Source organism: Lithobates pipiens, unplaced genomic scaffold, assembly GCF_037356315.1.
Source record: "Lithobates pipiens isolate NorthernLeopardFrog02 unplaced genomic scaffold, aLitPip1_a1.2 Scaffold_22, whole genome shotgun sequence".
NCBI lineage: Eukaryota > Metazoa > Chordata > Amphibia > Anura > Ranidae > Lithobates > Lithobates pipiens.
The window spans coordinates 328,626,004-328,698,092 of NW_027507784.1; the positions used below are offsets into that span (position 1 = coordinate 328,626,004).

The 72,089-nt window shown below is 45.7% G+C and overlaps 1 protein-coding gene across 1 annotated transcript; it reads left to right on the top strand.

Annotated features, from left to right (window-relative positions):
• The first annotated feature begins 783 nt into the window (after positions 1-783).
• On the top strand, positions 784-35,786 carry GPBAR1 (G protein-coupled bile acid receptor 1). Its single transcript, XM_077449637.1, has 2 exons — positions 784-899; positions 34,525-35,786. Exon 2 carries the CDS (start codon positions 34,654-34,656, stop codon positions 35,662-35,664), a length of 1,011 nt encoding a protein of 336 aa, XP_077305763.1. The 5' UTR covers positions 784-899; positions 34,525-34,653; the 3' UTR covers positions 35,665-35,786.
• The last annotated feature ends 36,303 nt before the right edge of the window (positions 35,787-72,089 follow it).

Below are 72,089 nucleotides of genomic sequence, written 5' to 3' on the forward strand. Positions count from 1 at the left end.
TAGTGCAGCCTATCACTATGAGTGCCCATCAGTGCTGCATATCATTGCCAACTATCAGTGCCCATCAGTGCCACCTGTCAGTGCCACTTATAAGTGCCTATCAGTGCAGCCTATCACTATAAGTGGCCATCAGTGCAGCCTATCACTATGAGTGCCCATCGGTGCTGCATATCAGTGCCACCTATCAGTGCCACTTATGGGCATATCAGTGCCCATCAACACTCCATATTAGTGCCTCATCCTCAGTGCTCGTCAATGAAGGAGAAAACATACTTATTTACAAAATGTTGTAAAAGAAACGAAGAAAAACTTTTTTTTCTTAAATGTTTGGTCTTTTTCTATTTTGTTTTTTTTCTTTTAAAAAAAAAATAAATAAAAGACCCCAATGTGACAAAAAAAAAATCTCATCTGGGTACAGTGTTACATGACCGCGCAATTGTCATTCAAAGCGTGACAGCGCTGAAAGCTGAAAATTGCCCTGGGCAGGAAGGGGGTGACAGTGCCCCCCGGTATTGAAGGGGCTAAATTGATAAAAAGTATCAAATGATATCAGGGCGCAATCCTTCGCGGTAGTTCTGAAAGGTTTTCGGATCCTAGAAGCGCCTTTTCTATATGAATCCTGTTCCAAAGTATCTCCTTCGTTGTGATGAATTGACATGACGGTTGTGGGCTCAGACGTTGCTCGTGTCACGGGAAGCCATCAGCCAGGCTGTGTCACAGGAGGAGGGACGCAGGAGGACGATCAGGGTGGAGGGACTTACAGGAACACTTCCCCTGACTCTGAAGACAGAGAAGTCCTCTGTGACCAGCAGAGAGAGAGAGAGAGAGCGGTGCCAGAGAGACAGCCGGGCGCAGCGCACGACTTCACCGGGATGCTTCAACCGTCCCTTCTCACCAAGGTACCACCTACCCAGACCCTCCACCTATTCTACAGAACCCTTCATCATTCCCTTAGACTTTTCTTTATCTTTCCTGCATGAGATAGCCGATCGATCCTTATCTAATCATTCCCTTTATAGGTTTCTGGTTTTTGACGCCGAGGCTACAGACTGCACTGTATTGTAATGTATTCTTTCGTTTCCGAGCATGCGCGGTCTTGGTCGCATGATTTTTTATAATACAAATACCATACTAATTACATGAAAATCTGTTATCGTACGAGAAGAATTTTCACGTTTGTCCCTTCGGATATTTTCACATATCATGATCGGCTCTTTAAAGCTGTGTACTAACGATCGGCCGGTCACTCCGAAAGCGCGCTATTTTTTCCTCCGATTTTCTCATCATTCATAGTAGGCACAACATGCAGAAAATCGCATAGGACCCCCCACTTTTTTTTTTTCTGGAACGCTACCACGCGGTTGCGTTGTCTTTAGCTGGCCATACACCATTGGCTCTTCATGTGAACGGACTGTTCTCGCACCCCCAACGTCATAGTCTGCACATCAGATGTCATTTAGATGAAGGATGTCTAATGCCGCGTACGCGCAATCTGAATTTCGGCCAGCAAAAGACCGATGAGAGCTTTTCATCGGAAAATGCGACCGTGTGTACGCTCTGTCGCAATTTAGCTGTCCAAATTCCCGCCAGCAAAAAATTTGAGAGCATGCTCTCAATTTTTCCAACGGAAAAACTTTCTATCAAAAATTCCGATCGTGTGTATGCAATTCCGACGCGCAAAAAATCACGCATGCTTAGATTCAATTACGAGACGGAAGCTATTGGCTACTGGCTACTGAACTTCCTTTTTCTAGTCCCGTCGTACGTGTTGTACGTCACCGCGTTCTTGGCGGTCGGAATGTGGTGTTGGTGTTTAACGTGTGTAGGCAAGACAGCTTGAGCGCAATCATGTCGGAATTCCGTTGGGAAAACCGTCAGAGCTTTTTCCAACCAAAATTCTGATCGTGTGTATATATGGCATTATGCTACGGAGGGGACTCATTTAGATATTTGCGGTTTCATTAAACGCATGTTATGCTCTTTAGCACTTGCTGCATTAACCCCTTCCCGCCGAGTGTACGCAGATATGCGTACTCGGCTTCCGGGGGGTATACCGGGATGATGCCCGCACCTGCAGGCATCATCCCGGTACCGTCTTTTACAGCGGGCGATTGGCTATCCAGCCATAACAACCGATGCGGCTAAAAGCCGCTCGGCTGTTATGCCGGAGGAGCGGGAGGGGACGTCCCCCCCTCCCGCCGCCTCCCGCCGCTGTTACCGGTGCTCCCGCTCGATCGGGAGCACCGATTGCGTGTCCGATGGCTCCGGCTGCTGGGGAGGAACTGGAACGAAGCCGTAATCGGCTTCGTTCCAGTCTCCTCATAGTAAACACGGAAGCGACGTCATGACGTCACTTCCCGTTTACTCGGCTGCCAATGGCGCCGGTTTAAAAAAAATATCCGGTATTCAGAATCGCCGTTTTCGGCGATCTGAATACATTGAAGTGTAAAGGAGGGGTGGGGGGTCTTTTAGACCCCCGATCCCTCCATAAAGAGTACCTGTCACCACCGATTACTGTCACAAGGGATGTTTACATTCCTTGTGACAGCAATAAAAGTGATCAAAATTATTATTATTTTTTTTTAAACAATTTAGTAATTTTAAAATAAATAAAATAAATAAAAAAATAAAAAAAATTTTTTTAAAGCGCCCGCCGTCCCCGCGAGCTCGCAAAGCAAATAAAACGCATACGGAAGTCGCGCCCGCGTATGTAAACGGTGTTCAAATCACACATGTGAGGTATCGCCGTGATCGTCAGAGCGAGAGCAATAATTCTAGCACTAGACCTCCTCTGTAACGCTAACCTGGTAACCATAAAAAATGTTTAAAGCGTCGCCTATTAAGATTTTTAGGTACCGTACTTTGTCGTCAATCCACAAGTGCGCGCAATTATAAAGTGTGACATGTTTGGTATCTATTTACTCGGCGTAACATTATCTTTCACATTATGCAAAAAAAATGGGATAATTTTACTGTTTTTTTTTTTTTTAATTAATGAAAGTGTACATTTTCCCAAAAAGTTGCATTTAAAACACCGCTGCGCAAATACCGTGTGACATAAAATATTGCAACAATCGCCGTTTTATTCTCTAGAGTCTCTGTTAAAAAAAAATATATAATGTTTGGGGGTTCCAAGTAATTTTCTAGTAGAAAATATGGATTTTAACTTGTAAACACCAAATTCCAAAAACAGGCTTAGTCATGAAAGGGTTAAAGTGGTTGTAAACCTCAGACATGAAATATGAAAATATGAACAACGCATACAGTGAGAGAAAAAAAAAAGTATTTGACCCCCCCCCCCCCCTGCTGATTTTGGACGTTTGCCCACTGGCAAAGAAATGATCAGTCTATAGTTTTAATGGTCGGTTTATTTTAACAGCGAGAGACAGAATAACAACAAAAATATCCAGGAAAAAAACGCATTTCAAAAAAGTTATCAACTGATTTACATTTTAATGAGTGAAATAAGTATTTTGACCCCTTCGCAAAACATGGCTTGGTACTTGGTGGCTAAACCCTTGTTGGCAATCACAGAGGTCAGACCTTTCTTGTAGTTGGCCACCAGGTCTTCACACATCTCAGGAGGCATTTTCTTCTACTCTTCTCCAAGTCATTAAGGTTTCCAGGCTGACGTTTGGTAACGCGAACCTTCAGCTCCCTCCGCATATTTTCTATGTTGAGATTAAGGTCTGGAGACTGGCTAGGCCACTGCGTGATCTTAAGGTGCTTAAAGCGGGAGTCCGCCGGGACTCCGCGTTTTTTTTTTTTTTTAAAAGCCAGCAGCTACAAATACTGCAGCTGCTGACTTTTAAAATAGTGACACTTACCTGTCCAGCGCGCCCGCGATGTCGGCACCCGAAGCCGATCTCTCGCCGCCGCCATCTTGGGTATGGGAATCAGGAAATGGAGCCTTTCGGCTTAATTTCCCGTTTTCCTACTGCGCATGCGCGAGTCGCGCTGCGCAATAAGGACGGTCCCCGCTGCCTCTGGGATCTGTGTGTTTCCCAGCAGGCAGCGGGGCACTTGCGGAAAGGGGCGTAATCTACGCCCCTTTCCACAGAGAGCTAGCCCGGAAGTGGGTGCAGATACCTGTACTGTACAGGTATCTGCACCCCCCTCCCCCCTGAAAGGTGCCAATTGTGGCGCCGGAGGGGGGAGGGTTCCGATGAGCGGAAGGTCCACTTAAGGGTGGACCTCCGCTTTAAGATGGTGTACACGTGTACCACATCCTAACAGATTTAGAAAATTGAGTAATAGGAAAAATGGACTTTGACTGCACCAGGGCTTTTTTCCTCAGAGAATAGGTGCAGGAACTCCCCCCTCTTCTGAGTTCCCCCTTGTCTACGCACCCTACGCTCTTCTCAGCACCGTCCCTTGGTCTCACCCCCTACCCACCTCCCAGTACTGCCCCAAGTATAATTTTGTGGTGCTATGGTAAATAATTTGTATGGAATGTTGCTCTAATAACAAGAAAAGCAGTAAAATAGACCCCCTGGAGCCAGCAACAATAGATCCCACAGTAACAATAGAACCCACCCCAGCAACAATAGATCCTCCACACAAGAATTGACTCTCCCCAGCAACAATGGACCCCCTCCCCAGCAACAATGGACCCCATCGCAGCAACAATAGGTCCCCCCCCCCCAGCAACAATAGGATCCCACCCTAGCAACAATAGATCGCTAACACAACAATAGACTCCCCTAGCAACAATGGCAACAATAGATGTCACCACGGCAAGAATAGATCCCTCACACAACAATAGACACCCCCAGCAGCAATAGACTCCCCCTCCCCCCCCCCCACGCACATACAAACCAACAATGTACCACCCACAACAAAATACCACCCTCAGCAACTAAAGATCCACCCCAGCAACATTAAACCCCCCCAGCAGCAACAATAGATCTCCCAGCAGCCAGCATCAATAGACCCATCAGCATACAGCAACAATAGACCTCTCCCCCCATAGTAGATTCATACCAGCAACATAAGATCCCCCAGCAACAATAGACCCTCACACAAAAACAGATCACCCGTGACAATAGATTCCCCAGCAGCCAGCATCAATAGACCCTCCAGCACACCTGTTAAATACATTTAGTGCTGGAGGTGCAGGAACTGCATTCCCCTGTGTTCCCGCTGAAAAAAAGCCCTGAATGGCGTGTATAGATAAATATAACAACATTTTAATAGTTGACATAAATTACAAACGTATACAGCACACATTTAATAAAACACATAATTTGTACATGGAGAAGGACCCATTGGTCGGCCCAAGGGGAATATTACTTGTATACTTCCCGTGGGGCTATACTATTTCTATCAGAAAAAGCCCACACTGAGATACGGCATTGACTGTTGGGTATTCGAAGGTCCTTGATGAATTATAATTGCTCTACATGTTTCGTGACTGTAAATGTCACTTCTTCAGGAGATTCTGTATTTTCTAGTTGGAAAAACAAACTTCAATTAGAGTAAGATATGGACAGTAGGATGTAAAGTTATTGGGGTGCATACACACGTGCATAACCATATACATAAAATATGAACTCCCCACGAATGGTGCTAAAGAGGATTTCCACGCTCACCCACACCAGTAGGACGCAGCAGCTGAACAACCACCTCTCCAAGAGTGGAGGAAGATCACGGGACCCGACGATGTGTTCCATGATCTTCCTTCCCACATTGAAATCTTCTTTAGCACCGTTTGTGGTGAGTTCATATTTTATGTATATGGTTATTCATGTGTGTATGCACCCCAATAACTTTACATCCTACTGTCCATATCTTACTCTAATTGAAGTTTGTTTTTCTAACCAGAAATACAGAAGCTCCTGAAGAAGCGACATTTACAGTCGCGAAACATGTAGAGCACTTTTAATTCTTCAAGGACCTTTGAAAACCCAACAGTCAATGCCGTATCTCAGTTTGGGCTTTTTCTGATACAAATAGTATAGACCCACAGGAAGTATACAAGTGGTATTCCCCTTGGGCCAACCAATGGGTGCTTCTCTATTTACAAATGATGTGTTTTTTTTTAAAGAGGAAGTAAACCCCATGGGTTTTACTTCCTCTTTGTTTCCCTGAAAATATAACGCATAATGGGCGACTATCGTATAGTTGCCGATTATGTGTCACTTACCTGACACCGAAGCCTGCCATGTCACCGCTGTCCCCTCTTCCATGAACGGTCCATCTTCCTTCCGGGTATCGCGTCTCCAGCGCTGTGCTTGTCCGGAGCTGCGATGGCGTCGCTCCCGCGCGTGCACGTGGGAGCCGCCAGTCATGGCACGATCTCCTTTGGAAATGGCACGCTCGCCTCGTCTTTAGAAGTGTGCCCGTGCCATTGTGTGCCTGTAACTTGCGGTTGTGTACGGCGCATGTGCCGTAGACATCAGCGCTTGTCTAATTTCGAAATATCTCCTAAACCATGGAGGTTTGGGAGTTATTTCGAGCACCTACGGGTAAGCCTTAATCTAGGTTTACCCGTTGGATAAAAGTGGTTGTAACGGGTTTACAACCACTTTAAATGTGCACTGTATACGTTTGTAATGTATGTGAACTATTGAAAAATGTGTTATGTTTTTCTATATGTGCTTCTTCTTGAGCTACTTCTTTGTGGCCTTGGCTGTGTGTTTTGGGTCATTGTCATGCTGGAATATCCATCAACGACCCATTTTTCAATGCCCTGGGTGAAGGAAGGAGGTTACCACCCAAGATTTGACGGTATATGGCCCTGTCCATCGTCCCTTTGATGCAGTGAAGTTGTTCTCTCCCCTTAGCAGAAAAACACCCCCAAAGCATAATGTTTCCACCTCCATGTTGGACGGTGGGGGATGGTGTTCTTGGGGACACCGGCAGCATTCCTCCTCCTCCGAACACGGCGATTTGAGTTGATGCCAAAGAGCTCGATTTTGGTCTCATCCGACCACAACACTTTCACCCAGTTCTCCTCTGAATCATTCAGATGTTCATTATCAGACTTCAGATAGGCCTGTACATGGGCTTGCTTGAGAAGGGGAACCTTGCAAGCACTGCAGAATTTCAGCCCTTCACGGTGTAGTGTGTTACCGATTGTATTCTTGGTGACTATGGTCCCAGCTGTCTTGAGATCATTGACAAGATTCTCCCGTGTAGTTCTGGGCTGATTCCTCACCGTTCTCATTATCATTGAAACCCCACGAGGTGAGATCCTCCATGGAGCCCCAGACCGAGGGAGATTGACAGTTATCTTGTGTTTCCTCCATTTGCGAATAATCCCACCTACTGTTGTCACCCTCTCACCACGCTGCTTCGCGTTGGTCTTGTAGCCCATTCCAGCCTTGTGTAGGTCTACAATCTTGTCCCTGACATCCTTGGACAGCTCTTTGGTCTTGGCCATGGTGGAGAGATTGGAATCTGATTGATTGATTGCTTCCTGTGGACAGGTGTCTTTTATACAGGTAACAAGCTGAGATTAGGAGCACTCCCTTTAAGAGAGTGCTCCTAATCTCAGCTCACTACCTGTATATTAGACACCCGGGAGCCAGATATCTTGCTGATTGATAGGGGGATACAATACTTATTTCACTCATTAAAATGCAAATCAATTTATAACTTTTTTTTCTGGATATATTTGTTGTTTTTCTGCTCTCACTGTTAAAATAAACTGAACCATTAAAATTACAGACTGATCGTTTCTGTGTCAGTGGGCAAATGTACAAAATCAGCAGGGGATCAAATACTTTTTTGCCCTCACTCTATCCCTCTATAGCAGGGATCCTCAAACTACGGCCCTCCAGCTGTTGCCAAACTACACATCCCATGAGGCATTGTAAAACTCTGACATTTACAGACATGACTAGGCATGATGGGAATTGTAGTTCCTGAACATCTGGAGGGCCATAGTTTGAAGACCCATGCTCTATAGTGTGTACTTGTCTCAATCCAGAGCACTAAGCACTAAGCTATTCCTGTCTGCTGCTTTCTTCCTCTGCTATCATTATATCATATATCATATATATGATGATATATGAATCACTTCTGACAAGTTTTCCTGACACCAAGAGAAAAATGGTGACAGTCTGTGATTGAGAGCTTCAGCTCTATTCCGGTGTGCTGTGTGTAGGGGGGCGCTGGGGGGGGGGGGGGGGTCTCTTCCCTGAAATCACTGAGGCCTACAAAGTGTAACTTCAGCTCTCGGCCCCCTTTATAAATTCTTGACTTTGAATGGGTGTAGAAAAGAGCAGGCTGCAGATAAACAGGTGCAACTTATGTAGGAGGATTTGCTTTATCTCTGTGTATCACCTGAGAATAGTTCATTCACTAGATATGTAGGAGTTTACAACCACTTTAAAGTGGTTGTAAACCCTTACAAACCACTTTGACCTACAGGTAAGCCTAGATTAAGGCTTACCTGTAGGTCCAAGCAATATCTCCTAAACCTATATGGTTTAGGAGATATTTGCCCGAAAACGGGCACCGCTGTCTACGGCGCATGCGCCGTAGACAGCGGCGTGCAGGCGCACTGAGCGCGGCATTCTCCGTGACGGAGCTGCCGCGCGTGTCGGCTCCCGTGCGCATGCGCGGGAGTGACGTCATTGCGGCTTCACCGAATGACAGCGGCGGAGCTGCGAGACCCCACCAACAAGATGGATGCTCCGGACTACAGGGGACAGCGGCGACTTCGCTGGCTCCTGTGTCAGGTTAGTGACACATAATGGGCTACTATGCGATGCATAGTAGTCCATTATGCTTTGCCTTTGCAGGGAATGAAAGAGGAAGTAAACTCATCAGGGTTTACTTCCTCTTTAAGGGCAGCCCATTTGTGCACCCTAAAGCCGGACATCCATGGATTGAAGTTCAATGATCAGTGTTGCCGGCTATGGCTGGCAGCACTGATTGTTTGGGAAAAGCCTAACAGGCTGGATAGATCGACTTCTGTACAACTTTCCTGCCCATACATGAATAGAAATTCAGCCAGTCCCTGCTGGCGGAATTTCGGCCATCAAAAGATTGAGAGCAGGTTCTCAATTTATCGGTCGGAAAAAGTTCTGATCATCTGTACAAATTCCGACGCGCAAAAATTCCTACGCATACTCGGAAACAATTAGACGCATGCAGGGCCCTCTTTAATATTGATTGGACCCTGGCCAAAACTTTTCTTGGGCCCCCCCCCCCCCCCCCCCCCATACAGTTTCGCTCTCCACCTGCTCTGAGACATACAATAAATAGCAGCTAGACTCAAAATCAGTTTACTGAATCAGATCAGGCAGCAATTGCGATTGTTTGCTTAGGTTACAGTGTATCGTTACCGCTCACTTGGAGTATAAATACGAAAGGCAAATCCACTTTACACTGCAAGTGCACTTGGAAGTGCAGTAGCTGTAAATCTAAGGAGTAGATCTTAAAGGAACGGAAGCTCTGCTGATTTTATCATCCAATCACGTGCAAGCTAAAATACTGTTTTTTATTTTCCTTGCATGCCCCCCTCAGATATACAGCGACTTTAGTTCCAAGTGCACTTCATCAAGTGGATTTTCTTTTAGTAAATAACCCCCACTGACTGGTTGCTAGAGGTTACAGCACACATTACGGCTCACTGATTAGTTACTAGAGGTTACAGCACATGATTTCTGTGATTGGTTGCTAGAGATTACTGTGGATATGACCTCAGGGGGGCATGATATACATATCAAGTCCGCCGACCGCCGCTATTTACATATCTATGCCACATCAAAAAAGTTTTTTGCGACGGAAAATCCGCTCGTGTGTACACGTCATTAGAAGAAAACCTGTTAGGCCTCATGCACACGAGACGCAGGTGAAAACTCTGCTCAAAAAAAGCTGAAACGCGCGTTTAGAAACGCGCGTTTTGCCGCGTTTGCATGCCGCGTTTAGGCGCGTTCAGCCGCGTTTGCGTTTATAAGCGTTTATAAAGATAACATCATGTAGACCCTCCCCGAGCTCTCAAAGCATGTTTTTTTTAACTATTTCTGCTATTTTGATCAGAGTGAGCAGCAGCAGCATAGACAGCAGTTGTACACTCTCTTTCTGTGGTATATATTTTGAAATGGATCCCATCCCATATCTGTCCTTTATTTTTTTTTTTTATAATGTCTATTTATAGCAAATTATCCAATTTTTTTAAATATCTAAATTTTTCTTCTGGCAATTTTTAACATGTTTTCATTATTTCTAATATAAAACAATATTAAAACAGTTAATTATTCATTTTTTAATCTTAATATATGCTTTTATTCATTTTTTCTAGTTTCAAATTGTTTTATTTAAAAGCAAATCTATGTTAATTAGATTTTTTATAATTGTTTTAAATTTACTTGGCCAATTTTTTTATATATTTTTATCGTGAAATATGTATTGATTAATATATTTTAATTCTTTGCTGCTGTATATGGTAGTATAATATTTTTTAATGCCTTATTAAAATATCCAGAATCCTAACCCTAACCATTCATCCTAACCCTAACACTAACCACTAACCCTAACCCCTAACACTAACAGCTAACCCTATCCCTTACACTAACCCTAACCCTAATCCAACCCTTAATCCTAAACAATAACCCTAACCCTAACGGATAACCACTTACCATAACACCCAACCCTAATGACCAAATTACATTGCCGCAGATGGTCACAGTTGACTTTGAGGCCATGTATCTCTGATGCAGAAAAGTGCATGACATTTTGCGACCCGACTTTGGGGCCCCCTATCTCGGGGTCACTTGGTGATAGGAACCCCAAATTTGGATATGTTGTAGTGCTAGATCCACAGTGTCTGCATACCAAATTTGGTTCCTGACAATAAGTGGCCCCAAGATATGGGCCCCCAAAGTCGGGTCACAAAATGTCATGCACTTTTCTGTATCAGAGAATGACATTTTGCGACCCGAGTTTGGGGGCCCATATCTTGGGGCCAATTATTGCCAGGAACCCCAAATTTGGTATGCAGACATTGTGGATCTAGCACTACAACATATTCAAATTTGAGGATCCTATCACCAAGTGATCTCAGATCATATTTCAGAGTTTTCAGGTCCAAAAAATTGGGTTCCTTTAAAAACGCAAACGCGGCTAAACGCGGGTGCCGCGTTTAGCCGCGTTTTGCGTCTGAAACGTGGACATTTTTGCATCTGAACCCATTTTTTTGCTTCTGGAAAAACAAGGTTAAACGCAACTGCATAAAAACGGCAAAAAACGAGACTGTGTGCATGGACACATAGGATAACATTGAATGAGTTCAGGGGCAGTTGAAAAAAGTGTCCAACTGCATCTGAACACGCGTTTAACTGCGTCTCGTGTGCATGAGGCCTTAGAGTCTGCAAAAGACTTGAGACTGGGGCGGAGGTTCACCTTCCAGCAGGACAACGACCCTAAACATACAGCCAGAGCTACAATGGAATGGTTTAGATCAAAGCATATTCATAGAACGGCCCAGTCAAAGTCCAGACCTAAATCCAATTGAGAATCTGTGGCAAGACTTGAAAATTACTGTTCACAGACGCTCTCCATCCAATCTGACAGAGCTTGAGATATTTTGCAAAGAAGAATGGGCAAAAATGTCCCTCTCTAGATGTGCAAAGCTGGTAGAGACACCCCCAAAAAGACTTGCAGCTGTAATTGCAGTGAAAGGCGGTTCTACAAAGTATTGACTCCGGGGGGCGCCATACAAATGTACCCCCCACACTTTTCACATATTTATTTGTAAAAAAATGTTGAAAACCATTTATCATTTTCCTTCCACTTCACAATTATGTGCCACTTTGTGTTGGTCTATCACATAAAATCCCAATAAACGTTTTTGGTTGTAACATAACAAAATGTGGAAACTTTCAAGGGGTATGAATACTTTTTCAAGTCATTGTATAGATTAACTTTATAGACACGGGAGTGCCATTTTTTATTTAATTGCAATACAATTGCTGTAGTGCAGGAATGTTTTTTTTTTTTTTTATCACTTTAATCACTTAAGCCCCGCACCATTTGGCTGGCAAAAGACCAGAGCGTTTTTTTTTGCGATTCGGCACTGCGTCGCTCTAACTGACAATTGCGCGGCCGTGCGACGTGGCTCCCAAACAAAATTGATGTCCTTTTTTTCCCCCAAAAATAGAGCTTTCTTTTGGTGGTATTTTTTTTTCTTCTTTTTTTTTCTTGGCAAATGCCAATTTTACATTGTAGGACCACACTGCAACTATGAACTAGCGTGCTTGGCTCACAGTTGTGGATGCAGCCCCATTGATCTAAATGGTGGAAGGAAAGCCTAGGGGAAAAATGCTGCGGCTGTGGCATGTGTACAGCCCTGTCAGACTGTATTGTTAGAATCAAGGTGGGCAGTAAAGACAAGACTCAGCCACCTGCTTTTTTTTCCCACCAGCCACGACAGCCACTTATATGTGTCACTGGTTGCCTGATGTTTCTGTGCTCACTGCATGCTCCCAGCACTGAGACCGAGCTGTCAAGGACAGCTCTTGGTCTCTAGTAGAGATCATTAACTGGCAGGATTGGCTCCCGATCATGTGACCACTGTGAAAGCCAATCAACATGGTCACATGTTCCTCGTGTACAGACCCTATTATAAGGACGTCAAGGCTGGGCATGAAGAGTTGAAGCTCAACTAAAAAATGATCAATCCTAGTAGGGATGTGCCTGATCGTTTAGAGCAGTGGGCTCCAAACTGCGGCCCTTTCCTTGCTTTTATATTGCCCTTGAAGCATTATTTATACCACTGATACCAGGGACACTGTTCATCCCACCGACTCCAATGATGGGACACTATCCTTTCCCACTGCCACCAATGATGGGGCACTATTCCTCCCACTGCCACCAATAATGGGGAACTATTCCTCCCACTGACACCAATGATGGGGAACTATTCCTCCCACTGACACCAATGATGGGGAACTATTCCTCCCACTGACACCAATGATGGGGAACTATTCCTCCCACTGACACCACTGATGAGGCACTATTCCTCCCACTGACACCAATGATGAGGCACTATTCCTCCCACTGCCACCAATGATGGGGAACTATTCCTCCCACTGACACCACTGATGAGGCACTATTCCTCCCACTGACACCAATGATGAGGCACTATTCCTCCCACTCCTTAGGGGGGCCAGATTATGAGCAGTGGGAGTAGAAAATGTCTCGCAGTCAATGGGAGTAAACAATCTCTCATCATTGGTGTCATTGGGAGGAATAATGCCCCATCATTGGTGTCAGTGGGAGGCATAATGCCCCATGATTGGTGTCAGTGGGAGGAATAGTGCCCCATCGTTGGCGTTATGCCCCATTGTTGATGTCATTGATATTATTAGTGTCTCATCATTGCTGCCAATGGTAGGAATTGTGCCCCATCACATGTGTCATTGGAAGGAATAATGCCCCATTAGTGTCAGTAGGAGGAACTGTGCCCCCATCGTTGATGTAATTAATATTTATAGCATCCCATCATTGGTGTCAATGAAAGGAATAGTGTCCCATCATTGGTGTCAGTAGGAGGAATTATTCCGCCATGGTTGATGTCATTGATATTATTAGTGTCCCATCATTGGTGTCATTAGAAGGAATTATGCCCCTTCGTTGGTGTCAGTGGGAGGAGTAGTGTCCCATCATTGTCAGTGGAAGGAATAATGTCCCATCATTGGTGTCAGTGGGAGGAATTGTGCCCCTGTTGTTGATGTCATGGATATTAATAGTGTCCCATCATTGGTGTCAATGGGAGGAAAAGTGTCCCATCATTGGTGTCAATGGGAGAAATAGTGTCCCATCATTGGTGTCAATAGAAGAAGTTGTGCCCCATTGTTGATGTCAATGGGAGGAACATCAGGGTCAGTGGGAAGAATAGTGTCCTCTCATTGGTGTCAGTGGGAGGAAAAGTGCCCCATTGTTGGTGTCAGTGAATGGAATATTGCCTCAAGAGCACTACACAGGCAAGCAAAATCCACATCCGGCCTCCGGGCGACAGTTTGGAGACCGCTGTTCTAGAGGGATCCCACAAGTACGGTATATGCATAGTTACATCCAGAACAATGAAACTATGTGAGAGTCACCATACGTACACTTCAGCTTTAGGACAATGTCACACGGCATTTTAAGGGCCAATCACCTTGGGGTGGACCACGGTCACAATCCTGGCATTCCATTCATGCACACATACAACTACAATTGTCTGAGCGGATGAGAAAGTTACCAGCAGACGCCATCACATCCTCGCAGGCGGCGGAGAATGGAGTCCAGTGGTCAGGAAACCTCCACTTCATACTTACAAAAGAAGTTAAAAAAACGTTGTGGTTTATTAATCAGAGCTGACCCCAAAGATTGAGATCAGAAGACACCATTGTGTATTTGTAGCAAATATAAGAATGTTACAATGTCAATATATAATATTACTATATATAGTACAAGCTGAAGGAGCTTATAATCTAAGGTCCCTAACTCTCATTCATATGCTTACCAAGCCGATTAACCTAGCAGCATGTCTTTGGAGTGTGGGAGGAAACCAAAGTACCCGGAGGAAACCCACACAGGCACAGGGAGAACATACAAACTCCATGCAAGTAGTGTCATAGTTGGCATTTGGACGGACACTCCTAGTACCAACAGGCAGTGGTGCTAACTACTAAGCCACTGTGCTTCCCGAAATATACACTCACCAGCCACTTTGTTAGGTACACCTCTTCAATTGCTTGGTAACACAAATTGCTAATCAGCCAATCACATAGCAGCAACTCAATGCATTTAGACATCTAGACGTGGTTGAAGAAGACTTGCTGAAGTTCAAACCGAGCATCAGAATGGGGAAGAAAGGAGATTTCAGCAATGAACATAATCCGATACTGTATCCTAATACAGGGATCCCCTGTCTCTGTGTTTTATTAAGAAAATACCTCCTTCACCGTAATTTCATGGCGGCTCCCGGCGCTCATGTAGCCGGCTGTGTCTCCTTTCTGCCCGTCTTGCAGAAGCAGTGGGCGGGGCCGAGATTTCCCCACTGACGTCAGCAGGATGCGAGGAGAGAGGAGACACGGCCGGTCACATGATCGCCGGGAGCCGCCATGAAATACAGTGAAGGAGGTTTTTTTTTTTTAAATACACAGAGACAGGGGAGCACTTTATTAACCACTTAACAACCGCCCATTGTCGATTAACGGCTTCAGGGCGGTTGTTTAACTCTGAGAGGCCATTAATGAACGGCATCCCAGAATTCTGCTCTCGCGCGCCCCCTGGGGCGCGCACACAAGATCATCCGTGACCGCGGCCATTTACCACGTGATCGCTCCGTCAAATGACGGAGTGATCACTTGTAAACAAACCGGCGTCATAACATGATGCCGGTTCCTCCCTCCCCCTCTCTGTACCGATGGGTACAGCGGAGGGGAAAGAGACCGGTGTCAGCAGCGATGTGGGCTGCATCTGCAGTGCCCACATCGCTGCTCACCGAATTTAACCCCTCAATACCCTGCCAATACTCTGCCAATACTCTGCAATACCCTGCAATACTCTGCAGTACTCTGCCATTACTCTGCAGTACCCCCCATTACTCTGCAGTACCCCCCAATACTCTGCAGTACCCCCCAATACTCTGCAGTACCCCCCAATACTCTGCAGTACCCCCCAATACTCTGCAGTACCCGCCATTACTCTGCAGTACCCTGCCATTACTCTGCAGTACCCCCCAATACTCTGCAGTACCCTGCCATTATTCTGCAGTACCCCCCAATACTCTGCAGTACCCGCCATTACTCTGCAGTACCCCCCAATACTCTGCAGTACCCTGCCATTACTCTGCAGTACCCCCCAATACTCTGCAGTACCCTGCCATTACTCTGCAGTACCCCCCATTACTCTGCAGTACCCCACCATTACTCTGCAGTACCCTGCCATTACTCTGCAGTACCCTGCCATTACTCTGCAGTACCCCCTAATACTCTGCAGTACCCTGCCATTACTCTGCAGTACCCCCCGATACTCTGCAGTACCCTGCCATTACTCTGCAGTACCCCCCATTACTCTGCAATACCCCCCAATACTCTGCAATACCCTGCCAATACCCCGCCAATACCTTGCCATACCCAGCCATACTCGGAGATACCCAGCCATACTCAGTGATACCCTGCAATACCCAGCCATAGACGCCCCCCCACCCCTCACCACCCTCCGGTGCTTCTACCAACTCGCCAGTACGATCAAAGCCAGAATCTTTTTTTTATTTTATTTCAGGATTCCCAGCCTAGAGGTGAGATGTGGGGTCATATTGACCCCCAGATTTCACTGTAAAGAGGACCTGTCACCCCATATTCCTATTACAAGGGATGTTTACATTCCTTGTAATAGGAATAAAAGTGATCAAAAACTTATTTTTGGGGAAAAAAATGTCAAACTAAAATAAATAAAGTAAAATGAACAATAAAAAAAAAAAAAAAAAAATTTAAAGTGCCCATGTCCCCATGTGCTCGCATGCAAAAGCGAACGCATACGTAAGCCCCGCCCACATATGAAAACGGTGTTCAAACCACACATGTGAGGTATCGCCGCGAACGTTAGAGCGAGAGCAATAATTCTAGCCCTAGACCTCCTCTGCAACTCAAAACATGTAACCAGTAAAAAAAAATTTAAGCGTCGCCTATGGGGATTTTTTAAGTAGCGACGTTTGGCGCCATTCCACGGGCATGTGCAATTTTGAAGAGTGACATGTTTGATATCCATTTACTCAGCATAACTTCATCTTTCACTTTATGCAAAAATTGGGCTAACTTTACTGTTTTTTTTTTTTTTTTTTTTAAGCACAAAACAGTTTTTTCCCTCAAAAAAACGCGTTCGAAAAATTGCTGCGCAAATACCGTGTGAGATAAAAATTTGCAATGACCACCATTGTATTCTCCAGGGTCTTTGCTAAAAAAAAATATATAATGTTTTGGGGTTCTCTGTAATTTTCTAGCAAATAAATGATGATTTTTACATGTAGGAGAGAAATGTCAGAATTGTCCTGGGTGCTCCAGAACGCTCCCTGCATGTTGGGCCTCTGTATGTGGCCACGCTGTGTAAAAGTCTCACACATGTGGTATCGCCGTACTCGGGAGTAATAGCAGAATGTGTTTTGGGGTGTAATTTGTGGTATGCATATGCTGTGTGTGAGAAATAACCTGATAATATGACAATTTTGTGGAAAAAAAAAAAAAAGGAAAAAAAATCTTGATTTTGCAAAGAATTGTGGGAAAAAATGACAACTTCAAAAAACTCATCATGCCTCTTACTAAATACCTTGGAATGTCTTCTTTCCAAAAGGGGGTCATTTGGGGGGTATTTGTACTTTTCTGGCATGTTAGGGTCTCAATAATTGAAATAGGCCGTCAGTACTTCAGGTGTGATCAATTTTCAGATATTGGCACCATAGCTTGTGGACTCTATAACTTTCACAAAGACCAAATAATATCCACCAATTTGTACTTATTTTTACCAAAGATATGTAGTGGTATAAATTTTTGCCAAAATTTATGAAGAAAAAATTACTAATCTGCTAAATTTTATAACAGAAACGAAGAAAAAATCATTTTTTTGCAGAATTTTTTGTCTTTTTTATTTTATAGCACAAAAAATAAAAAACTGAGAGGTGATTAAATACCACCAAAAGAAAGCTCTATTTGTGTGAAAAAAAGGACAAAAATTTCATATAGGTCCAGTGTTGCATGACTGAGTAATTGCCATTCAAAATGTGAGAGCACCGAAAGCTGAAAATTGGTCTGGTTATTAAGGGTGTTTAAGTGCCCAGTGGTCAAGTGGTTAATATACAGAATGGATAGTATCAGTGACGGCTGGTGCTCAAAATCTTTAGGGAAGTGCAAACAAACTGAAAAATTCTGAAAAAAACCCCCCATGAATTGCAGCCTGACTGTGCCATCAAACGCAGCCACTGTGCCCATCAATTGCTGCCTCTGTGCCATCAATTGCCGGCTTTGTGCCATCATTTGCCGCCACTGTGCCCATCATTTGCCGCCACTGTGCCCATCATTTGCCGCCACTGTGCCCATCATTTGCTGTCACTGTGCCCATCATTTGCCGCCACTGTGCCATCAAACGCCGCCAGTGTGCCCATCAAATGCAGCTACTGTGCCCATCAAATGCTGCCACTGTGCCATATCAAATGCTGCCTCCTTGCCCGCCCACCGTCTGCCCGGCACTTACCCTGTGTCTCGGTGGGCCAGCGGGTGACGGCGGCTATCAGTCTACCCGATGTCTTCTCCCGTCCTCTCTTCCTGTCCTCTGCTATGATTGGACACCTGATAGGCGTCCAATCACAGCGCCTGTTGTTTCAGCCAATCAGGTGACGGGTAACAAACCCGAGCACCTGATTGGCGGAGAGGCGGCTCAGTGTTAGGAAAGCGAATATTCATTCTCTTTCCTGACACGGCTGAGTGAACTGTGAGCGCCAGGTATGGCACTCGCTGTTTACCTTTTTTGACACCTATTAGAGCCTATGGCTCTAATCAGGTGCTTCAAAAAGATACCGTGCCACTGTAATTCAGGCGCCCAGCAAGGGTCTGGGCGCCCGAATAGGGGGTGGCAGCGGCAACCATAGATAGATTCATGCCATGCATGAATCTATTTATTGGTGATAGAGGGGGGGGGGGCAGGAGAGAGGTGGCAGCGCCCGTGAGCCCTTAATGGATGCACCGCCACTGGATAGTATACAGATAAATGTGTTATTCCTGCAGCAGGAGGGGAATGGAGCCGCACTGTCACTAGATGACACACACAGGGGGGAGGGGGGGGGACAGAGGAGACAGACACAGAAGAGGAGGGCTGCGGGTGACGGAGGCACGCAAACAGACCACAGTATCAGGGGCTCAGTAGCCATGATTATCGTGGTCTGTTTGCAGGGGGGAGGGTATAGCCAGGCAGGATCAGCCAGATATTACAGGGGGCCAAATTACACAGCACAAGCACTGCGCAGTATAACATGCTTTAAAGGAACAGAATCTGTGGGGTTTTTTTTTGGGGGGGTTAACAAATCCTTTATGTGACTTTGAACGTGGCACGGTTGTTGGTGCCAGACGGGCTGGTCTGAGTATTTTACAAAACTGCTGATCTACTGGGATTTTCACACACAACCATCTCTCGGGTTTACAGAGAATGATGAGAAAAAGAGAAAATATCCAGTGAGTGGCTGTTGTGCGGAGGAAAATGCCAAAATGCCTTGTTGATGTCAGAGGTCAGAGGAGAATGGGCAGACTGGTTGGAGATGATAGAAAGGCAACAGTAACTCAAATAACCTCTCGTTACATCCAAGGTATGCAGAATACCATCTCTAAATGCACAACACATCGAACATTGAAGCAGATGGGCTACGGCAGCAGAACACTACAGCGGGTGCCACTCCTATCAGCTAAGAACAGGAAACTGAGGCTACACTTCGCACAGGATCACCAAAATTGGACAATAGAAGATTGGAAAAACATTGCCTGGTCTGATGAGTCTGGATTTCAGCTGCGACATTCAGATGGTCGGGTCAGAATTTGGTGTAAACAACATGAAAGCATGGATCCATCCTGCTTTGTATCACCGGTTCAGGCTGGTGGTGGTGGTGTAATGGTGTGTGGGGGGGGAGGGATATTTTCTTGGCTCACATTTGGGGCTCCTTAGTACCAGTTGAGTTTCATTTAAACTAAATATTGTTTTTTGACCATATCCATCCCTTTAAGACTACAGTGTCCCCATCTTCTGATGGCTCCTTCCAGCAGGATAATGCCCCATGTCACAAAGCTCCAGTCATCTCACCACTGGTCTGTTGAACACGAAAACGAGGTCCCTGTACTCAGCTGTGGTCATTTTGATTAGCTCATCATGATTGGCTCACCTGGAGCATTTCAGTCCCTGGTAGTGCAACTGAACCAACAATCAACTATGGGTGGCAAGGCGCTGTCCCTGGGATCTCTGTGATTAAAGTTGTGGACAGGCATAAGTGAAGAGATGGATACAAAAAAAATGTCAAAGGCTTTATCAATGCTTAGAAGCACAGTCCATTATTAAGAAGTGGAAGGTATTTGGTACACCACAAACCCACCCTGGATCAGGATGTGGCTCCAAACCAGATAAGGGAGCCAGGAAGAAACTGGTCAGAGAGGCTACCAAGGGGCCTACAGCAACTCTGAAGCAGTTTCAGGAATTTATGACAAAGAGTGGGCATTGTGTGCATGTGACAACAACATAACAAAGGTGTTACTTCGAGACATGGAAGTTCATTTAGGGGTTCCTCTTGGCAAAAAAGGTTGAGAACGGCTGCTCTAAATGAAAAAAGGGAAAATCAATTGGATTCGACACCTGGCCATCACACCTTCATGAACTTCTTGCCTATCCTATTCCTAAGCTTAATATGGATTTGGCTTCCCTTTGCGGCTATAACATCGGCAGCTATAACATCCTCCACTCTTCCGATGAAAAACGTCCGACGGAGCCTACACACGGTCGGACTCTCCGATGGAAAATGTTCGATGGGAGCTTTTTGTTGGAAATTCTGACCATGTGTAGGCTCCGTCGGACATTTTTCATAATTTCCATCACACAAAATTTGAGAGCTGGTGTGTCGTGTGTACACAATTCCGACGCACAAAGTTCCACGCATCCTCGGCTTGACGTTCGCAATTTCCGACCAACTTTGTGTGACCGTGTGTATACAAGACAAGTTTGAACCAACATCCGTTGGAAAAAAAATCCATGGATTTTGTTGTTGGAATGTCCGATCGTGTGTACGTGGCATTAGAGTGTGTTTGGGGGAATTTGTGCTCATTCAGCCCAAAGAACATTTGTGAGGTCAGGTACTGATGTGGGATGAGAAGACCTGGCATGTTACAATTCATCCCAAAAGTGTCCAGTAGGGTTGAGGTCAGGGCTCTGAAGGCCACTCAAGTTCCTCCACACCAAACTCATAAAACCATGTCTTTATAGAAATGTTGGTTTAGAAGACTTGGCCCGTTCCAATTCATCCCATAGGTGTTCAGTGTGGTTGAGGTCAGGGCTCTAAAGGCCACTTGAGTTCTTCCACACCAAAGTTAAGTCATGTCTTTATGGAGATGTTGGACAAGAAGACCTGGCTTGTTCCAATTTATCGCAAAGGGATTCAGTAGAGTTGAGGTCAGGGCTCTAAAGGTCACTTGAGTTCCTCCACACCAAAGTCATTAAGTCATGTCTTTATGGAGATGTTGGTCAAGAAGACCTGGCTTGTTCCAATTTATCGCAAAGGGATTCAGTAGAGTTGAGGTCAGGGCTCTAAAGGCCACTTGAGTTCCTCCACACCAGAATCATCCAGCCATGTCTTTATGAAGATGTTGGTTGAGAAGACCTGACTTGTGCCAATTTATCCCAAATGTGATCTTTAGGGTTAAGGTCAGGGCTCTCAAGGCCACTCGAGTTCCTCCACACCAAACTCACCAAACAATGTCTTTATGGAGATACATAATTTGGGGCAAGGAGACATTTCCTCAAAGGTATATCCAAAGCAGGAAGGGGATTCTTTAGGGTTGAGGTCAGGACTCTGAAGGCCACTCGAGTTCCTCCACCCAATCTTCTCAAACCATGACATGTTATGGATCTGGCTTTGTACACGGGGCACAGTGATGCTGAAACAGATAAGAGTCTTCACCGAACTGTTACCACAAGGCTGGAAGAAAACAGTTGCACAATGCCGTACATCTACGTATGAGATCTCCTTTCACTAAGGTAACTGCCAGGTGATGGTTGTCTCATTTTCTTGGTCACGATCTGGTGTCCACCAGGCCAGATCAATGGTTCTGACACTATTAATTGCTTGCCGGATAATGGTTTGGTCTTTCCTGTGATGCTGTAAGCCACAGTTAATATTACGCAATTTGATGAATTTAGAGTTGCCCAGAAGAAGCAAAGAAACGTCACTTCCAGTTTCCTACGCGTTACGTCACACACGGACTTCAACTGGGAGTCCGTGTGTGACGTAATGCGTAGGAAACCGGAAGTGACATTTACATCCAAGCAAGACGCTCATCGGTCTGTTGTTAGCTGTGTGCCTTATTCGTTTTCCTCCTGTGAGTAGTTAAAGTTAGGCCCCTTTCACACATGCGGACGATATGTCCGTATTTCATCCATCCGTTTGCGGATGAAATACGGACATACATTCATCCCTATGGGATAGCGGGTGTCTGCGGATGAGCATCCGCAGACACCCGATTTCGTCCGCCTCTGCAACAGTCCGATTCTGCAGACGGAGGAAAATCCTATTTTTCTATCCGTCTGCAGAGCGGATCGGATGAACACGGACAGATGGTCCGTGCTCGTCCGATCCCCATAGAGGAGAGCGGAGAGCTGACAGGGCGGTCCCCGCACAGTGTGCAGAGACCGCCCTGTTATCCGCCGGCTCAGCGGGGACAACTGAGCGATCCCCGCTGAGCGAGCGGATCTTCACGGGGCGGATCATTACTGATCCGCCCCGTGTGAAAGAGGCCTAATGTTTTAATAAAATCATTTATTTTAAATACTACACTATGGTGGATGCTTTTTACCTGTCCCTTTGAGCCTTTTCGCTGGTAACAACCACGAGGAAATCGGATGAGTCTCTGGCACCGTCAGAAGTCCTCTCTGCAGTTATCCCCCTGACCCTCCCAAGTACTCTCTGCAATATAGCTGTTTTTTCGCTGCACACCTCGCAGCTGTGAGGTAATTATTTAGTGTAACCAGCACTGGCACGGAATACCACTGGAAGAGTTGGCTTGGCACATTGCACTTTATTTTTGATTGTGATATTGCATCCAAATTGCACGATTGGACTATGTATGGGACACTATTGAGATTCACTGATTTGCTGCTATTGGTTTTGTTTGTATCTTTTTATTTATTTTTTTGCGTTTATATCACAGATATTTATATCATCTTTTTATCAATTTTTTTTGCGTTCATATCACAGATATATATATATATATATATATATATATATATTCTTTTATATACTGCATTTTTTTGTTGTTATATGCACTGTTTGTATTTAGCACATGCATTCTTGATTTTGACACCTGAGTGATGCACAGAGACACCTTGAATCAGTTGTTTTATGCAATGCACACATGCACTTTTAATGCAATTCCATAAGCACTAAGCACTGTTCTAGTTTACAAGCACCATTGCACTTTTTGCCTTGATATTTATATTTATTTGTATATTTTTTATTGTGTATTATTGTTAGTTCATTTCGTATTAAGGAAGCGCAACACAAACCCCCCTTGTTTCATTTTTATAGTATTGAGAGCCAACTCATAGAGTGTTTGCTGCTTCCGCCAGAACAGAATTTTACCTTCTGACCATTTTTGACCATATAGCGCGGGAGCCTTTGATATACATAACATTTATTTTTTATTTATTTTTTATTGCATTTAAGTCCAAATATGAGATGTGAGGTCTTTTTGACACCAGATCTCATATCTAAGAGGACCTGTCATGCTTTTTTCTATTACAAGGGATGTTTACATTCCTTGTAATAGGAATAAAAGTGACCCAATCTATTATTATTATTTTTTTAAAACAGCGAAAAAAATAACAAAAATCAAGTGAAATAAATAAGAAAATTTTTTTTTTTTAAAGCGCGCAGAAGCGAACGCATACGTGAGTAGCGTCCGCATATGAAAACGGTGGTCAAACCACACATGTGAGGTATCGCTGCAATCGTTAGAGCGAGAGCAATAATTCTAGCCATAGACATCCTTTGTAACTGAAAACATGCAACCTGTAGAATTTTTTAAACGTCCTCTATGGAGATTTTTAAGGGTAAAAGTTTGTCGCCATTCCACGAGTGGGCGCAATTTTGAAGCGTGACATGTTGGGTATAAATTTACTCGGCGTAACATTATCTTTCACAATATAAAAAAAAAATGGGCTAACTTTACTGTTGTCTTATTTTTTCATTTAAAAAAAGTGCGCTTGTAAGCCCTTGTACACACGGTCGGAGATTCCGACGGAATGTGTCCTATCGAACCGTTTTGTCGGATATTCCGACTGTGTGTGGTCTACATCAGACTGTTTCCGTCGGAATATCCGACGGACCAATTTTTCCAACTTGCCGGTAAAATTTTCCGACAAAATGCTCCCATCGGACATACTCCGATCATGTGTAGCCTACTCCGACGGACAAAGTGCCACGCATGCTCAGATCAAATTCCTAGACCAAAACTATTGGCTACTAGCCTGAACGTAGTCCCGTCGTAATGAAATAACGCCATCACGTTATGTACAATGGGATTTTCTGACAACTTAGTCCGACTGTGTGTATGCAACATCACTTCCGGACCTCTTCCGGAATTAATCCGTCAGGATTACTCTGACGGATTTAGTTGTCGGAATCTCCGACCGTGTGTACAAGGGCTAAGACCGCTGTGCAAATACGTAGTAACAGAAAGTATTGCAACGACCGCCGTTTTAGTCTGTAGGGTGTTTGAAAAAAAAATGTATAATGTTTGGGGGTTCTAAGTAATTTTCTAGCAAAAAAAAAAATATGTTTTTAACTTGTATACAACAAATCTCAAAAAGAGGCCCGGTCCTTAAGTGGTTAAACGTCTCCCTACAGGCAGATGGGAGGAATAACACTTGAACAAACCTCATATGGATATAATATTTTCACACGCAGCAAAGACATTGACAAGTTAAAGTAAATAGCAGATTCTTTCATTCCGCCCGTGCTGTTCCCTATTCTGTTTGCTGTCCTTTCATAAGTAATAAATGTTGTTTGCAAAAACGGTTCCGGAATCGGAAAAGGGCATTCTTGCAGACACCTAGAAACTCTATTTACCCTCATAATGAATATGTGCGTTTTCTTTGTGTCCGAGTATATTGCCGCATGTCGCCAAACATCGGGACTTCGAACATGGGCGACGCTCTCCTATAGAAAGGTTAAATATTAAACTCGGGCATATTACATCTCATTACCTCTGTGTGATCCCTGATCCACGAGATCCACATTTTCCATCACAGACAAACCTAGGCGAATTCTCCTGCATGGAATGAGCGCCAGAAAAGAGAGCTTAGATGTGCACAAATCAGGCCAATAGTACTTCATAAAACTTATCAATGAACTACAAGCTGATATAAAAGACACTAAATACCCGGCCTTTTTTGAACACTTTTTTTTTTTTTATAAGTAAAAATCTGTAGAAATTTATTTAGAAACCCCCGACATTATATAATTTTTTTATCGTAGGCCCTGAGAATAAAATGGTGGGTTTTGCAATTTGTTTTAAAGTGGTTGTAAACCCCTTTTAGGCCGGGTTCACACCATAGCGATGTGGGAACGCCGCGAATCCGCAGCGTTTTCCCGCATCGCATTACTCCCGCCGGCAGTTCACACTGCCCTATGCGGACGGCTGGGAGTGTCAATGATATGTTAACGACACCCCCAGATCCGTCCGCATATCGCAGTGCGATCTGCCGACTCGCACAGGAATCGGATCGCATGGTGTGAACACCCATGCGATCCGATTCTGCTGCGGACCAAAAAAAGGTTCCCGTGCGAGTTTGCTGCGGGAGCGATGCGAATTCAGCCATACTATCTGTATGGCTGAACTCGCATCGCTACGGAGATCGGATGTGATTTGCACTGCAGTGCGGTGCGAATCACATCCGGATCTCCCCCCGCAGCAGTGTGAACCCGGCCTAAACCTACAAGTGAGCCTAGATTAAGGCTTACCTGTAGGTGCAAGAAATATCTCCCAAACCTAAAAGGTTTAGGAGATATTTGCGCCATAGCCATCAGGTGCAGGCACACCCAGGCACATGCGCGGGAGTGACGTCATCGCGGCTCCGGTCAGTCACAGCGCACAGAAGTCACTCTGGGTATCATGGCGGCGACGGAGGTGGTGACCGAGGACCGCTGCATGGGCTTTCGATCTCAGGTAAGTAATTCATAATGAGCTAGTATGCTTTTGCCTTGCAGGGTGTCTTTGTTTTTGTTTTGTTTTTCTTAAGAGGCTTCACTTCCTCTTTAATGTTTGGCAAAAAAAACATTTTAACCATGTAAGGACCAAGCCTCTTTTTTCTTTTTTTGGTGTTTACAAGTTAAAATCATTTTATTCATTTTTTTTTTTGTGCTAAAAAATTACTTAGAACCCCAATCACTATATATATATATATATATATATATATATATATATATATATATATTTTTTTTTATGACACCCTAGAGCAGGGATATGCAATTCGTGGAGCTCCAGCTGTTGCAGAACTACAAGTCCCATGAGGCATGGCAAGACTCTGACAGCCACAAGCAGGGCTGGACTGGGACAGAAATTTGGCCCTGGACTTCATCCAGACCGACCCACTTACATTTTGAGTGTCCCATCAGCACCCCCTTAAATCAGAGTCCCATCAGCACCCCCTTACATCAGAGTCCCATCATCACCCCCTTACATCAGAGTCCCATCATCACCCCCTTACATCAGAGTCCCATCAGCACCCCCTTACATCAGAGTCCCATCAGCACCCCCTTACATCAGAGTCCCATCAGCACCCCCTTACATCAGATTCCCATCAGCACCCCCTTACATCAGAGTCCCATCAGCACCCCCTTACATCAGAGTCCCATCAGCACCCCCTTACACCAGAGTCCCATCAGCAGCCCCTTACTTCAGATTCCCATCAGCACCCCCTTAGATCAGATTCCCATCAGCACCCCCTTACATCAGATTCCCATCAGCACCCCCTTACATCAGAGTTCCATCAGCACCCCCTTACATCAGATTCCCATCAGCACCCCTTTACATCAGAGTCCCATCAGCACCCCCTTACATCAGATTCCCATCATCACCCCCTTACATCAGAGTCCCATCATCACTCCCTTACATCAGAGTCCCATCAGCACCCCCTTACATCAGATTCCCATCAGCACCCCTTACATCAGATTCCCATCAGCACCCCCTTACATCAGATTCCCATCAGCACCCCTTACATCAGATTCCCATTAGCACCCCCTTACATCAGAGTGTCCCCCTCCCACGTGTACTCACAGTTCTGAAGGCAGCTTCTCTTCTTCAAGTGATAGGGGAGAGAGGAAGGAAAGTCTGCCGACCGTCTATCTCCCCCTGCAGGCTGGAGGGAGTAGAAAGCCTAATGCTCTCTCCAGCATATGACGGAAGCTGCTCCTCCTGACAGGAGTGAAATCTCGATCACTCACTGTCAGAGAGGAGCAGCTCCAGGACTGCACCTGACCGCCCCACTGAGCCATCGCCCCCCCCCCCCCCCGGGAATCTCCCGGTAGTCCCAATGGCCAGTACATGCCTAGCCACAAGCAAGACACCCAGAGGTAGAGGCATGATGGCACTTGTAGTTTTGCAACAGCTGGAGGTCCACTAATTGCATATGCCTGCCCTAGAGAATAAAAATGGCGGGCGTTGCAATACTTTATTCCACACCGTATTTGTGCAGTGGGTTTACAAACACAATTTTTTTGGGGGGAAAAATACACTTTTTTTTATAAAAAAATAAGAAAAGATAGCCCTTTTTTTTTTTATAACGTGAAAGATAATGTTAAGTGGAGTAAATTGATACCCAACATGTCACGCTTCAAAATTGCGCCCGCTCGTGGAATGGCGACAAACGTTGACACTTAAAAATCTCCATAGGCGACGTTTAAAAATTTCTACAGGTTTTCGGTTTTGAGTTACACAAGATGTCTTTTGTTAGAAATATTGCTCTCACGTTAACGAACGTGGCAATACCTCACATGTGTGGTCTGAACACAGTTTACATATGCGGACGCTACTTACGGATGCGTTCACTTCTGCACGCGAGCAGGGAGGGACGGGGCTCTTTTAAAAAAAAAAAATCGTATTTATTTTACTTTTTTTTTTTCATACTTATTTGACAACATTCTGAAACAGCAAAATTATCTTATAGAAGCATTAGCAATAAAGCAGATCTCATTGTCATCATTGCAATATGTTCTACATGATAGAGGCAAAACCTGTGCATTACGCACAAAAAAGGGGAAGTTTGGGACTTTAAATGAAGCACTTGGATAGTGAAAGACAGAAATATTTAATTAAGCCATATTAATTAATAAATAAATTAAATAGCGCGGATGGGAAGACGGTAAAAATTACCTTTCCTTTTCAATTTGCAGCCGCTGTAATTTTCTATAAATGCAAAGCAACATGGCTACCTGGAGTTGTTCCGTACACAGAATGTGCTCTGACCACTCCCCAGAAACATCATTTCCTGCTTGTGTGATTGGCTCACCAATTTTCCCAGAAGTCTGCACCCAGATACAAGTCAGATTTCCGGCATCCCCTGCAACAAAAATGTCATTTTTGGTGAGATATTTCCAATTGGAATACGTCTAAAGGGATGCAGGCCCAGCAGATTTCCTCATTAGTGCCCTGCAGCTGCCACAGCTGACTGATAATTATAAAACCACTCCTATAATGCCCTGTACACACGGTCGTAAATTCCGTCGGAAAAGGTCCTATCGGATTATATTGTCGGAAAATCCGATCGTGTGTGGGCTCTATCGGACTTTTTCAGTCTGAAATTCCGACTGAAAAAATTTGAGAGCAGGATCTAAAATTTTCCGACAAAAAAATCGACTTTTTCCGAACGTTTGTAGAGAATTCCGATCAAAGTGCCACGCATGCTCAGAATAAATTACAAGACCAAAGCTATTGGCTACTAGCCTCTACATAGTCCCGTCGTACGCAACGAACGTCACCACGTTCCGAACGATTTGATTTTCCGATAACTTTGTCCGACCGTGTGTATGCAACACCAGTTTCAGACAAAATCCGTTGGAAAAAATCCGACGGATTTTGTGGTCGGGATGTCCGATCGTGTGTACAAGGCATTAAGGCCCGTACACACGATCTGACTTTTTGACAACAAACATGCAAATTAGCTGTTTTGGAGCAACATCCGACCGTGTGTACGCTCCATCGGACAAACTTTTTTGGTTTTCATCGGACTTTTGTTGGCTGTGTGAACGGACAAACTTTCTGGCAACAAAAGTCCGATGGAGCAAAGTCTGATCGTGTGTACAGAAAACCATCGGACTTTTGTACAAAGTACAAAGAGGCATGCTCAGAACCAATGCAAAAGATCAGACAGCAATACAGAAGTTGACCAAAGGTGGCGGTAAAGAGCAGAAAAACCACGTGATTTGGTGAAAGTTGGCTGAAAAAGTCTTGCCGTGTGTATGCAATACAAGTTCAGGGAAAGTTTGTACAAAGTACGATCGTGTTTATGAGGCTTAAGACTCACTCAGTACAGAGGCAGAGATAAACACACAGGAATTTGTTCAGAATAACAAAAAGGTAAGAATCTGCAAACGAAGGTTATTATAATCCTTGCAATGTACATAGATCACCCAGAGGGGAATTTTTTTTCTCAACAAAAGTGGAGTTACCCTTCATTCATACAGAATAGGACGAATTTGGAAAATGCATATTATGGCCACTAGATGGTGCTGGTGATTGTAAGAAATACATGCTTATTTACTATGATTGTTAGCTCCAACTAGTGGCCATAATGCAGTAATTTCCAAAATCACTTTATTTTTTTTATGAATGAATAACGTTCAGCCTGGAGAGAAAATAGCCTAATAACATTCAAATTTTGCAGCCATTTGCACAGAAAAAAGTGGAAAAAAAGAAAAAAAAAAGAAGTGGAAGGAAAATGATGAATGGTTTTCACAATTTTTTACAAATAAATATCTGAAAAGTGTGGGGTACATTTGTATTCAGCCCCCTTTACTCTGATACCCCTAACTAAAATCTGGTGGAACCAATTGCCTTCAGGAGGCACCTAATTAGTAAACAGAGTCAACCTGTGTATAATTTAATCTCAGTATAAATACAGCTGTTCTGTGAAGCCCTCAGAGGTTTGTTAGAGAGCCTTAGTGAACAAACAACATCATGAAGGCCAAGGTCAGGGATAAAGTTGTGGAGAAGTTTAAAGCAGGGTTAGGTTATAAAAAAGTATCCCAAGCTTTGAACATCTCACAGAGCTCTGTTCAATCCATCATCCGAAAATGGAAAGAGTATTGAACAACTGCAAACCTACCAAGACATGGCCGTCCACCTAAACTGACCGGCCGGGCAAGGAGAGCATTCATCAGAGAAGAGCCAAGAGGTCCATGGTAACTCTGGAGGAGCTGCAGAGATCCACAGCTCAGGTGGGAGAATCTGTCCACAGGACAACTATTAGTCATGCTCTCCACAAATCTGACCTTTATGGAAGAGTGGAAAGAAGAAAGACATTGGTGAAAGAAATCTATAAGAAGTCCTGTTTGCAGGTTGCGAGAAGCCAGGTGGGGGACACAGCAAACATGTGGAAGAAGGTGCTCTGGTCAGATGAGACCAGAATTTTACTCTTTGGCCTAAAAGCAAAACGCTATGTGTGGTGAAAAACTAACACTGCACATCACCCTGAACACACCATCCCCACCGTGAAACATGGTGGTGGCAAGATCATGTTGTGGGGATGTTTTTCTTCAGCAGGAACAGGGAAGCTGGTCAGAGTTGATGGGAAGATGGATGAAGCCAAATACAGGACAATCTTAGAAGAAAACCTGTTGGGGTCTGCAAAAGACTTGAGACTGGGGCGGAGGTTCACCTTCCAGCAGGACAACGACCCGAAACATACAGCCAGAGCTACAATGGAATGGTTTAGATCAAAGCATATTCATGTGTTAGAATGGCCCAGTCACAGTCCAGACCTAAATCCCATTGAGAATCTGTGGCAAGACTTGAAAATTGCTGTTCACAGACGCTCTCCATCCAATCTGACAGAGCTTGAGATATTTTGTAAAGAAGAATGGGCAAAAATTTCCCTCTCTAGATGTGCAAAGCTGGTAGAGACATCCCCAAAAAGACTTGCAGCTGTATTTGCAGAGAAAGGCGGTTCTACAAAGTATTGACTCCGGGGGGCGCCATACAAACGTACCCCCCACACTTTTCACATATTTATTTGTAAAACATTTTGAAAGCCATTTATCATTTTCCTTCCACTTCACAATTATGTGCCACTTTGCGTTGGTCTATCACATAAAATTCCAATAAACGTTTTTGGTTGTAACATGACAAAATGTGGAAAATGTCAAGGGGTATGAATACTTTTTCAAGCCACTGTATCTGTGCCCTGCTTGTGTGCTGTGAGCAAGGTTTAATTATACCTCCATTACATTGTCCATTTACATAGCCCTGGTTGGGTCACCCTTTGCACCCCGCCAACTAGGAGCCTCAGCAAGGATCTTGCTTGGAGTGCTCACGCCACGATGATCCGGGAACGTGCGCTGTGCTCCTCGAATGCAGTTTCCATTGACTGTTTACTGACTTTAACAAGATAATTGAATCCCGCTTCATAGAAAAGTGGCTATAAAAAGTCCATTCCCTGTGCGGATGTTTATGCAGTTTGGCTCCAACGCCCCCGTAGGCGAGAGGGAATTTGGTAGCATTTTTATGGCTCCAAACCCATCCCCAACCATAAAGCTGCAGTTGCTATAGTTTTCTAGGAAAACCATTTGTGACCAGGTGAAGATGTGTAAACTCGGTGCTCAGAAACCGTCATTATTCCCGGCTCTTTATAAGGAGGGAAATGGCTGAGCCTACCCATCAGTCTTCCATATAATATTTATATGCAATTCCACCAATGAAAATGGAGTCACTTGTGGACTTGTTTGAAGACCGCGATTTTACGCTTGATTTTCCAATGGCGTCTGATTCAGGGGAAATTCGTTTTTGTCTGGCATTTAAGAACACAAATGGACCTCATGCACAAAGAATGGAGGAAATATGGGGGGCATGTAGAAAGAGTCCGTTGTGTTTATTTTAAATTCGAGTTTTGAAAGGAAATGGCGTTGGGTCAATTTTGTTATGTTATTTTAAAGCTAAAGATTTATATAGCTTCTTGACCTCCAGAAAATTTTACCCCCTCCATGACCAGGACATTTTTTGCTAATTGCGCGGTCGTGCAACACTACTCAAGCTAAATTTATATCACTTTTTTCACACAGAGATTTCTTTTGGTGGTATTTGATCACCACTGTTTTTTTTTTTTTTTTTGTGGTATAAATGAAAAAATAATAAACAAAACAAAAAAAAAGCAATATGTTGCTATAAAAAATATTCAATAAAAAAATCTACAGTTTCAGTCATTGCTTTTGCTTCCCTCTTTATTTTTTATATTTTTTATATTTTTTTGATTTTTATTCTTTATATTTATATTTTTGTTTTTCTTTTATTCTTATTTTTATCTTATTTTATTATACTCTGAATAACTCCGTTAGAATAGGTTTTTGACAAGGAATCAGTAATTGTTAAAATGTTAAACTGTAAAAATGGTCCAATTGTTCATCCATGCTTAAAAATTACTACTACATTAAGAGTACAAATGTCTTTTTTAGGGGTTGGGGGTGGGGGGTGGGATTGATTGAGGGAGGGAAATTAAATGGTGGAATAACCTTAGGAAATATGGACTTTGTTTCTTTTTCTTTCTCTATGGGGAACTTTGAAAGCTTTGAAGAGGATATATTCTAGGAGTGATCCACTGTTTTTTCCTGGAATGTTTTTGTATATTTGTTTTTGAATGTTTTGTATATATGTATTTGAAAGTATGTAAGGTTTTATGTTTATATAAAAATTAATAAAAATGATTTAAAGAATACAAATTATTATTATTATCGGATGAACCGCACATACTGTATTTACCATTCTTCCAATATAAGTGTTGTTCGACACATTTTGTTTTGTACACTTTGCTTGTACAAATTATCCTCAAAACAATAAAAAAATTATTGAAAAAAAAAGTTCAATAAGTGTATATTGATTGGTGGTTTAAAAGTTATAGTGCCTACAAACTATGGTATATATACTGGAATTACATTTTTTAACTTTTTTTTTAATACTACTAATGGTGGTGATCAGCGACTTAAATTGGGACTGCGATATAGCACCTACAGACTATAGTATATATACTGAAATATTTATTTATTTATATTATACTACTAATGGCAGTGATCAGTGACGTATAATGGGACTGATGCTGGGGGAACTGACTAAATGTCATTGATATCACCAGTGACACTAATACAGTGATCAGTGATAATATTATACACAGTCACAGTACTAATGACACTGGCTGGGAAGGGGTTAACATCTAGGCGATCAAGGGGTTCAATGTGTGCCTAACTATGAGCGATAAGTGTAAAGTGTGCTGCTTTTACTACTAGACCTATAAGTTTCTTAAAGCGGGAGTCCGCCGGGAGTTCCGCCGTTTTGTTTTTTTTTAAAAGCCGGCAGCTACAAATACTGCAGCTGCTGACTTTTAAAATAAGGACACTTACCCGTCCAGCGCGCCCGCGATGTCGGCACCCGAAGCCGATCTCTCGATCGTCTCTCGGGTGCTGCCGCCGCCATCTTGGGTATGGGAATCAGGAAGTGGAGCCTTTCGGCTTCATTTCCCGGTTCCCTACTGCGCATGGGCGAGTCGCGCTGCGCAATAAGGATGATCCCGCTGCCTCTGGGATCCGTGTGTTTCCCAGCAGGCAGCGGGGGACTTTCGGAAAGGGGCGTAATCTACGCCCCTTTCCGCAGATAGCTATGCCGGAAGTGGGTGCAGATACCTGTACTGTACAGGTACCTGCACCCCCCCTCCGCCCTGAAAGGTGCCAATTGTGGCGCCGGAGGGAGGATTCCAATGAGCGGAAGGTCCACTTTAGGGTGGACCTCTGCTTTAACCCTGCTTCACGGGGATGAGAAACAGGGAGATCATTCTCTCTGTACAGAGCTCTGTGTTGTTTACCAACACAGAACTTTGGGCTGTGATTGTACACAGCCGATCAGCAGGTCCCTTCCGTGAACCATTGGCATGGACTTGCTGACAGGCTCCGGAAGCAGGTAGCGCCGTACATCACTCTGACTGTGTGGGACACCCGTCTGCAGTATGTTGTAGTTGGGTGGTGCGCAAGTGTGTTGGAAGGCAACATATTGATAGGATTTAATTCCCTGGTCATTGCGATAAGTATCTTTGATATTCTGATATGATGTGTTTTGTTGGTATATGTTTGTAATATCTCTTAGTACTTTCATGTTAGCATTTCCTAGTTTCTTGGGAAATAAATAAGACTTTGTTTTATTAAGCCGTGCGCTTGGTTTCATAGCTAACCTTGTATTATTGTGATATCAACAGTAACATGTGATCAGAGTTTTAAAAGACTAGCTAACTAAGGGAATAGACAAGTTAATACAGAGGTGCAATAAATAGAGGGAGTCCGTAACCACCCCCTGAATAGTACTTATTTGCAAAAGTTTCTTCAAAGTGGATAAAATATGTATAGTAGAAATAATCGGGTGCCCCATGATACTGGATTCACTATTGGTATTACGCCTTGTTCACACATACTACAGCATACGCCTGTGTAAGGCCATGTTTACCCACACAATGCCAGTCAATGAAATTTGTGATTCTTTGCCTGAAAACATCTTTGTTTTTGACTCCATATTGCTTTTTCATTTCTCTTTTTAGATTACTCGCTAAGAAAATGAATTGTTGGGGTGAATATTGGTGTCTCCCTCGTGATCTTCAGCAAAATCTTTTTAAAAAAAACACATTGTTAAGGACATGCTCAAGTCACTGACCCCTTGAAATACAGAGATGGATGAAAATTTTAACCATACAGAGTCTTCAAACTATATAGCCGGGGAAAGACTGATCATCCTGATCTCCAGCCCTCTGTCTGCCTTCATCATCCTCTCCAACCTCTTCATCATCATCGGAATTGTCTTCAACAGGAAGTTGCACAACACGGCCAACTACTTCTTCCTCAGCCTGCTGTTCGCAGACTTCTTTACAGGGGTGTTCTTGCCATGCATTCCCCGCATGAGGTATAATAGAAACCTGGGGTATCACTGGTGCCTCCTTGCTTTCATATCTCCAAATTTTTTCTTTCTCTCATTCCTAGCCAACTTGCTGATGGTTCATTATGAGAAGTACATGTGCATTATATACCCCTTGCATTATCGGAGCATTTGGGTCCACCGCTGCGTGCCTTTCGCTTTGTTTATGGTGTGGGTGTTGCCACTGACATTTGCCAGTCTGCCCATGCTGGGTTGGAATAAGTGGAACGACAGCCAACCCTGCTCCTATAAGCAAGTGTTCCCTCATGCCTATATTTATGTGGAGACCTATGGTCTAGTCATCCCTTCCATCCTGGTCATGAGCTTCATTACCATCAAGCTTCTTTCAGTGGCCAGGAGACAGCTAAAGGAGATTAAAAAACTTCACCGGTCGGTCCAACGAGAAGCAGCCACAGAGCTAGAGCACCAGATGGACCTAAGATATGCCAAGTGCATTGCCATCTTCTCTCTGACGTTCCTCATCTGTTGGGTTCCCTACATAGCCGTCCTTCAGGTCTCGGTGTTGGCCCTGGAGAACTATGATATCAGCTGGAAGGTTGTCCTCACGCTCACGTGCGTTGGAAGCGGAAGCGCCACTATCGTCCCTGTGATCCTGGGACTTTGCCACCGCCAGTACACTGAACTCTGGAGGACGCTCTGGAAAAAATACTGCAAATCCTGCTGCAAGCCTAAAGTTAATCACCCAAATGAGCACAATATGGTCAGCAAGGAAGAGACACTTGAAGATGGTTTAACTTCTGTTACATAATTTATTTAGTCCTATATGACTTCACCTAAAAAAAAAAAAAAAAATCTCTGCCCCCATTTGTAGCACATTGATGATGTAAAGGATTATTTAATAAATTGGTGTTGGAAAAAAAATGATGGTAGACACCAGATTTTTTTTTAATAGCCTTTAAATTATGTTACATTTTTTTTTCCAGTATGAATAAAGGATACATGTCTATAACATTAACAGATAACAAATTAACTTATTCTAATAAATGTAATGTAGTAGGACAGGGTTGTCAAACTCAATGTCATTGCAGGCTGCATCAGCATTATGGTTTTCCTCAAAGGGCCAGTTGTATCTGTAAGACTAAATGTTCAGAGCACCCCCACCCCCCTTTACATCAGATATAAAGAGTCCCCCACCCTCCCTTACATCACAGTGCACTCCCCTAAATGCCCTCACACACGGGCCAAATGCTGGGTGACATTCGCCGGTTCAATAAGAACCGTCTGACCATAGGCGTGCGCAGCCTATTGCATTAGGGTGTGCACCCAAAGCTCAAATACACATGCTTGTGTGTGTGTATGTGTGTGTGTGTGTGTGTGTGTGTGTGTGTATATATATATATATATATATATATATATATATACAGACTATATTGTCAAAAGTATTGGGACTTTACACACATGAACTTTAATGGCATCCCAGTCTTAGTCCGTAGGGTTCAATATTCAGTTGGCCCACCCTTTGCAGCTATAACAGCTTCAACTCTTCTGGGATGGAGTGTGTCTATGGGAATGTTTGACCATTCTTTCAGAAGCGCGTTTGTGAGGTCAGGCACTGATGTTGGACAAGAAGGCCTGGCTCGCAGTCTCCACTCTAATTCATCCCAAAGGTGTTCTATCCGGGTGAGGTCTGTGCAGGCCAGTCAAGTTCCTCCACCCCAAACTCGCTCACCCATGTCCTTATGGACCTTGCTTTGTGCACTGGCCCAAATCATTTGGTGGAGGGGGGGGGGGGGGGTGGATTATGGTGTGGGGGTTGTTTTTCAGGGGTTGGGTTTGGCCCCTTAGTTCCAGTGAAGGGAACTCTTAAGGCGTCAGCATACCAAGACATTTTGGACACTTTCATGCTCCCAACTTTGTGGGAATAGTTTGGGGTGCACAAAGCAAGGTCCATAAAGACATGGACTTAGCAAGGGTGGTGGAAAATAAACTTCAAGTGCAAAAATCCATAGTATAATAGCAACTAAAACATATAAAATTAAGTGTAACAATCTAAAAAATACAAATTCCAAAGTGCTATAATGGTGGGAACCTCCCAACTAAAAAGTTGTTGTGGTTAATGTGTATGGCAAATATCTATAGGAAGGGTTTCCACCATCCCTGCTAAGTTTAATTTGTTATGTCTTATTTTCAGTTTGATGTGTGTTATATGTGAAGTTACATATCATAGAGATCAGTATTGTGGTAATATTGAAGTTTATTGAGATTTTCATACATTAGAGGGTTCTACCATTATTGATAAGTTATTGATTAGTAAGTTAGTGCTGCACTTTTCTTTTTTTTTTTTTGGTGGTGTGAGAACACATAACAGTTCCTAGCGGCAAGCCTTTTACTGACATTTTATTATTTTACCTCCGCTAGCTTATTGTAATAAGTAGTGTGGTGATTACCTATTATACTAAAGATTGGCATGTTGCATTATTAAACATCAACAGATTTCAGTTGTGGCCCACCAGGCCGGCCCCCCATGGAAAATGTGCTTGGCTGCTGTGTTCATCTCCCCATCCACTGATTGGCACTGACAAGTGGCACTGACAGGTGGCACTGATTGGAAGCACTGATTGACACTGACAGGTGGCACTGATTGGAAGCACTGATCGGGACTGAAAGGTGGCACTGATTGGAAGCACTGATTGGCACTGACAGGTGGCACTGACAGGTGGCACTGATTGGAAGCACTGATTGACACTGACAGGTGGCACTGATTGGAAGCACTGATCGGGACTGAAAGGTGGCACTGATTGGAAGCACTGATTGGCACTGACAGGTGCCACTGATTGGAAGCATTGATTGGCACTGAAAGGTGGCACTGAGTGGAAGCACTGACTGGCACTGACAGGCGGCACTGGCACTGATTGGCATTGACAGGTGGCACTGACAGGTGGCACTGGTTGGAAGCACTGACAGAGGAGAGGGGGGTATCACATTGAGCAGATATTGGGGCTTGTAAGAGCCGCACAGAGTGTGACACTGTCATGTATTGTAACTGCATGTATTGTCCGGCATGGTGGAGAGTGTTAGGTGTGGAGGAGGAGAAAGTTAACTTCTCCTCCACTTTGCTTGCTAGGCAAAGTCACGGCTGTGAGGTCACTGGTTGCTAGCCGCCAGGTGGCTCTAGCAACCAGTGGCCATAGTCTCAGGTGGCGCTGGAGGCGGAGCGAGCCCAGTATTATGGCGGGATTTGCTCCCTCTATCAATTTCATTCCAGGACACTGTATTGTTCTGGAATGAAGGTGCCCGGGACCTGGGACAGACCTGCTGATTGCGGGATTGTCCCGGGCAATCCGGGACATGTGGGCACCCTAATGAGGTACCAGCTCACTCCGAGTGAACTGAGCAGATCAGGTGGCTGTCTTCTAATGCCCAGGTCCTACTTTAGGGTTGTAGGTTTTGTAGAAGCAATGATGAATCGTCAGATGAATCTTGTGAAGAACTTGTTTATTTCAGCCAGCAGAGAGCCACATGTAAAACCTATATCCTCTAGTTTTACTTCCTAACTTCCTACTTCCTGTTCTGTTCCCACCCCCAGGTCCTCCCATTGCTATGTAAATACAACACTTACATATTCTAAATCTTTCCCCTTTTAAAGAAAAGTTATGCATATAGAAATGGAGTGTAATATAGAACCAACAAGGAGTGCAGCATAGCAAGGAACAACAACAAACTACAATATAAAGCGAAAGATGCTGAGTAATGCCCCGTACACACGATCGGACTATACGGCATACAATCCGCCGGACTTTGCAGCGGAGGTCCGCTGGACTTTCTTGAACGAGTGGACTTGCTCACACACGACCACACACGAACTGACTTTTCGGGTGGACTAGGTCCAGCGGACAATCCAAATGACTGGACTTTTCAAATGAACAGACTTGCCCACAACGGACTAAAGTCCGTTCATTTTGACGAAGGAGAAGGACGAAGATGAAGGAGAAAGCCAGCTCCTCCGCTAGCAAAAGAGCAGAAGATAGCAGAGAAGGCGGCGAGAAGACCCCGGGATCTGCCTAATAAACTACTTTAAAAACCTGTGTTGTGTGTTTTTGTATTGACACTTTTTCCCCCCAGGTGAATGGGTAGGGGTACAATGTACCCCATACTCATTCCCATAGGGTGGGGAGCCGGGATCTGGGGGCCCCCTTATTAAAGGGTGCTCCCGAATTCTGATAAGCCCCCCGCCCACAGACCCTGACAACCAACAGGCAGGGTTGTCGGGAAGAGGCCCTTGTCCTCATCAACATGGGGACAAAGTGCTTTGGGGTGGGGGGCTGCAGGGGCCCCCTTCCCCAAAGCACCCACCCCCCATGTTGAGGGCACATGGCCTGGTACAGGTCAGGAGGGGGGGGGGGCGCTTGCTCGTCCCCACCCCCTTTCCTGACCGGCCGGACTGCGTGCTCGGATAAGGGTCTGGGGTTACCCTTAAAACCCATACCAGGCGACGGGGCTCGCAAGGTGTCAATCTCGCTGATGAAAGCGGCGACATTGACTTCCTTCTCTAGTCCCGTCGTACCTGAAGTCATGTAAAAATGAACGAACTTTAGTCCGTGTGTGGGCTAGTCCATTCATTTGGAAAGTCTGGCAGACCAGCACAAGGACAAGCGGATTGTCCGCCGGAAAGCCGAGTCCGGCGGACAATTTTGAGTTAAGTCTTCTTTCAAAGTCCGCCAGACTTTTGAGAATAAAAAGTCCCCTGGAGTCCACACACGGTCGAATTTTCCAACGTATTCCAGTCCGCCGGACCAAGTCCGTCGAAAAGTCCGGTCGTGTGTACGCGGCATAAGACTTTTAAAGTGTTGCCTATGGATAATGATGATGATATTGTGTTTGCGTGCACTGAAATACATTTTTTTCATGGGGTTGTAAGTGAGTTTTGTTGTTAAAAATGTGCATTTTAGTCTGTGTGTACAAAAAATAGTCCAATCGTGTATACGTGGCATAAGAGCCAGTGTGTGATAAAGTCTTGGAACTTTGGGTTGGGTTTACACACTCTTCCAGATCGAGTAACAACTTGGGGGGGGGGCTTGTGAGTTTGAAACCTCTTGCCTGGTGCCGTCACAATTTTGTTGTGGTTGTGTGTTTCATCCGTTGGTGGAAGTGTAAATTGGTACAGCAGCAGTCGGCTGTGCTTGGGGTCCTGAAGTGATCATAGGCACATGAGCAGCAGCAGTGCAGTATGATTTAGGTACCTGTAGGAGATGATGGCGGTTCCTTACATAGGTTCTACCATCAGAATGAACAGCATAGCTATTTAGTTGGCAGGCCTTTCCATGAACCGAGGCCAGTTTGTCAAACCCACTGGTTGCCTTCATCCTTACCACCTGCCTGGGCTTCAGAGGCGAAAGGCGGCTGCCCGATTTGTTATGGCTTATCTTTCCTTTTGCCGGAGTGTAAATAAAGCAGCCTGAACATCAGTTTCAACTCTTGGCAGGAGCTGGGATGGGACCGTGGGAATCAGAGTCCTGGTTTGTCGTGATAGTAAACGTTGTGTGGGAGAAGGCATGCCATCCCTAGGTGTGTTGTGGAGGTTGAGTAGGGCTGCATAAACATCAGAACCATCACCTGCACATTTCTCTAGGAGATGTTTGGCCGATCTTACGCTACGCTCTGCAAGACCATTCGATCTGGGGTAATTGGGACTGCTAGTGACGTGCTGAAAATCCCTTAGATGAGCAAAGCTCTTGAATTCTCTACTTGAAAATGATGTTGCATTGTCAGTCATAAATTGATAGGGAATTCCCCGCTTCTGTCCCTCAGAAGGTAGCAGAGCAAACAGGCCAGTAGAAGGAGCTGTGTGCCCCGAGAGCGTAGCCTGTACGTTCTACACTCTGTGTCTGGATGCTTGCTGAGCGCTGTTGACGTCACTTCCGCGTTACAGGGTGGTTAGCGTGGAGCTTCCCACACCATGTACAACACGGACTAGCCGCTAAAACAACCAGGACTAACATCCTTACAGCAAAAGGACCGCCAGCGGAGCCTGCGCCCTATCACCAACACACTCCAGTATTTTTTAACTTTTGATGGACATCACCACTTTATGAACCTGCAAACCAGTAAGTTAACCCCCCTGGCGGTGTTCCCGAGTCTGGCTCGGGGTGGGATTTTTATACCAAAAGCGGTAACCCCGAGCCAGACTCGGGACCGCATCGCTGTATGCAGGGAGAGGTTTACTTAACTTTCTTCCTTGGATCCAGCGATGTCCCCGCGCTGTACGAGCGAGCCGTGTCTCGCTCGATCTATCACATCGCCGATCTCCGTTCCCTGCGATCGTTGCGACGCACGGGGATGGAGAACGGCGCCAAATTCAAAAAGTGAAACACTCACTATACATACAGTATAATGTAATCTTACAGATTACATTGCTGTATGTAATAATTTCACATCCCCTTTATCCCTAGTGGTCTGTCCAGTGTCCTGCATGTAGTTTTATATTATAAAAACTGTTCTTTATGCCTGGAAACTGGAGATTGTCCATAGCAACCAAAACTGTCCCTTTACATCAAAAATGATTTTAGACCAGCTAGAAAACAGCGATAATAAATTGGAATCACTCGCAGAATTGAGCGATAGTGATTTGTAGGGAGATCCGTCATCAAATACTGAAAAGTAATGACAGCGACAATTCTGCAACTAGGCAAATTTCAGTGTTTTTGATTTGATTACATTATTGAATAATTTTTATTATTGTTATATTATTATTTGGTATAATTATTTATAATTATTTATTATATAATAATTTATGATTTCATTTTTCAAACTTTATCATACCCGGGATGTCTGCTAGACTCTGGTTTGGACAGATTTAAGTGAGTTATTCCTAAGAATTACAGGACTACAATATAAAACGCCAAATTTTCATGCAACATAATTGTACCGCTTTTAGCACCTAAAATCCGAAATAATCGTACCGCCAGGGAGGTTAAAAAACCAACATATATTTATGTGATAGAACTACTGGAGTTGGCGACTCCAAAACCCCCCCATTCCTGTGTTTTTTTTTTTTTTTGCTTGTATACTGAGGTTATGGACATCCTCTGCCTTCTCACCTGCAAATAAATAGTGACTGACTTTAATGAGCCATTTAAGGTTATATTGCACCATCCTACTAAGACATTACAAAAATTGGAGCGCTGGAATCCCTTCCTTTCTTTTATATTCAACCCGATAGAACACCTTTGGGATGAATTAGAGCGGAGACTGCGAGCCAGGCCTTCTCGTCCAACATCAGTGCCTGACCTCACAAATGTGCTTCTGGAAGAATGGTCCAACATTCCCATAGACACACTCCTAAACCTTGTGGACGGCCTTCCCAGAAGAGTTGAAGCTGTTATAGCTGCCAAGGGTGGGCCAACTCAATATTGAACCCTACGGACTGAGACTGGGATGCCATTAAAGATCATGTGTGTGTAAAGGCAGGCGTCCCAATACTTTTAGTAATATAGTGTATATACATATATATATATATATATATATATATATATATATATATATATACATATATATATATCTAAACACACATTTTTATTACAGAGCCAAGGAAGTGAAAGAGTAGAATAGTAGCGCTTCATTAGTGGCAGAACTGGTCAGAGGGAGATATTTCCCATCTTCCCGCTGGCATACAGACCGATAATTCTAATGCGCATGGGGTAATTAGGGTGTGCCCAGGCACATCCAGCACACCCCTTGTGCATGCCTACGGTTGGGAGGTATGATTTTGGCCTAGGCCAGAAACCAGGATGTAACTGTAGAAATGTTTAAAAAAAAATAATTTAAAAATAAAAGTTTATAATAAGTAAATACAATGTACCTTCCTATCAATTTACTAATGCTAGTAGCATAAGCATTAAGCATAGCTCATGCTAAATGAGAGAGTTTATTTCTGCTTTAAGTAACGGCAAAGTAACTGCCATACAAACATTCCCATAGCAGAAAAATAAAAATAGTTCTGGTCTATAATGTACATTCAAGTGTGAAAGCGGAAGTGGATAAACCGCAAACCCATACTGATAACAATCTTTACAATGACCTCAGCACATAATCAAAAAAAGAAGAAGAAAAGTAAGTTCCCTTAAAGCGGGATTCCACTGTCTGCAACTTTTCTTTTTTTTTTTTTGGCAATATGACAATCAATAACAATGTTAATTATAGCACTCACTTCTTCTGTTTTAAAATCGATTGTCTGTCCGTTTTGTCCGCATCGGAGAACTTATAAAACCTCATCCAGACCGTTGTCATTTTGCCTGTGGGCATGTGAAGCCCACAGTCATCCTCTTCCGGGATACGGGAGTGCTGATGGACCAGCATGCACCGCCCGTTAGAGAGCCGATCTCGCGCATGCGCAGTATCGCCGCCATCAAACGCACAGGTTGTCATCACAACGGGCACCGCACAGACTCCTGGGAAATAAAAACAACGATCCCAGGAGCCCCTGCGGCCGACAGGAAGAACTGACCTGCCGCTGAAGCCACGCCCATTTCCGCAGCAGCACCGCCCCTTTCCCGGAATCTCCAGAGGCAGGAAATTTGAAAGAAGAAGAAAACAGAAGAAGACATCAGAAAGGTAAGGGCCGGTTCACACTGCAGGCGAGGCGAGGCGACTCCGACTTGCCTCGCCGCGACCTGCAGCGGTCTCGGCGGCGACTTGCAAATGACTTCTGTATAGAAGTCAATGCAAGTCGCCCCGAGGTCGCCCGAAAGTAGTACAGGAACCTTTTTTCTGAGTCGGAGCGACTCGAGTCGCTCCTCTCAGAACGGTTCCATTGTACAGAACGGGGGCGACTTGCGGGAGCGAGGCGAGGCGAGTCGTGTCGCCTCGCATCGCCCGCTGTGTGAACCGGCCCTAAGGGGGATATCTAGCGATTAGGGAAGGGGAGAATCACATAGACGTAGGACTAGTAATTCGGGTGGAGCTCCGCTTTAAATAAGTCAGTGTGAATTTGTAATATATTTGGAGATAGGTGTCTCTCTATCTGGTGGAATAGAAGTCAGAGCAGAGGAAACGTAGCGGTCTGTGCCAGGGTTCACAGCCAGTCATCCTTCCTGTTTCAGCAACAAAAAATTAAAATGTAATTCAGCAGAAAGATGACTGTACTTGTTTTTTTTTTTTTTATACAGCTCCTGTGTATATTATTAGCAGGGCCGGGACAAGGGGTGGGCAGAAGGGACGGCTGCCCTAGGCACTGTGGTATCATGTGAGGTGAAGGGGGCACCACCGAAAGGAGATTGGTGGGGGGAGGGGATTTTTGTTGCAAGGGGGAACTTGGAGGGTGGCAGTTGGTAAGTATTCTTCTAGGAGGTTGTGGGGGTATGCTAAGAGTGTTAATTTAGGGGGCTTTGTGTGGGGAAGGGGAATAAGACAAGAAGATTTGTGCTTAGAGGGAAGATTTGGGGAGATTTCTTTTTTGGGGGGGTTTCCAGTGAGGGGGGGGAGAAGATGTGTACTGGGAGGGGAAATTGGGAATTTTTAGGGGTAGAGAATTTGTGCTAGGAGGGGTGATTTTTTGGGGTGGGGATGGGGGCCAAAGATTTGTGATGGGGGGCAAAGATTTCTGCTGGGAGGGGGGATTTCAGTAGGGAGAATGATTTGTACTGGGAGGAGGGGAAATTATGCTTAGGGGGAGTAAAAGGGATTAGTGCTCAGTTTTTTTGTTAAGGAGGATCTTTGTTGCCACATAATACTCATACATCTTGGGGGGGGGGCGCAGTTTGGCATGTTCGCCCTGGGCTCTAGAAGACCTTGTCCCAGCACTGATTATTAGGCTTGTGTGCAGAATCTAGGTCCCCGTGTGTTATATACTACTCTCCAATCCATGACAGTAAAAATGAGACGGGGAAGTGATTTTATACAAGTGAAATGAAAAGGAATGTCCCACTAAAATACTCAAAACAGCAATATACAAAAATGATATCAACACCTGAATGTTGCACTCTATATTCAGTGCACACCCAACTCTACACTCTGTATGCAGTGCACCCCTGAACTCTGCACTATGTACGAATGGCACCCCCTCGAACTCTGAACGTAGTGCACACCTGAACTCTGCACTCTGTATGGAGCACACCCCTAAACTATGCAATATGTATGTAGCGCACCCCCCAACTCTGCACTTAGTATGCAGTGCACCCCTGAACTCTGCACTATGTACGCAATGCACCCCCTCGAACTCTGCACGTAGTGCACACCTGAACTCTGCACTCTGTATGCAGACCACCCCTAAACCCTGCACTATGTACATAACGCACCCCGAACTCTGCACATAGTGCACACCTAAACTCTGCATTCCTTATGCAGCGCACCCCTGAACGTATCACTATGTACGTAACTCTGCACTTAGTGCACACCTGAACTCTGCACTCTGTATGCAGTGCACCCCTAAACTCTGCACTCTGTATGCAGCGCACCCCAGAACTCTGCACTATTTACGTAACGCAGCCCCCAAACTCTGCATGTAGCACACCCCTAAACTCTGCACTATGTACGTAGCGCACCCCCGAACTCTGCACTTAGTTCACACCTGAACTCTGAACTCTGTATGCAGTGCACCCTAAAATCTGCACTCTGTATGTAGCGCACCCCTGAACCCTGCACTCTGTACGCAGTGCACCCCTGAAACATGCACTCTGTATGCAGTGGACCCCTAAGCTCTGCATTCTGTATTCGGCACACACCTGAACACAGCACTCTGTATGCAGTGCACCCCTAAACTCTGCACTCTGTATGCAGTGCACACCTAAACTCTGCACTGTGTACGTAATGTAGCCCCAAAACTCTGCACATAGTGCACCCCTAAACCCTGCACTCTGTATGCAGTGCACCCTAAAATCTGCACTCTGTATGTAGCGCACACCTGAACTCTGCACTCTGTATGCAGCGCACCCTAAACTATGCAATATGTATGTAGCGCACCCCCCAACTCTGCACTTATTATGCAGTGCACCCCTGAACTCTGCACTATGCACGCAACGCACCCCCTAGAACTCTGCACGTAGTGCACACCTGAACTCTGCACTCTGTATGTAGACCACCTCTAAACCCTGCACTATGTACATAACGCACCCCGAACTCTGCACATAGTGCACACCTAAACTCTGCATTCCTTATGCAGTGCACCCCTGAACGTTTCATTATGTACGTAACGCACCCCCAAACTCTGCACTTAGTGCACACCTGAACTCTACTCTGTATGCAGTGCACCCCTAAACTCTGCACTCTGTATGCAGCGCACCCCAGAACTCTGCACTATTTACGTAACGCAGCCCCTGAATTCTGCATGTAGCACACCCCTAAACTCTGCACTATGTACGTAATGCACCCCCAAACTCTGCACTTAGTGCAAACCTAAACTCTACACTCTGTATGCAGTGCACCCCTAAACTCTGCACTCTGTATGCAGCGCACCCCAGAACTCTGCACTATTTACGTAACGCAGCCCCCGAATTCTGCATGTAGCACACCCCTAAACTCTGCACTATGTACATAGCGCACCCCCGGACTCTGCACTTAGCTAACACCTGAACTCTGCACTCTGTATGCAGTGCACCCTAAAATCTGCACTCTGTATGTAGCGCACCCCTGAACCCTGCACTCTGTACGCATTGTACCCCTGAAACCTGCACTCTGTATGCAGTGGACCTCTAAACTCTGTATTCTGTATTCAGCACACAGCTGAACAAAGCACTCTGTATGCAGTGCACCCCTAAACTCTGCACTCTGTATGCAGTGCATACCTAAACTCTGCACTGTGTACGTAATGTAGCCCCAAAACTCTGCACTTAGTGCACCCCTAAACCCTTCACTCTGTATGCAGTGCACCCCTGAACTCTGCACTATGTACGTAACGCATCCCCAAAATCTGCAGATAGTGCACCCCTGAATTCTGCCCTCTGTGAGAACCCCCAAACTCTACACTCTGTATGTTATGCAATCCTGGTATTTAATGCCCCTTTAAGACAGAATAGATGGAGCCGGGATTGGATCAGGGTGGTGGATGGAGCTGGAATGGAATCGGGGTGGTGGATGGAGCCAGGATGGGACCAGGAGAAGGGAGGGAGCCGGAATGGGATCGGGGTGAAGGATGGAGCTGGGGTGGGATCAGGGGAATGGATGAGCCGAGATGAAATAAGGAGTGGTGGATGGAGTCGGGATGGGAATCAGGGGGGAATTGATAGAGATGGGATGGGATTGGGGGAATGGATGGAGCTGGGGTGGGATTGGGGGGAATGGATAGAGATGGTAAGGGATTGGGGGGAATGGATAGAGATGGTAAGGGATTGGGGGGAATGGATGGAGCCAGGATGGGATTGGGGGAAAGGATGGAGTGGGGGTGGGATTGAGGGAATGGATGGAGCTGGGATGGGATCAGAGGAATTGATGGAGCTGGGATGAGATCAGGGAATGAGTTTTGTTTAAGAACATCCCTTAAGCCCAAGGTATGATTGTATTAACTGGTTGATTCATGTTCATGCCAATACAGGGATTGAACTGTTTATCCCATCCTCCAGGTCGTTTATGAACAAAATAAATAGGATTGGACCCAGCACAGAACCCTGGGGGACCCCACTACCCAACTCTGACCATTCCATGCCAACTGACCTTATTTTGTACAGTAAACGTTTATGGGGAACTGTGTCAAATGCTTTTGCAAAATCCAAATACACCACGTCCCCGGGCCTTCCTTTATCTAGATGGCAACTCACCTCCTCATAGAAGGTTAATAGATTGATAAAATGCTGCTCTATCCAAATGTAATCATGTGGTCATCATGCTAAATACTGACACTGTTGGCTCCAACTAAAAATAATATTAAAATATACAATTTAATAAATGTGCATACAGTGCAATCCTATGCCATTAAAGATTGCAGTCCCATGCAATACTACCAGTGACAACCTGTGTGCCTGTGCACAACTCTAAATATATATAATATAATGCAATCTTGTGTGATTAACAATAGCGATCCTATGGGATAATTCCTGTGACAGCATATGAACCTATAAAAAACTATAAATAAAGTGCATCACCATAAAATAATCAAAATGAAATAAAGTAAAATAAAGAATAGTATTTAAAGTGCTCTTGTGCAAAATTGCTCATGCATTAATGTGTCTAAAAAGGAACGCAACATAAAGTCCATTCCCAATGAATCCATTCTTCTGATTCTCATTACAAACAACAGGTGCTCGTGTCCACTCTTGTGCTCCCCCTTAGGTGTATGCGTTCACCTTAGCGCGTGTGATCTTGCACCGAAGCTCGGTTTAAAACACGCACAAGATTGGACACAAAGGCTTCCTGATGACGCATGTATGTATGTGAAACGCGTAGAGGCTTCTGGGTAATTGCGAACGTCACTAACCCGAACCAAAGCAAGGCTTGGAGCACAAGCCAGGAACGAGGAACAAAGCGGCATAACAACGCCCTACAACAGAACGCTGGATTGACTTAGTGCCGGCCTAAGGCACTGGGAAATGTGAGTGAGCATTCTTGATGTTTTTACTGGCTATAAATACATTTATTTTATAAAACATACTGCGCAATGATAAATATTTAACTTTTATGAGATATCAACATTGGGCATGGAGGATTAAGTAACGTCTAGTGGTTGACTGACTGGAGGAACGCCAGGATAGTGGAGAGGTTATCCCTAAATGAACCAAAGGCAACATTTTTTCTAGGCTCTGGCGAGTGACAATTTTAGAAGGTGGTGATGGCAACAAGAAGTGATGAAATATCATTGTTATGCAGCACGGATGAAATTTGAAGCACAAGAGCACTTTGAATATACACCATCTCACAAAAGTGAGTACACCCCTCACATTTTTGTAAATATTTTATTATATCTTTTCCTGTGACAACACTGAAGAAATGACAATTTGCTACAATGTAAAGTAGTGAGTGTACAGCTTGTATAACAGTCTAAGTGAAAATGTCTAAACTGGGCCCAAAGTGTCAATATTTCGTGTGGCCACCATTATTTTCAGCACTGCCTTAATTCTCTTGGGCATGGAGGTCACCAGAGCTTCACAGGTTGCCACTGGAGTCCTCTTCCACTCCTCCATGATGACATCACAGAGCTGGTGGATGTTAGAGACCTTGCGCTCATCCACCTTCCATTTGAGGATGCCCCACAGATGCTCAATAGGGTTTAGGTCTGGAGACATGCTTGTCCAGTCCATCACCTTTACCCTCAGATTCTTTAGCAAGGCAGTGGTCGTCTTGGAGGTGTGTTTGGAGTCATTATCATGATGGAATACTGCCCTGCGGCCCAGTCTCTGAAGGGAGGGGATCATGCTTTGCTTCAGCATGTCTCAGTACATGTTGGCATTCATGGTTCCCTCAATGATTTGTAGCCCCCCCCCCCCCCCCCCCCCCCAGTGCCGGCAGCACTCTTGCAGCCCCAGACCATGAAACTCCCACCACCATGCTTGACTGTAGGCAAGACACACTTGTCTTTGTACTCCTCACCTGGTTGCTGCCACACATGCTTGACACCATCTGAACCAAATAGGTTTATCTTGGTCTCATCAGACCACAGGACATGGTTCCAGTTATCCATGTCCTTAGTCTGCTTGTCTTCAGCAAACAGTTTGTAGGCTTTCTTGTGCATCATCTTTAGAAGAGGCTTCCTTCTGGGATGACAGCTATGCAGACCAATTTGATGCAGTGTGAGGCGTATGGTCTGAGCACTGACAGGCAGACCCCCCACCCCTTCAACCTCTGCAGCAAAGCTGGCAGCATTCATATGTCTATTTCCCAAAGACAACCTCTGGATATGACGCTGAGAACTTAACTTCTTTGGTCGACCATGGCCAGGCCTGTTCTGAGTGGAACCTGTCCTGTTAAACCACTGTATGGTTTTGGCCACTGTTCTGCAGCTCAGATTCAGGGACTTAGCAATTTTCTTATAGCCTAGGCCATCTTTATGTAGAGCAAAAAATTATTTTTTTCAGATCCTCAGAGAATTCTTTTCCATGAGGTGCCATGTTGAACTTCCAGTGACCAGTATGAGGGAGTGAGAGCGATAACACTAAATTTAACACACCTGCTCCCTATTCACACCTGAGACTTTGTAACACTAACGAGTCACATGACATCGGGGAGGGAAAATGGCAAATTGGGCCCAATTTGGACATTTTCACTTAGGGGTGTACTCACTTTTGTTGCCAGTGGTTTAGACAGTAATGGCTGTGTGTTGAGTTATTTTGAGGGGACAGCAATTTTACACTGTTATACAAGCTGAACACTCACTACTTTACATTGTAGACAAGTGTCATTTCTTCAGTGTTGTCACATGAAAAGATAGAAGAAAATATTTACAAAAATGTGAGGGGTGTACTCACTTTTGTGAGATACTGTACACGTTAATTAGCATGAACATTGGAGACTTAGGATATATTCATATGGTTTACAATTGTGATCCCTTTTCTTTTTTATACATTTGGCATTTTTTTTTTGTATATTTTAGTTTTTGTGAGGTTGACACATAAAAATTCAAAAGTTGAAACATGTTATTAGTGACTAGGGATGAGCTTCGTGTTCGAGTCGAACGCATGTTCGACTCGAACATCGGTCGTTCGTGCGTTCGCCGAATTCCGAACGTTTGGGCCGTTCGCGGCAAAATTCGTGTGGCCCACAATGCACTGCGATGGCGCAATGCATTGCTGTCTCACGATTGGCCAAGCATGCACTGTGACCCCGCATGCTTGGCCAATCGCAGCGCCAGTAGCGGGAAGAGCAATGGTTGGTCACAGGCATCCTGCCTGTGGCCAATCATAGCTCAGACAGTGTAGTGCACGCCCCACACTATATAAAGCTGCCTTTCAGGCGGCCTCGTGTAGTGTTTGTTAGCATCTGAAGCAGTGGGTGTTCTGTGTACCTTCAACACAGTTACACACCAATCGTTTTTGGCTGATTTACTATTTTGCTCTTGTGTAGTGGTTATTGTCTGTGCCCTGACCGCAGTATACACCACTATATTCACCTCACCTATAGAGCTAGTGATCTAGCTTTAATAATAGAGCTTGCAGTCAGTAGTGTTAGTGCGTGCTGTCTGCGTGCTCTGTACCCAGTACATACCACTATATACACCTACATAGCTGTTCTCTATTTGAGCCCGATTGTCATTTGCTGGAGTTATTGGAAGTTGTGTGTGCCTCCAGCACAGCACAGTATACAGCTGTATATGCCCCTTTAACTCTGCTGTTTTCTTGTTATTGTCTGCGTGCCCTGACCGCAGTATACACCGTGATATTCACCTCACCTATATAGCTAGTGGTCCATCTTTAACAATAGAGCTTGCAGTCAGCAGTGTCACTCAGGAGATAGTGCGTGCTGTGTGCGTGCTCTGTACCCAGTACATACCGCTATTATCCACCTACATAGCTGTTCTCTATTTGGGCCCGATTGACATCTGCTGGAGTTATTGGAAGTTGTGTGTGCCTCCAGCACAGCACAGTATACAGCTGTATATACCCCTTTAACTCTGCTGTTTTCTTGTTATTGTCTGCGTGCCCTGACCGCAGTATACACCGTGATATTCACCTCACCTATATAGCTAGTGGTCCATCTTTAACAATAGAGCTTGCAGTCAGCAGTGTCACTCAGGAGATAGTGCGTGCTGTGTGCCTGCTCTGTACCCAGTACATACCGCTATTATCCACCTACATAGCTGTTCTGTATTTGGGCCCGATTGGCATCTGCTGGAGTTATTGGAAGTTGTGTGTGCTTCCAGCACAGCACAGTATACATCTGTATATACCCCTTTAACTCTGCTGTTCTATAAAAAAGGCATCTGCAGGAGTTAGTGGGTGTTGTGTGCCTCCAGCACAATATAAACTACCCAACTACTGTTTTACCCAACTCCCTTCAGGCCATTACCATGTCTGGAAGGCCAGCAAGGAGAGGCAGACAGGCGCGAGCCGATAAAAGAGGGCAAGCAGGCTCTGTGTCTAGAGACAACAGTGCTGGTCGGGGACGCGGTGCATTGTCATCAGCACGTGGCCATGGGACATGCTTGTCCTTCTTTTCTGCAGCTGGACATGTTGAACCGCAACATGCCAACGACTTGGTAGAGTGGATGACCAAGCCCTCTTCATCCTCCTCATCCTCTCTCACCCAGTCTCAGGGTAGTAGAAAAGCAGCTGCCAACACATCGTCGTCCCTCCTCTCAATGTCATCATCAGTGACTCCTTCCCTAGACCCACCACGTCCTCCTGAGGAGTCTCCTGAACTCTTTGAGCACAGTGTTGGGTACATGCTCCAGGAGGATGCCCAGTGTTTGGTGGGCTCTGATGATGACACTCAGCTAGAGGAAGGCAGTAGCGTGAGCACAGAGAGAGGGGATGCTCAAGAAGGACAGCAATCTGGCAGTAATGTTCCACAAGCTGCAGCATACTGCCAGGTTTGCTACAGCGATGAAGAGGGAGGGGATGATGAGGGCACTGACTCCACATGGGTGCCTGGAAGGAGGGAGGAGGAGGAGGAGGAGGAGGAGGAGGAGGCACATGTCCAACGAGGCAGGATGCCCTCCGGGGGCCAGCTTAGGGGCAGCACACCGACTGAATCACACCGCAGAGCTCCGCCTGCGCAGAGCGCTTCCTCTGCGCAGAGCGCTTCCTCTGCGCGTTATTCTAAAAGTTCTTTGGTGTGGGCCTTTTTTGAGACGAGTGCATCAGATCGCACCGCTGCTATTTGCAACATATGTCTCAAGCGTATCTCACGTGGCCAAAACATCAGCCGCTTGGGCACCACATGCTTGACCAGACATATGTTGACCTGCCATGCAGCTCGTTGGCAAGCATACCTCAAAGACCCACACCAAAGAACAAAGCGGACCTCTCCTTGCTCCTCATCAGCTGGCATCTCCAACCCCACTAGACCTTCAGTCCTCTCTGAAACCTGCTCTGAGAGGAATGAAGGTGTAGAATTAGGTGTGTCACAGCCAAGTGCTTCCGGGAACTCTGCTAGTGGTACATCCACGTCCGATTATAGCAGACAAATGTCCCTGCCCCAGCTGCTGGACCGGCGGAAGAAATTTACTCCCAGCCATCCACATGCCCAGCGGTTGAATGCTAGCTTGGCTAAATTGCTAGCACTTCAACTGCTGCCTTTTCAGTTGGTAGATTCGGCCCCCTTCCGTGAGTTTGTACAATGTGCGGTTCCTCAGTGGCAGGTCCCCAAACGCCACTTTTTCTCACGGAAGGCAATTCCGGCTCTCTACCGGCATGTGGAAGGCAATGTCCTTGCCTCGCTGGACAGGGCGGTCAGCGGTAAGGTGCATATTACCGCTGACTCATGGTCCAGCAGGCATGGACAGGGACGTTACCTGTCTTTCACGGCCCATTGGGTCACTCTTCTGGCTGCTGGGAAGGATGCAGGACAAGGTGCAGTAGTATTGGAGGTTGTTCCGCCACCACGCCTCCAAAATGCTACTATTGGTTGTGACACACCTCTCTCCTCCACCCCCTCCTCTTCTTCTTCCTCCACGGCCTCTTCCAGTGCTCTGTCCTCAGAACCAGCGGTGCTCCGTAGGCGTTGCAGGGGCTACGCAAGTACGCAGGCAAAACGATGCCATGCCGTGCTTGCGCTGGTTTGTTTGGGGGACAGGAGCCACACTGGGGCGGATGTTTTGTCAACTCTGCAGGGGCAGGCCGAGAGGTGGTTGACGCCACGCCAGCTTAAGCCAGGAATGGTGGTTTGCGACAATGGCACCAACCTCCTCTCCGCCCTCCGACAGGGACAACTGACCCATGTGCCCTGTGTAGCTCACGTCCTTAACCTGGTGGTGCAGCGGTTCTTGGGCAGGTACCCCGGCTTACAGGATGTCCTGAAACAGGCCAGGAGAGTCTGTGTGCATTTCCGCCGATCATTTAATGCCTGTGCTCGGCTGGCTGAGCTCCAAAAGGAGTTGAACCTGCCCAAGAACCGCCTTATATGTGACATGCCCACCAGATGGAACTCAACATTGGCCATGCTGCAGCGGCTGCACACGCAGCAGAGGGCCATCAATGAGTACCTGTGCGACTACGGCACCAGGACAGGGTCAGGAGAGCTTGGTTTTTTCTCACCACGCCAGTGGGGCATGATCAGGGATGCATGCACTGTCCTGTCACCGTTTGAGGAGGCCACAAGGATGGTGAGCAGTGACAGTGCATGCATCAGTGACACTATACCTCTTGTCCACCTCTTGGAGCATACGCTGCGTGGAATAATGGACAGGGCACTTGAGGCAGAACAGAGGCAGGAAGAGGAGGACTTCCTTGCCTCTCAAGGCCCCCTTTATCCAGACAGTGTTCCTGCTGTGCCACCCATCACACAGGAAGAGGGTGAGGAGGAGGAAGAGGAGGAGGAGGATGATTGTGTCAGCATGGAGGTGGAGGCTGGCACTCAGCATCAGCAGCAGCAGTCTTATAGGGATGATTTACAGTCCCAAGAAACACGTGGACTTGTACGTGGCTGGGAGGAGGTAGCTGCGGATCATGTTGTCCTTAGTGACCCAGAGGACTCCGGACCGAATGCCTCAGCTAACCTACGCTGCATGGCCTCCCTGATCCTGCAAAGCCTGCGGAAGGATCCTCGTATTCTTCGGATCAAGGAGAGGGACCATTACTGGCTGGCCACTCTCCTTGATCCACGGTACAAGGGTAAGGTTGCCGACCTTATCTTGCCATCGCAGAGGGAGCAGAGGATGAGACATCTCCGGGAGGCCTTGCAGAAAGCTCTGTGCAACGCGTTCCCAGAGACTGGGAGGTCACAAACTCCTGGTCCTGGACAACGTGTTGCTGAGGCATCAGTCAGAAGGAGCGGTGGAGAAGGTGGCCGTCTGACTGATGCGTTCAGACAATTTTTTAGTCCGCAGCCCCAAGGTATGATTGGTTCCAGCACCCATCGCCAGCGTCTAATTTACATGGTGCAGGAATACCTAGGGGCAAGGTCAGACTTGGACACCTTTCCCACTGAAAATCCTCTGGCTTACTGGGTCTTGAGGATGGATCACTGGCCAGAGCTTGCACAGTATGCAATTGAGCTCCTGGCCTGTCCTGCATCCAGCGTTCTTTCGGAACGCACCTTCAGTGCTGCTGGTGGCTTCGTTACCGATCACAGGGTGCGCCTGTCCACCGAATCAGTTGATCGACTGACCTTCATCAAGATGAATCAGTCTTGGATCACCCACAGCTACCAAGCACCTGAAGCTGATGTAACCGAATAATTTTTTTTGAAATACCACATCCCTTCAAGACTGCCTATGCTGATGCTGAGTGACTGTCCTGTTATGTTGATTGTCTATCCTCTTCCTCCTCCGCTGATATGTTGGAAGAACATTTTTGGTTCTGGGTGATGCCAGCAGCCCAATTTTTCTGCCCCTGTTTAACAGGGGTGTTTAAGTACAATTTTTGATGCAATGCTTTGCAGCAGGGCTAATTCCTGCAAAAAAAACTAGAGTGTATGGCAGAGGTTGCAGTGTGATGGCACCAGTGCCTAAGGCCCAATTTTTCTGCCCCTGTTTAACAGGGGCGTTTAAGTACAATTTTTGATGCAATGCTTTGCAGCAGGGCTAATTCCTGCAATAAAACTAGAGTGTATGGCAGAGGTTGCAGTGTGATGGCACCAGTGCCTAAGGCCCAATTTTTCTGCCCCTGTTTAACAGGGGCGTTTAAGTACAATTTTTGATGCAATGCTTTGCAGCAGGGCTAATTCCTGCAATAAAACTAGAGTGTATGGCAGAGGTTGCAGTGTGATGGCACCAGTGCCTAAGGCCCAATTTTTCTGCCCCTGTTTAACAGGGGCGTTTAAGTACAATTTTTGATGCAATGCTTTGCAGCAGGGCTAATTCCTGCAATAAAACTAGAGTGTATGGCAGAGGTTGCAGTGTGATGGCACCAGTGCCTAAGGCCCAATTTTTCTGCCCCTGTTTAACAGGGACATGTAATTACAATTCTTGATATAATATTTCACAGGAGGGCCCCTTCCTGTGCCCACCCAGAGTAACTGTGAGGACTTATAGTGTTGTGGCACCAGCACCACAACCACCAAAGGTCAATTTTTCTACCACTGTTCAACAATGGCATGTAATTACAATTCTTGATATAATCGTTCACAGCAGGGCGCTCCAGCGGCCACCAAGAGTCACTTTGAGGGCTTACAATGTTGTTGCAAAACCAACACCTTGTTCCGCCATTTCTGCAGAGCATATAGGGCAGGCCCCTACTTTCAAACATCCAATTTACAAACATCTCCTACTTGCAAACGGAAGGAGACAACAGCAAGTGAGATGAAAAAAGATGGACGACAAAACAAATTATACAGGGGTGATAACCCTTCCCTATGTTTTCCAAAAAGCTTAAAGATATTTTTTTTGACTGGAGCTACACTTTAAAAATGTACCGCTTGAAAATGACAAACAGATTCAACTTAACACAACAAACCTACACAGTCCCTGTCTTGTTTGCACCGCCTGTATACTGCTGTTCTGAGTATATAGGGCCTGGGGGCCACACGCATTTCCTTTTTTTAATATGGGTACGGGGTTCCCCTTAATATGCGTACAAGACCCAAATAGGCTGGTAATGGGCAGGGAGGGCTACCCATGCCATTTTTCTGAATGATTTTCAACCATATTACAGGAACCAGATATAACATTAAAACGGCAAGCAGTTTTAAATGGTGTTATTTCCGTTTAATGTCATTTTGTGCAGGGACTGTTCTAAACACGGGAAACACGTGGCACTTCACAGGCATACTACAGACACCCCCCAGGCACCATATTTAAAGGAATATTTCACTTTTTTTTTTTCACTTTAATCGTCATTAAAATCAGTGCTCCCGCCAAAACGGTAGTTTTTAAAACTTTTTTTTGCAGTGACCCATGTCCCCTGAGGCAGGAGGCAGATCGCCAAACCCTTTTTAGCACACTATCTTGCATATTAGCCGTTAAAATTAGCACTTTCCAATTCGAACGTTCGAGTCCCATAGACTTCAATGGGGTTCTAACGTTCGTGCCGAACGCGGGGGTCGTTCGCAAGTTCTGGTGCGAACCGAACCGGGGGGTGTTCGGCTCATCCCTATTAGTGACAACAACATATAAGCACTTATACGGATTAGCGCAGTCACACTATTTGAATATATTCCTTCCTATACATGGTATAGGGCAATTTGACTGCAGCTGATCTACTTTGCAAACATTTACCTGTGGCACTAAAAGCTTACCAACAGTGTCAGTTCGAAAAAAGTCCTCATAGGCGGTCACCTTAGGAGCCCAGGGGCGGACTGTCCATTCAGCCACTCGGGCACTGCCCCAGGGCCCCGGGCCACTAGGGGACCCCATCAGGGTTGCCAGCCTCAGTAAAACCAGGGACAGTGTGTAAAAATATGTGTTTTTTTTTTACATCTGTCTCTGAAATGTCCCTTACCGACATCCTTTTGGTCTAAAAATCCCAAGATTATAGCTGCCCCACCTCTCCAGCACCTTCTCAGCCAATAGAAACATGTCTGTGTATACTGTGTGATTGTATACTGTGTGTGTGTATACTGTGTGGCCCCATAATCTCTGATTGCCTGGGGGCCCCATAATCTCCTATTGCCTGCACCACCAGAGGGGGAGAAAGATGAAGCCACTGTCAGGGTACAGACATGCTACACTACTGACTGGAGTCAGCCTGGGCAACCCAGAGTGAGCGAACATCCAGCCGGAGGGATCACTGTTGCGGTTTCACCTGTTGGTCATTATCCATTACTGTTCCCAGGGACTGAGCCATTAGGAAGTGCCTGACCTGATATCCTCTAGGCTATATTGACTGCCACAATGAGCTCCAACGCTGAGCCTCCAGTCCAAAAATGATGGGGGGTGGGGGGGGGGGGGGGTGACACAATTTTTACCGCACCAGTTGACACCAACCCTAGTGACGCCACTGACCCGGAGCTCACAGCAAGTTCTGGCACGGAGCTTCGGTAACTGGCCAGACAGGGGTGCGCTAGCCTGGGCAGGACCCAGGAAATCTGCCGCCCCCGGGGTCCCACAAGCGGCGATTGGCTTTCCGTAGCAGCCGACACCTCTCTCCCCACTGTCAGCCACACACACACTCCTCAGCTCCTCCTCACACTTTTATTGCAGAGCCAAGGAAGTGAAATGGCAGAACTGGTCAGAGAGAGATATTTCCCATCTCCCTGCTGGCACACTGACCGATAATTCTAATGCACACGGGGTGATTATGGTTTGCCCAGGCACATTCGGCACACCCCCTGCGCACACTTATGGTTGGGAGGTATGATTTTGGCCTAGGCCAGAAACCAGAAATGTTAAAAAAAAAAAAAAAAATTATAATAAGTAAATACAATGTACCTTCCTATCGATTTACTAATCCTAGTAGCATAAACATTAACCACAGTGCATGCTAACTGAGAGAGTTTAATTCTGCTTTAAGTAATGGCAAAGTGCCATACAAACATTCCCATAGCAGAAAAATAAAAATTGTTCTGGTCTATAATGTACATTCAAGTGTGAAAGTGGAAGTGGATAAACTGTGAACCCTGATAACTGATAACAATCTTTACTTTGAACTCAGCACATCCTAATCGAAAAAAAAAGAAGAAAAAAAAAAAGTAAAATAACACCGTATAGTAAGTTCCCTTAAATAAGTCAGTGTGCATTTGTAATATTAGATCAAAAAAGTGAAGCGCTAGTGTGTACAATAACGTGAAGTCATCCATCTCTATCTTGATGCAATTACAGTGGAAGTAAACCCTTCTATAATTTTCAGTCAAGGAAGCTGCCATCTTGGCCTCTAATGATTCTTCAACTGCCATAATGCTGCACACGTCATCAGTTATGAAACCAGCCATTGGATGGTTTGAAAGTTTGGTTGAGAGCACAACCAATGTGAAAGTTAGCATTTCCGGGCATGCCGGGAATGTAAGTGTTTTTTGAAACTGGGTTTACTCCCGCTTTAAAGTTAATTGTGTAAAAACCACAAGTGTTGAAACACATAAAGTGCATAAAGCAATACAAGCTAACAGTCCATAAAATTGTGAAAGTGAAAAAAACTCTTCTTATTGAGGTGACACCAAACAAAGGCAGAGAAAGCAGCTTGTCTGTAGTCACTTTCAGTGGAGCCTAGGAGCCGAGAGTCGGGGATCCCACATCAGATTGAACCAACCTCCTCTTGGATACAGCACCAACCTCAGCCCCTATAGCAGTGATGGCGAACCTTGGCACCCCAGATGTTTTGGAACTACATTTCCCATGATGCTCAACTACACTGCAGAGTGCAGGAGCATCATGGGAAATGTAGTTCCAAAACATCTGGGGTGCCGAGGTTCGCCATCACTGCCCTATAGGATTACGAGCCTGTTTGACTCACTGTTGTACGACATGTGTGTCCACCCCAGTTGGTGAGAGTGTTTATTCACTTACCTTTGAAGCACCGCTGAGAGTGACTACAGACAAGCTGCTTTCTCTGCCTTTGATTGGTGTCACTTCAATAAGAAGAGTTTTTTTTTCACTTTCGCAATTTTATGGACTGTTGGCTTGTTTTTCTTTATGCACTTTATGTGTTTCAACACTTGTACTTTTTGTGGTTTTTACACAATTACCGCATTTATCGGCGTATAAGCTGCACCGGCGTATAACACACACCCCAAGTTTAGGAGGGAATTTTAAGGAAAAAAACTTTTAGGTGGGAAATTTAAGGAAAAAAAACTTACATTTAAATGCCCATCAATGCAGCCTTATCAGTGTCCATCTGAAGCCTCGTCAGCGTCATTTACAGCCTTGTCATGCAGCCTGTCCATCATGCAGCCTGTCTGTCATGCAGCCTGTCCGTCATGCAGCCTGTCCGTCATTGCAGCCTTGTGCATCGTTGTCCCCTCAGTGATAATGTCAGCTTTTACTTTTAAAAATGGCACCGCCGAGATGTCCTGTGTATCTCAGCGGCGCCCGGTAGTTCTCGGCAGCTTTAGGCCGCCTTCGGCCGTACTTGGCGGCTTTTGGCCACCCTTGGCCGTACTCGGCGGCTTTCGGCCGCTCTCGGCCCTTCTCGGGAATTTTTTTCGAAAGCCGCCGAGAAGGGCCGAAGGTGGCTGGAAGCCGCCCAGAGCCCAAAAATCGCTCAGAAATTGCGGAGGAACGGCGTATAACACGCACCTGCAATTTTCCCCTGATTTTAAGGGGAAAAAAGTGCGTGTTATATGCCGATAAATACGGTAACTTTTATTGCATCAAGATAGATGTATGGCTTCACATTATTGTACACACTAGCGCTAAACTTTTTGATCTATTATTCACATTTAAAGTGGTTGTAAACCCTTACAAACCACTTTGACCTACAAGTAAGCCTAGATTGAGGCTTACCTGTAGGTCCAAGAAATATCTCCTAAACCTACACGGTTTAGGAGATATTTACTAAAAGACAGTAGACAGCGGCGCACAGGCACACTATCGCCTTTAGCAGCATGCCGCTGCTAACGGCGATATGACGTTAGTGGCGGCTCCCTTGCGCATGCGCGGGAGTGACGTCAGCGCTGCTACGGCGCTGTGGATGGCCGGAGCAGTGATACCTGGAAGAAGATGGACGCTCCGGACTACAGGGGACAGTGGTGACTTCGCTGGCTCCTGTGTCAGGTAAGTGACACATAATGGGCTACTATGCGATGCATAGTAGCCCATTATGCTTTACCTTTGCAGGGAGACAAAGAGGAAGTAAACCCATCAGGTTGTTTGAGTGTAAGCAGCTTTTTCAATTTCTTCACATTTTGATTTGTGGTCTAGTGCGGCCTTTTCCCCGCATCCTGCATTTGTAATATATTTGGAGATAGGTTTCTCTCTATCTGGTGGAATAGAAAAAGAAAAGTCAATAAGAAATACCACCGTGGTCTGAGGGCTAAGTAATTTGGTTGGATAGAGCTGCTTTTTAAGATTTTGGTATTCTAAAGCATAACAAAAAAATGTAGTGATTAAACAATGAAGTCATATTTTCATAGTTGGGTTGACTGTTAGGAGACATGCCAGGACTATGGGTCAGTTACCACAAAACTGAGATGGGGCTGGTGTGCCGGGGACTGGGACTCAGGCAGTATAATGGGACCAGAGAACTCTGATAACCTTCTGTGCTTGTTGGGCAATGTGGGAAGCTCTTCCCTCCGCTCTTATCTTCGAAATCTTATCAAGGATTGCCATCTTATCTGTGTGCTCTTATCACTGATCACTATTAGTCTAAGTGGCTCTGCTGGCCGGGAACATATGGTCTATAATGGGTCCAAACATGGCTCACTTCCGCATTGGGCATATTCTGAATACGTTTGTTACCAAGCGAAGTGCTGGAACAAGGTCATCCACTGCCCAGGGCAAAAATTGGCAAATTGTGCCCCCAAGCCCCTGCCTATGAGACACCCCAACCCAACCCCATTGGGTGGAGGAGGGGGATGGGGCAAAAAGCAGTGTATGCCAAAAGTTTTGTAATGTTTGTGGCATGCAATGAAACAGTACCAATGTTTGTGGTACACTGCAAGAAACTAAAAAGTTTAAGATCGCTGCACAAATATTGGGCAAATTAAAAAAAATGTCTCTGGGTTGGTGGTGCCACCGAAAGCAAAAAAAAAAAAAAGTCCCTGCATCAGGGGGTCACTGAAATGAAAAAATGTCCCTTCATCGGTGGTGTCACTGGAAGGAAAAAATGTCCCTGCCTGGTTGGTGTAACTGGAAGGAGAAAATGTCCCTTCATCAGTGGTGTCACTAGAAGAAAAAAATGTCCCTGCTTCGGTTGTGTCACTAGAAGGAGGAAATGTCCTTGCATCATCAGTGATGCCACTAGAAAATTTTTTCCTGCATCAGGAGTGTCACTGAAATGAAAAAATGTCCCTCGGCCAAGGGTGTCACTGGAAGAAATAAATGTCCCTGCATTGGTGGTGTCACTGGAAGGATAAAATGTCCCTTCATCAGGGTTTTCACTGAAATTAAAAAATGTCCCTCAGTCAGTGGTGTCACTGAAGGAAAAAAATTACCCTGTGTTGGTGTCTCTGAGTTGGTGGTATCACTAGAAGACAGCTCCTCCCCCCACCACACCTCCCCAGCACTTTCCTCGAACCCCCCCCCCCCCCCCCCCCACCACCACCACCACCACCAACTACAAAGCTCATTACTAGGGATGAGTTTAGGCATGTTCGGACACAAGTTCACAAGTTGGAACCTAAATATACACTATATTATCAAAATTATTGGGACGCCTGCCTTTACACGAATATGAACTTTAATGGCATCCCAGTTTTAGTCCGTAGGGTTCAGTATTGAGTTGGCCCACCCTTTGCAGCTATAACAGCTTCAACTCTTCTAGGAAGACCGTCCACAAGGTTTAGGAGTGTGTCTATGGGAATGTTTGACCATTCTTCCAGAAGCGCATTTGTGAGGTCAGGCGCTGATGTTGGATGACAAGGCCTTTTGACTATACTTTTGATTATATAGTGTTATGGTCAGGAATCTGTGCAGGCCAGTCAAGTTCATCCACCCCAAACTCGCTTATCCAAGTCTTTATGGACCTTGCTTTGTGCAAGGTCCATAAAGTGTCCAAATCATTGAGATTATGGTGTGGGGTTGTTTTTCAGGGGTTTATGCTTGGGCTATTAGTTCCAGTGAAGGGAACTCTTAAGGCATCAGCATACCAAGACATTTTGGACAATTTCATGCTTAAAACTTTGTGGGAACAGTTTGGGCATGGCCCCTTCCTGTTCCAACATGACTGCGCACCAGTGCAGAAAGCAAGGTCCATGTGATGGACTCCAGACACCCTGTTGGGTATTTCCACCAAGAAGCTGCTTCCCAAGTCCTGGAACACGAGACCAATGGATCTGGCTATAGTAACCCCAAGAACCAGACAACAACAGTCTTGGAGTCCACCAGAAAGAACACGAATACAGGCTTTTAAACACTTGAGTAGGAGGTTCTCCCCTACTAATCATATTAAAATAACAATGCAACTGTAACCAGAAACATAAATTACCATGAGCTAATTAGCTAGTCTTTTAACCAGACTAGGTGACTCCGAGATTTGACCTTTCAGGTCAGCCTTGGCGTCTCCTAGCTCACTAACTACAATGCACATTATCATAAATAACAACACAGAACTCCTTCACACAATTGCAGAGTTAAAGAGGGAGTAAACCCTGATAGGTTTTACTTCCTCTTTGTTTCCCTGTAAAGGTAAAGCATAATGGACTACTATGCATCGCATAGTAGCTCATTATGTGTCATTTACCTGACACAGGAGCCAGCGATGTCACCGCTGTCCCCTCTTCCACGAAGCGACCATCTTCCTTCCGGGTATCGCAACTCCGGCGCTGTGATTGGCTGGAGCCGCAATGACGTCACTCCCGTGCATGCGTAGCAGGAACACAAGATCTCCATTTACCTCTCTGGCAGTGCTGCGATCTGCCTTGTTTACATAGGCAGACCGGCATTCTGCTTCTCCTCAAAATGATCGTGGCCAGCGTACATCGCGTCTGCCTGACCCACTGATTGGCTCCTGCTGTGTCCAATCACAGCAGGAGTGAGGCTCCGGTGGTGCGCACGCATGCCCTGGAGCCAAAGAAAAAAATCAGGTACAGGTGCATGATTTTGGGTTTAAGGGCCGCCCTACTGCAGTATATTTACGTGGGGCGGTCCTTAAGCGGTTAACCAATTGACTCCTTGCACTGCTTCTTCCTCTCACTCTCCAGCTCTGCTGTACAGGGACTGCAAGAGGCCAATACCAGGTCAGATTCAGGAACTTACACTAATGGTATTTAAAAAAACAAATCTAATAATATATTAATCACTTTGACCGCTGCACGCCGATATACTTTGGCACAATGGCAGCGATGGGCAAATGGGCGTACCTGTATGTCCCATTTAATTGGCGGGACTAGTGGGCCCCGCGGACTCGATGTCTGCCGGTGTCCCATGATCGTGTCACGGAGCCCAGAATGGGGGCTAAACAAGGCATTTCTGCATTCTGCTTAGTGACATGACAGGGATCTACTGCTCCCTATCATCGGGAACAGTGATCGCTGTCATGTCAGTGGTAGCCCATCCCCCCCACAGTTAGAATCACTTCCTAGGACACACTTAACCCCTTGATCACCTAGTGTTTAACCCCTTCCCTGCCAGTGTCATTTACACAGTAATCAGTGCATTTTTATAGCGCCGATCGCTGTATAAATGACAATGATACCAAAATAGTGTCAAACATGTCCGATGTGTCCGCCATAATGTCGAAATCATGATAAAAATCGCAGCTCGATTGCTATAAAATAATTAGTAATAAAAATGCCATAAATCTATCCCCTATTTTTTAGACGCTATAACTTTTGCGCAAACCAACCAATATACGCTTATTGCGGGTTTTTTTTACCAAAAATATGTAGAAGAATACATATCGGCCTAAACTGAGGAAAAAAAACGTTTTTTTTATATATATTTTTTGGGGATATTTATGTAGCGGCCATAACCCTTTGCAGGGCGACCTTAACTTTTGGGCTTACCGGTTACCTCCGCTTGGCTTGTTCTTCCACGTCTAGGGGTTCCCAGGGTTGGTACCCAACAACTTTGGACGCTGACACCAATAAAGTCCTTTTGAAAGGTTTTTATTTGCAGGGGTAACATCCAACAAACACAGACTCATATGGGAACAGAGGGCAAGGGTGAAGAACTCAGGCACCTTAAACTGCAGATATAACAAGCAGCTGGGCACTTCAGGGCTAAACAAATCTCTAGCCAGAGATTATGGCAATCAGCAGAACAGACTCAGAACTTGTGAAATCTCTGGCCTTGAACAAGTCGTAACTGAAAGTGAACAGGAACATTTTTCCTCAGTACCTGGAACGTTCTCTGTCTCCTTGACAGTACTGTAAAAAACGTGGATTTGTCAATGTCCTTCACAACTCGGTAACCAGGCACTTCTCAGGATGCCAGCTTGTTGGCCCTCCTCCGAAGAGTCCTCCCCCGGTCACTTGCACAAGCTGCGGTGCCCCTCTGTCAGAAACCATGAATCAGACTGAGACAGAAGTACAATTAAATCACACTTGTTTATTAATAAAAATAAAAGGGTAAATAGAAAACGCGCAGTCAAGCATAGCCAGAGTCCAGTAACCAGATCGGGTAGTCAGCCAGGCCAGAAGTCAGGGATCCAAGTAGAGCAACAGCAAGCAGGATAAGGAGCCAGAAGGGATGTCAGCAAGCCAGTCTTTAAACAAACCGCAGGAGATGGTTTATAGTGATGTGACCAAGGCGAAGGCAGAGGTGAAGTGAGCTGGAAGGCTTTAAGTAGGCAGGTCAGATGAGCATTATCAGGAACAGCTGGTAACTGTGGAGAGAGAAGAGAGCTGGCAATTAGCCGACAGCTGAGCGGCCAGCCCAGAGAAGGAAGGGCTAAGCTAGCCCTGACACCCTCCAAGCCGAGAGCACACCCGGACCCCTTGAATCCTTCCTCAGTTACTGTGCCTCAGACCAACCGGTTCTGAAACTCGAGAACAGACGGATCCCTACCCCAGACCAGGCGGGTCTATTGGGGTTAGCCAACCGAAGCATGTTGCGGAGTGATGAACGCTCCCGTCACCAGGACCCCTCGTGGGGCTACCCCGGTCCAGAACCAGTAACAGACCGATAGGGCCTCACGAACAAACCACCCATAACATGTGACTTCAACATCTTAAGTACCCTTCCCCAGACTCCTCAGCGGGGCCCGGCACACTCACTGATTGTCTCAGAGGAAGCTGATACCCAAAATGTCCAACCAGGCTCGGTTCTGACCTGTCATGTGCACCTCACTGTACACATGACCAGGCAGAACTCTAACACAGCCCAGCCAAACTGATGTCAAAGTTAACCTACATAATTAAAGAGGAAGTAAACCCTGATGGGTTTACTTCCTCTTTCATTCCCTGCAAAGGTAAAGCATAATGGACTACTATGCATCGCATAGTAGTCCATTATGTGTCACTTACCTGACACAGGAGCCAGCGAAGTCACCGCTGTCCATCTTCTCGGTGGGTCTCGCCGCTCCGCATCTGTCATTCGACGCACGGGAGCCGCCACGCGCGACATATTCGCCGTTGACGGTGCCGCGCTCAGTGACGGTGCCTGTCTTTCGGCAAATATCTCCTAAACCGTGTAGGTTTAGGAGATATTTCTTGGACCTACAGGTAAGCCTTAATCTAGGACTCAGAACCCCATTACTGTTCTGAGCAAAAAAACTAAATTTATGCACGAATGACACTCTGTCCAAATCGTCACCGCTATATTTATTATTTCAAAATTGTCACTATTTTTTTGTTTATAGCGCAAAAAATAAAAACTACAGAGGTGACCAAATACCACCAAAAGAAAGCTCTCTTTGTGGGAAAAAAAAGGGCATCAATTTTGTTTTGGTGTATCGTCGCACGGCTGCGCAATTGTCAGTTAAAGCGATGCAGCGCCGAATCGCAAAAAGTGCTCTGGTCAGGAAGGGGGTAAAATCTTCTGGGGCTGAAGCGGTTAATGATTACAGAGCTGCGTTAGTTTGTGTCCTTTATATTTGCCCGGAGTTCAGCTGTAAATGTCCTGTCACTGAAAGCTCATTTTTAATGTGGACGGGTGACGTCCTGTGATTGTGACCACTAAAGTTCAATTTCAGACGCTCCTGGTAACCCAAAGCTGTGGGTGCCTCTGACTCAGCGGCGCAGTGCGGACACATTACAATGTGTGACTCTGGAGTGGTTGTATTCAGGTACCTGGGCACTCAGATCATAAATCTCCAAATTGCAAACACACAACTGTCCAGTTGCGGATCTGGCCCTGACTCGGAGGACGATTAATGTGTTTACTGAGGGGACGTGTTCATACAAGTAAATAGTGGCCTTAAGTACCAGACTATTTAGAGGTTCCTGCATTACGGGTACATCGTGTACGGCCAGAAGGTTCGCCACAAATCAATTCAGTTAAAGCTAATTTTCTGTGAAATGAAATAAATGGATGGGCAGGCCATTAAAAAAAAAAAAAAAAAAATCTCGACCCATTGATTTGCAAAGTGGTTGCAGTTGTACATGTGCTCGACGTAACCTACCCACCACTTTTTGGTTCAAGGAAATTTGGTAATTTTTTCAGTTTTAAAATAACTTCCAAACCCAATAATTTTCAAGGACAATAATAATCACAGGAAATGAGGAACAGAGGGCGACTATTTAAAGCTCAGCACATAGATAGATAGATAGATAGATAGATAGATAGATAGATAGATAGATAGATAGATAGATCTGTGGCCCCTAGGCCCCTACCCTGTCAAGTATCTAAAGAGATAAAATCTATACACTTACCTATTCCTTGGCCCACGTGTTGCAGCTCCCTCAATCTCCCTTTGGCATTCAACACTTTCAGTAGTGTTGGGTTTCTGTTCTGCCACCATGAGATAGTGTCATGTACCTGGCGGGTAGAGCCTGGTTATGCAGAGGAAGGCCTCTCTTGCACCTCTGACTCAGGAGCCCCTGGTAGTGTATACAGGTAAGTCAAGAGTGCAGAGTCGCACGAGTGCCAGTTAAACGTGCTTGCTGTTGGGCTGCTGATCCAGTAGTTCGCCAGATGGCAGCTGGTCTCTGTGGGCAGGAACAGGCTGGTACTTAGCCGAAGAGCAGGTCCCAAAGGCAGCTGGACAGGTGCTAGCAACTTGGTAGCTCTGGAGGGGCTGGAACTTAAGCAGAGTCAGACAAGCCGGGTCATACACAAACAATCAGATCAAGTTCAAGTACAGATGTGTATAAAAAATGAACATATGAGCTAAAGGGGGTACCTCATCCCAATCGATAATACAAAAAAAGAGAGAACCAGCATGACGATTATCACGGTTCCAGGAAGGAGATAGAGAAGTAATACTTTCCAATATATTTATTTACAAAAATTCATAATAGAAAACATATGTGAAAAACATTAATATATCATCTTGGTTACAACAATGATGGTTAAGTTGTCAGAAACCAATGATTGACGAGTTTCGCAAAATAGCTTCCTCAGAACCAAAATTCTGACTAATAACCAGAAAACTTTTAAAATATAAAGAAAGAACAGAAGAGGTACATGTGTTGGACATCGATACCCATCCAGTATTGCATACATACATCAGATATACGTCCAAAGAACCCCATGAAAAACAATTAAACAACCCATAACATCCCTCAGGATTGGGAACTTACAAATTGCCGACTCCAGATGGCTGAGACCATAAAGCCACAACGGTGTACCCCGAGCAATAATTGGGGAGAGTGAATAGAGGCAGGAAGATGCAGGACCTGGATACAGATACAAGTACAGATGTGGAGGCAGGAGAATGGTCAAAGGACAAGCCGGGGTCAATGCAGGTGGAAAACTGCAATAGCCACTCAGAAACAAGCTGGGTCAATAATTCAAGAGCAGATACAGAATGCTGTCGACAAAGGACACAGAGGGGGAGTGGATGGGGAGCGGAGAAGGACGCGGAGTTGAAGCAGAGAAGGACACGGAGGGGAAGCGGAGAAGAACACAGAGGGGGAGCGAAGAAGGACACGGAGGGGGAGCGGATAGGGAGCGAAGGAGGACACGGAGGGGGAGCGGATAGGGAGCGAAGAAGGATAAGGAGGGGGAGCGGAGAAGGACACGGAGGGGGAGCGAAGAAGGACACAGAGGGGGAGCGAAGAAGGACACAGAGGGGGAGCGGAGAAGGACACAGAGGGGGATCGAAGAAGGACATAGAGGGTGAGCGAAGAAGGACACTGAGGGGGAGCGAAGAAGGACAGGGAGGAGGAGTGAAGGACACGGAGGGGGAGCAGAGAAGGAGCTAAAGAGAACACGGAGGGAAAGCGGATGAAGAGCAGAGAAGGACACAGAGGGGGAGCGGAGAAGGACACGGAGGGGGAGTGGGCTAGGACACGGAGGGGGAGCGGAGAAGGACACAGAGGGGCAGCGAGAAGGAAACAAAGGGGAAGTGGATGGGGAGTGGAAAAGGACACGGAGGGGGAGTGGATGGGGAGCGGAGAAGGACACGGGGGGAGCGAATGGGGAGTGGAGAAGGACACCGGGGGAGTGAATGGGGAGCAAAGAAGGACACAGAGGGGGAGCGAAGAAGGACACAGAAGGGAAGCGAAGAAGGAACTGAAGAGAATACGGAGGGGGAGCGGATGAAGATCGGAGAAGGACACGGAGGGGGAGCAGATGAAGATCGGAGAAGGACACTGATAGTAAGCAGAGAAGGACACAGAGGGGGAGTGGATGGGGAGCGGAGAAGGACAAAGAGTGGATGAGGAGTTGAGAAGGACATGGAGGGGGAATGGATGGGGAGCGGAAAAGGTCACGGAGGGGGGATGGATGGGGAGCGGAAAAGGACATGGAGAGGGAGTGGATGAGGAGCAGAGAAAGACGTGGAGAGGGAGTAGATGAGGAGCGGAGAAAGACGTGGAGAGGGAATGGATGAGGAGCGGAGAAGGATATGGAGGGGGAGTGGATGGGGAGCGGAAAAGGACACATAGGGGGAGTGGATGGAGAGTGGAGAAGGACAAAAAGGGGGAGTGGATGAGGAGCTGAGAAGGACATGGAGGGGGAACTGATGGGGAGCGGAAAAGGTCACGGAGGGGGGATGGATGGGGAGCGGAAAAGGACATGAAGAGGGAGTGGATGAGGAGCAGAGAAGGACATGGAGAGAAAGTGGATGAGGAGTGGAGAAGGACATGGAGAGGGAGTGGATGGGGAGCGGAAAAGGACACATAGGGGGAGAGGATGGGGAGTGGAGAAGGACACAGAGTGGAAGGGGCAGCTATTTCTCCTCCTCTCCCTCCTGCGGCTTTCAGCTGCTTTATTGAAATCTATACAGGGAGACCGATGCTTATAACTCCCCCCACCGCCGTACCGATCATCTCCTGACTAGGGATGAGCTTCGTGTTCGAGTCGAACATACGTTTGACTCGAACATCGGCTGTTCGCCCGTTTGGCGAATTCCGAACGTTATGGGCAGTTCGCGCCAAATTCATGTGGCGCTCACGGCCCACAATGCACTGCGTCATTGCAGTGCATTGCTGGCTCATGATTGGCCAAGCATACACTGTGACCCCGCATGCTTGGCCAATCACAGCGCCAGCAGCGAGGAGAGCCATGATTGGCCACAGGCAGGATGCCTGTGGCCAATCATAGCTCAGGCTGTGTAGTACACGCCCCACACTATATAAGGCCGCCAGAGGTGGAGGCTGGCACTCAGCATCAGCAGCAGCAGTCTTGTAGGGATGATTTACAGTCCCAAGAAACACGTGGACTTGTACGTGGCTGGGAGGAGGTAGCTGCGGATCATGTTGTCCTTAGTGACCCAGAGGACTCCGGACCGAATGCCTCAGCTAACCTACGCTGCATGGCCTCCCTGATCCTGCAAAGCCTGCGGAAGGATCATCGTATTCTTCGGATCAAGGAGAGGGACCATTACTGGCTGGCCACTCTCCTTGATCCACGGTACAAGGGTAAGGTTGCCGACCTTATCTTGCCATCGCAGAGGGAGCAGAGGATGAGACATCTCCGGGAGGCCTTGCAGAAAGGTCTGTGCAACGCGTTCCCAGAGACTGGGAGCTTACAAACTCCTGGTCCTGGACAACGTGTTGCTGAGGCATCGATCAGAAGGAGCGGTGGAGAAGGTGGCCGTCTGACTGATGCTTTCAGACAATTTTTTAGTCCGCAGCCCCAAGGTATGATCGGTTCCAGCAACCATCGCCAGCGTCTGATTTACATGGTGCAGGAATACCTAGGGGCAAGGTCAGACTTGGACACCTTTCCCACTGAAAATCCTCTGGCTTACTGGGTCTTGAGGATGGATCACTGGCCAGAGCTTGCACAGTATGCAATTGAGCTACTGGCCTGTCCTGCATCCAGCGTTCTTTCGGAACGCAGCTTCAGTGCTGCTGGTGGCTTTGTTACCGATCACAGGGTGCGCCTGTCCCCCGAATCAGTTGATCGACTGACCTTCATCAAGATGAATCAGTCTTGGATCACCCACAGCTACCAAGCACCTGAAGCTGATGTAACCGAATAATTTTTTTTGAAATATCACATCCCTTCAAGACTGCCTATGCTGATGCTGAGTGACTGTCCTGTTGATGTTCTATCCTCTTCCTCCTCCGCTGATATGTTGGAAGAACATTTCTGGTTCTGGGTGATGCCATCAGCCCAATTTTTCTGCCCCTGTTTAACAGGGGCGTTTAAGTACAATTTTTGATGCAATGCTTTGCAGCAGGGCTAATTCCTGCAATAAAACTAGAGTATATGGGAGAGGTTGCAGTGTGGTGGCACCAGCACCAGTGCCTAAAGCCCAATTTTTCTGCCCCTGTTTAACAGGGGCGTTTAAGTACAATTTTTGATGCAATGCTTTGCAGCAGGGCTAATTCCTGCAATAAAACTAGAGTATATGGGAGAGGTTGCAGTGTGGTGGCACCAGCACCAGTGCCTAAAGCCCAATTTTTCTGCCCCTGTTTAACAGGGGCGTTTAATTACAATTTTTGATGCAATGCTTTGCAGCAGGGCTAATTCCTGCAATAAAACTAGAGTATATGGGAGAGGTTGCAGTGTGGTGGCACCAGCACCAGTGCCTAAAGCCCAATTTTTCTGCCCCTGTTTAACAGGGGCGTTTAATTACAATTTTTGATGCAATGCTTTGCAGCAGGGCTAATTCCTGCAATAAAACTAGAGTATATGGGAGAGGTTGCAGTGTCGTGGCACCAGCACCAGTGCCTAAGGCCCAATTTTTCTGCCCCTGTTTAACAGGGACATGTAATTACAATTCTTGATATAATATTTCACAGGAGGGCCCCTTCCTGTGCCCACCCAGAGTAACGGTGAGGACTTATAGTGTTGTGGCACCAGCACCACAACCACCAAAGGTCAATTTTTTTACCACTGTTCAACAATGGCATGTAATTACAATTCTTGATATAATCGTTCACAGCAGGGCGCTCCAGCGCCCACCAAGAGTCACTTTGAGGGCTTACAATGTTGTGGCAAAACCAACACCTTGTTCCGCCATTTCTGCAGAGCATATAGGGCAGGCCCCTACTTTCAAACATCTAACTTACAAACATCTCCTACTTGCAAATGGAAGGAGACAACAGCAAGTGAGATGAAAAAAGATGGATGACAAAACAAATTATACAGGGGTGATAACCCTTCCCTATGTTTTCCAAAAAGCTTAAAAA

What these genes read in the sequence shown, in the direction of transcription:
- GPBAR1 (XM_077449637.1), top strand. Translation starts at nt 34,654, where the DNA reads ATGGATGAAAATTTTAACCATACAGAGTCTTCAAACTATATAGCCGGG.